The 72,089-nt window shown below is 33.1% G+C and overlaps 5 protein-coding genes and 1 long non-coding RNA gene across 7 annotated transcripts; 4 read left to right on the top strand and 2 right to left on the bottom strand.

Moving 5' to 3' along the window:
* Nucleotides 1-18,759: 18,759 nt before the first annotated feature.
* On the top strand, nt 18,760-22,585 carry LOC117910702 (GDSL esterase/lipase At5g03610-like). Its single transcript, XM_034824820.1, has 7 exons — nt 18,760-18,772; nt 18,860-19,033; nt 19,352-19,617; nt 19,755-20,052; nt 20,446-20,639; nt 21,667-21,723; nt 22,418-22,585. Exons 1-7 carry the CDS (start codon nt 18,760-18,762, stop codon nt 22,583-22,585), a joined length of 1,170 nt encoding a protein of 389 aa, XP_034680711.1.
* Nucleotides 22,586-31,094: 8,509 nt separating this feature from the next.
* On the top strand, nt 31,095-32,335 carry LOC117910706 (GDSL esterase/lipase At5g03610-like). Of its 2 annotated transcripts, none has more exons than XM_034824824.1 (3): nt 31,095-31,307; nt 31,443-31,607; nt 31,976-32,335. In XM_034824824.1, exons 1-3 carry the CDS (start codon nt 31,238-31,240, stop codon nt 32,254-32,256), a joined length of 516 nt encoding a protein of 171 aa, XP_034680715.1. In that variant the 5' UTR covers nt 31,095-31,237; the 3' UTR covers nt 32,257-32,335. The 2 variants fall into 2 exon arrangements, with proteins under 2 accessions (XP_034680715.1, XP_034680714.1); XM_034824823.1 differs by having other exon boundaries at nt 31,110-31,307; nt 31,440-31,607.
* Nucleotides 32,336-32,556: 221 nt separating this feature from the next.
* LOC117910705 lies at nt 32,557-35,457 on the top strand. The gene is made up of 2 exons (XM_034824822.1): nt 32,557-33,709; nt 34,030-35,457. The coding sequence occupies exons 1-2, from the start codon at nt 32,626-32,628 to the stop codon at nt 34,062-34,064; spliced, it is 1,119 nt and encodes a 372-aa protein (XP_034680713.1). The 5' UTR covers nt 32,557-32,625; the 3' UTR covers nt 34,065-35,457.
* Nucleotides 35,458-37,403: 1,946 nt separating this feature from the next.
* Nucleotides 37,404-38,571, top strand: LOC117910707. The gene is made up of 3 exons (XR_004650736.1): nt 37,404-37,473; nt 37,612-37,918; nt 38,312-38,571. It is a non-coding gene; the product is annotated as an uncharacterized LOC117910707 (long non-coding RNA).
* A 781-nt stretch (nt 38,572-39,352) lies between these two features.
* Nucleotides 39,353-55,722, bottom strand: LOC117910701. Its single transcript, XM_034824819.1, has 3 exons — nt 55,334-55,722; nt 55,152-55,238; nt 39,353-39,513 (listed from the first exon to the last, which is right to left on the bottom strand). The coding sequence occupies exons 1-3, from the start codon at nt 55,686-55,688 to the stop codon at nt 39,353-39,355; spliced, it is 603 nt and encodes a 200-aa protein (XP_034680710.1). The 5' UTR covers nt 55,689-55,722.
* A 14,164-nt stretch (nt 55,723-69,886) lies between these two features.
* Nucleotides 69,887-70,225, bottom strand: LOC117910700. The gene has a single exon (XM_034824818.1). The coding sequence runs from the start codon at nt 70,223-70,225 to the stop codon at nt 69,887-69,889; it is 339 nt and encodes a 112-aa protein (XP_034680709.1).
* Between the last annotated feature and the right edge of the window lie 1,864 nt (nt 70,226-72,089).

The following is a 72,089-nucleotide window of genomic DNA, read 5'->3' as shown; positions in this document are numbered from 1 at the left end:
CTATTAGGAACCCCAAATAACCCTGTTCTCATGCCCTAAATTGTGTAAGGTGCATACAAATCTATCCTAAGCCCCCTAAATCTATCTCATTGGATAAATAGAAATCATAGATTTAGATAATAAAGTCATGTACCTTTTATCTAGATGTTCCTAGATCAATTTCAATCGATATAGATAACTTCAAAGTTGTAATGGATCTCATAAACACCATGATTTTCCGCCTGATGACTCTTCCTTGTGTCTAGGCATTGAGATAGTGGAGATCTCAAGGGTGGAGAATAGGGTTCTCTCTCTAGACTGTAGAGAGAAAATAGCAAGACATAGAAACTCTAACTCTTAAAAGGGTATTTATAGGCCTCATCTCTCAAACCCACCATTGACTTGGGTTACTTAATCTAGTTCAAAAAATGTTGTTAATTGATTAATTAACCATACAAAACTCTAATTAATCAATTAGCATAATCTAGCGATACCGCTCACTTAAGTGGGCTGGTTACCGGTATAGCGTCATGAGGCCCTGAAGATGGTGGCTAGCTACATATAGTAGCCTTTCTGTAAGCGACATTGAAGATCAAAGATGTGAAGATGGTCTTGTTAGGGATCCCTTATTGTGAAGTCATTCCCTAATGGGTTAAATGGATGCTATCATTTTTTCTCTCTCAAAGAGCTCCTTTTGGATTCTTAGTGTGTCCCAAAATGTCGAAGAGCCTCCTCCCCTAAAAGAGTATCTTGATTTCCCTATTTCTTTCTAAGCTCAACATTTTTAAAAATCTTAATTCTTTTCTTTCCTTTTTTTTTTTTCCCTTCCATCTTTCATATCAATCTCTATTACTATTTTTTACTCTCTAATCAACATAAGCTTCCCCTCCATATTCAAATGTTCAACTTTCCTCTTTATAATCCCAATCAAAGCACATCTTTCATAATAATAACAATAATAATAAGGAAGACTTTATGTAAAAGTAATAATAAGCAATAATAATAATAATAATAATAATAATAATAATAATATTATTATTATTATTATTACTTTTAGTATATCAAAAGTGAGCAGTCAGCTTAGACAAATTTGAGGATCTACACTTACATTAATAATAATAATAATAATATAATACATGAATGAACTTACCTCGGGCAAAAAGTGAGTGGACTTTCAATATGTTAAAAGTAAGCTTCCCCTCCATATTCAAATGTTAACTTTCCTCTTTATAATCCCAATCAAAGCACATCTTTCATAATAATAACAATAATAATAAGGAAGACTTTATGTAAAAGTAATAATAAGCAATAATAATAATAATAATAATAATAATAATAATAATAATAATATTATTATTATTACTTTTAGTATATCATAAGTGAGCAGTTAGCTTAGACAAATTTGAGGATCTACACTTACATTAATAATAATAATAATAATAATAATAATACATGAATGAACTTACCTCGGGCAAAAAGTGAGTGGACTTTCAATATGTTAAAAGTGAGCGATCAACTAGGATAAATTTGAGGATCTACACTTATATTATCATTAGGTAAATTCTGATATTAAAAACACTCTTTTGCAGAGTGAATATCTTTTGGGTACAGTGGCATCTCCAACCACCAATTTATTTAATTGGAAATAAAATTTGAATGCATTTTCTCATAGTGTTGTTGAAAGATAAGTGATTCCAGATACATAAGATTATATGGTTTTTATAGGTGTAAATAATCTTGGAACAATTTTCATTATTGTGGTGTAGTGTAATGTTTTAATGAGAATAAACTCTTCCTTGTATAACGAGCTTTTGATGCAACCCAAATTGAAAGTATTCTAAAATCATGATAAAATAGTATACAAAGTGTTGATGTCTTAGTGATTATTATACATATGTTTATATAAATAAATAAATAAAAACAAATATTAAAACAATTTTGACAACATTGATTTATATTTTTATGTGTACGTTTAGAGAAGAAAATAGGTCATGAGATGTTACCCTTAAAAAAAATTTAAATATGATTCCCATTATATTTGGTTTGATAATTTAAAACTTTCCTCGTATTCATAAGAAAATGCAAGGGAATAACATGTCGCTTTTTCGGTGCCACGTCAGCACCTTTCAATATGTTTCATCCAAAGATGGGAGCCACTCGTGCATTGGGCCAGGATAAGCCCAGCCCACAATGCGAACCATGCTGTTGCAAAGGCTGCAATCATTAAACAGAGCCTTGCTGTGTTTCAAATGTGGGGAGCTACTTCACGCTTTCAAAACTCTACTTCCCTGCAACACTAGGACCAAGACTCGAACAAGGACCTCACCTTTATAAAGAATGTCCTTTGCCATTACACCATATCTTCATTTATGTCAAGTATGTGTATGAATCTAATATATATAGTAATCTTTTATAAATATAAATATGAATAAATTCTATATTTTATATTATAAATTAATTAAATAAAAATATTATAGATAAGTTGATTTTAATTATTTTATCATGTATTTTATATGCAAACTAAATATAAGATAAATATAAATTTATAACTAACATTATCAATATTTTTAAATAAAAAAACTTGTCTAATTATCATTATCAATTTTTTCAATAAAAAATTCAGTACTTGTATTATTCTATATAATATATCTAGATATTTTGTGTCAAAGTAGACGAAGTGAGGTTGCTTCTCCATTGAATAGAAGATTGAAACTGTTGACTTATCTATATATATATATATATATAGAGAGAGAGAGAGAGAGAGAGAGAGAGAGAGAGAGAGAGAGAGAGAGAGAGAGAGAGAGAGAGAGAGAGAGAGAGAGAGAGAGAGAGAGAGAGAGAGAGAGAGAGAGAGAGAGAGAGATGATCAAAGCATTTTTTGGAAATATTGGAGGAGAAAGACAATGGTGTATTGATGGTCACCTCCTCTTTGTATGGGTGGTTTGTATTGAAAAAAATAGTTTGGCTTTAATAGGTTTAAATTCAACTCTTACATCATTGCACTGGATTGAATAAAAACTCAGTGGATGACCATTAAATGGAGCAATGTGAAATGTGGCAAGTCATGAAGTCATTAATGTTTTTCTTGTTGGAAAACATACTTTATGAAAAATGTAGTTTTTACATGGCCTTTAGCTTGCTAATAGTGCTGGCCGTCCCAATCCAATTAATCGCAACTAAGTGGACTAGTTGCTCATAGTTGCTAAGATTGCAATCATTTTTTTCATATTGTGCAATCTTTCTTATCCTTTTATGAGTTGAATCCATTGCCCTCAAGTAAAAGTCCTTGTTGGAACACTAAATTCAATACTTGAATCTCATTTATTTTAATGGTTTTTACATGCAAATAATTTTATTTGCCTATAAAAAAATAAAAATAAATAAAAGAAGTTTATTGTTTTAATGAAAGAAGTGTGTCCCTAATAATCAATCGGTCTTGATTCTTCATGATAACAAAAAATCAGGAGTATGTAAGGGGGACACTTGCTACATGTCTGCTCATGTTTTTATTTATTTATTTTTAATATTTATAAAAGTTCTTTTTAAAATAAAAAAGAAGAAATATTTTTTTTGTTATTTTCTCAAAATAAAGTATTTGTTAAGTTATTTTTATACACGTTTTTATAATAAAAAAAAACTTGTTTTGATAAAATAATGTCTATTTTTTAAATAAATTTTTTTTTTCATTTTTTTTTTATAAGAATGAGCTCACGGTTAGAAATTGATTAGAGATAAATAGTTTATGATAATTATGTATACAAATATTGTAATAAAAGTCAAAAAGAGATAATTTGGGAGATATGGTAAAATATGAATATTTGAATTTATTTATTTTTTTTGTTGAAAAAGGAATAATAATTAATAATGTTTTATTTAAAATAAATTTAAAAAAAAAAAAAAGAAGAAGACAATTCTTCATTGTTTTTAAATATTTAAATAGGTCATGTTTCTTTTGAACAATGTAATTAAAAATAGTTAGAATTACTTACTTACTGAAAAGATATTTTGAACTAATTTCGATATTTGAATTTTTGTATCAATTATTGCTTTTTAAATCTTTAATTATTTTTCAAAATTGCTACATTCATTAATAAGATCCATGCACTAAGTCTCACTTAATTTGGAGTATAATTGCCAAATAAGAAAATTTGAAAAAATATAATAATATGGAAAAGAAAAACATCAAAGTTATTTTCTACAAACATTGGTATGTGAATTATTTATTGGTTGGGTTTTGGATTTTAAATTATTTTTTAAAATTATTATACTCTAATGCATTAAGTTTTACTTGATTTGAAGCCTATGTTTCTTGGAAAAAAAACATTTGAAAAATTATTGTTACATGTAAAGGAAAAATAATAAAGTCATTTAATTTTAATCAATTTTGATCCATAAATTTGGATTATTAATTAATCATTTCATACAAAATTATTAGACTCATTATTAAGTCAAAGCATTAAGTCTCTCTAGATTTGGAGTCCATTTATCAAATGGGAAAACTTCAAAAAATGTGTTAACTTTTTTAAAAAAAAAAATCAATAGAGTTATTCTAAATTACTTTTGATTATTGAATATCTAGTATTAACCGGATGAATTTTTAAATTCTATAATCTTTATTAAAATTATTACATTTTTTATTACATTCAAAGCATTAAGTCTGGCTTAATTTGGAGTTTGTTCACCAAATTAAAATTTTAGATAAATTACGGAGTACATCTAAATTGAAGAGATATTAGATTTGAAGGTTTTCGATATTGGATGGTGGAGAGAGAAAGGAAGACAAAGGAAAATCATGTTGCTATATTCTTTCCTTTTTATGATTTTTTAATTTTTAAAGTTTTTATGTTGTTCTTTCATTCTAAAAAAGCATTGAAGACAATTTCTCTTTATTTTTAAAAAACTATTGTATTTTTATTTTGTTAATTTTAAAGATTTGTTTCAGGACAAAGTTAAGGTTATTGCATTATCAACCAAAATAAGACAACTAAGTATAGAAAGGTCTAAGAAAGGCCAATTAAATTTATTGTAGGCCTGAAGTGGACTATAAGTTTTTTAATTTGAGTGAAAAAAAAGTTTTTAAAAACTTATCGAGCTCTCAAGTACTATAGAGAGTGCTCAAGTAGTGCATTGAGAGCCCAAGCGCTCTTAAGGGTGCTTAAGTGCTCACAGTAGATATTCTAACATCTACAATTATAGTTATTTCTATATTTTAATCGACTTTATTTCATAAATTTGAGTTTCAATCCACTAGGTATTTGTATCCTATAAATGGGTTTTTTTTTATGCAAATATTGGAAAAAGCTAATTAGCCTTCCTCATGTCCTAAAACTCTCAAGATGTTTGTCTTTGCATTCATTGGGTTGAGAAAGAGATTTTCATCCTCTTAGGGGCTAAGGTAGCCCATTGGGAACATGTTTGGTGCTTTGTCCTAGATTTAAGTTCAGTATAGGTGTTGGGGAGTGAGACTTAGTGATAGTATCCGCTAGGTAAAATTGTTAATTGTTCTTTCAAATAGTGGATTTGTACTCTGTGATTTCCAACTTCGTGTTTTTTACATCTGTATAGTCTCTATGAGATCAAATGTGTAAGTGGATTTCTATGTAAAATTCTTTGTGTCTTATGCATTGTTTATTCTTTCCACTTCTTTATATCAAAGAACAAAGCTAAAAATAACAAATTTTGGGTTAAAAGGTTTCAAACATCTATTCATGCCCCTCTAGGTATTCCCTAATTTGGATCTTTAAACTTTTAATTGGTATTAGAGCATTCAAACATTTAAAAATCATTTTTTTTTTTACCCTGCTAGATATAAGTTATGAAACCATAAAGGGTTGGATCTTCAATTAATAATCCATTTAATTTTGATGGTGGACTCCACTTTATTTTGATGGTAGAAACTATTCTCATTAGAAGGTCTATATGAAGTTTTTCTTGAAAATGCAAGGACAATGAGTTAGGAATTAAGTGGAATTTAGGTGAGGGCCACCATTGAAATTATATGGAACTAGAAAAATATAGTGGAGAACTCAAGCCTAAATAAGAATGGGACAATTGGACAATGAGGGTAATGAAGAGAATGCTCGAGCCCTTTATAAGATTTTTAATGGGATTAGTCTTGACAAATTTCACATGATAACCACCTGTAAGCATGCTAAGGACTTGGATTACTCTCTTAGTAACCTAAGTTGTTCAAAATTTAGATGCTCATTGCTAAATTTGGAAGCATAAGGATGCAAGAGTATGAGACTTTCTCTACATTTTATTCAGAGCTTAATAACATAGTTAACTCATACATTAACCTAGGGGAAAGGATTATTGAGTCCAAAGTAGTTAGAAAAATCTTAAGATCTCTTCTTTAGAGATTCAGACCCAAGGTCATAACTATTGAGGAAAGCAAGGACATTGACTCTGTAAGAGTTGATGAACTTGTAAGATCCTTTCAAACTTATGATATGTCCAATATTCCTAATACTCATAAGCCATAGGAAACCACTTTATAGATTTTAAGAATGAAGGAAAAGAGTTTGAAAGATTTGAGTTACTAGGTAGAGAAGAGTTGGTTTTGCTATCAAAATGGATTAAAGATACCATAAGATTTAAAAAAAAAAAAAGATCTTTTAAAAATAAGACTCAAAGAAGGGAAAAAGAGTTGAAAATCCCTTTAAGGAAAAGGACAAGGTCACCGCTAAGGGAAATACTATTGAATGTTTTAACTGTGGAGGGCTAGGACATGTGTCTTATGACTACCCTAGCCCTAATGATGTTAAAAAGAAATATAACTTGGAGTGACATTGATTCAAATGAGACCAAACCTTCGAGGCTTAAAGGCATAAGTATGAACAATAAAACTATGATATTTTCATAGTCTTAGTTGTATTTTATAATAATAACTCTAGTGATAGTAATTTTAATGAAAATACATCCATTACTCAAAATTGATGTGAAAAATATCAATCATTATTAAATAAATGCATCAAAATAACTATTGCATGTGCATCACTAAAAATTGAGCATGATGTCTTAAAAGAAGAAAAAATAAATTTTCTTGGGAAAATTCAATTTCTAGAGAATGAACATAGATCTCTACTTGAGAGAAATAATGTTTTATCTTAAGAGATTAAGCAACAAAAAAGAAAGTCTCCCTCTAAAAATGAGATCTCTTGCCTTGGGATTAAGATTTTATATGAGATCATTAATAAATGTAAATCCTCAAGAGAGGCCTTGGCTCCATATAAAAGATTGAAACTCCCAATAATGGAGAAATAGTCTTTGTTAGGGCAAAGAAAAACCCTTAACCCTATTGCCCCTTTTAACATGTCACCCTAGTTCCAATATGCTAAAAATCAAGACACTTAAGGAAAATGCTTTAATAGACTTTTGGATGGGTATTAGTCTCACTTAAATGGGCTAGTAAAGAATCAAATTTCATTAAAAATTAGATTTTGAATATAAGAAAAGGAAATAAGCCTAACACTAAGCATAAGAACAAGGAAATCCCTCCTAGAACACCTCCTAGGGTGAAACAAATTTGGGTGAACAAAGTTGATCTACTCGCTTTCCAAACTAAAGGTTTGATCAAATCTAGAGTAGTGCCTTTAGATTCTCCTAAGAATCTTTCTCCTAAAAAATCTTTAAAGCCTCTATATTGACTTAGCACTCTTTGTTCCTTAGTCTGAGAACTTTTTGTATCATTTTATCTTTAGTCCTACTACTATTGTGACTAGCATAGTCCTTTCTTATATTAGGACTTCTTGCTTAGTGTGCTTTAGTGTCATTTTCTCAAGGAAAGTTCATTTGAGATCTTCGTTTGGGTCTGAGGATGATTGTTTTAGATTGAGACATTTATGAAAATCTTAGGTCCTTACCAAGAAAACATTAGGGCTTAATAAATATTCTTATTTAAGTTGTTTCTTTAGCATCTACTAAAATATCTCAAGTTCTTACTATGCTTTTGAAGTACTTGATCTGCAAGATTTGCCAACTATCCCTAGAATCACATTAATCACCTTTTAGGCCCCTAAAACAAAGTAAATGAAGAACTTGTTATGTTATGAAAATTTAAATTTGTCCATGCTATGTGATTGATAGAGAATCTTTTTAATTAACTTTAATTGATATGTTATATTTAGGTCTTTGGAAAGTCATGAGCATCATGTTTGTTTGAAATGATGATTTATATTTATAATATATATAAAAAAAAAAAAAAGCCTTCACAAAAAAAAATGATGATATATTTATTTTATGGGGAGAAAATTTGTTGTTTTCTATGATGATTAACACTTTCATGTGTTAATTAGAAATCTAATGAACTAGCTTCAAATTGAATGAATGTTGAATAATAGGGAATGATTTAGTAATCTTCTGAAAATCAAAATTGAATCATTTAAATTAGGCAATAAGTCAATGTCCTTGATAATTGCTACTTTAGATTATTTTAGTCTTATTATAACTTGTTTGGTATAAAATAGTTTTAAATCTATTTCATTATTATTATTATATCGTTGAGCCAATCTTCAATTCTTGTATATTACAATAGAGTTAATTACTTGTTATATTGTTGTTCATGCTAAAGACTTAAGTTTATATGGTTTTTTGGAGCCTTGGTTTGAATTTGTTCGTCTCTTATGTTCTTCCAAGTTTTCTTAGGTATAAAAGGTTTCATTCTTAGGTTATTTACCTCAAAAAGGATGTTTTGGATGCTAAAAAGAGTGTTTATACTATGTTTAAAGCTTGATATTAGGCATTGAGCACTCAAGTGCTCTTAGGGCTTTCCAGCGCCCCTTGAGTGCTTGGTCATTTTTTCTTCATTTCTTTTAGTCCAAGTTCTTTCTAGTAGTGTGATCTCTATCATTTCATCTTCTTGTGATTTCATGAGACCATTTTGGTTAATTTTCACTTCGTAGGAGTATTGCAAACATCTTCTTAAGCATTTCCAATGGTTCACTTCTTCTAAGTAGCCCTTTCATTATTTATGCCTCTTTGGTTAGTATGTCTATAAATAGGTGTTCTAGGGAGGCACTTTAACACCTCCATCTCTTGAGCCATGGTCTCTAATCATAAGAATCCCTTTCTAAGGATCGTTTGACTTTAAGAACCTTCTTATCAAGTGTTTCCATTCTAAGGACACTCGTAAGCATTAGTAGGCTCTTTTTTCTTGATCGTTAGGTTACGATTGAATGGGGCATCTCCTTGGCCTCTTTTAATAATGCCATTCTTCTTGGTTTCTTTTATAAGCATGGGTAAGAGCCTTTAACTTCACTTCTCGAGGTAGCTTATCCCCACTATGTTTGGATGTTTAATGCGAACATCCATTAAGTTGTTGTTAGGCTTGCTTTTTGAGTCATTATGTATTGGCAAACTCTTGTGATCACCCCTTGCTCCATTCATGGGGTCTTTAACTTGTCACCACTATAAGAGCCCTTTCACTATTTTTCTATTAAGGTTAAGGGCTTCATGGGCTCTAAGCTCACCATGATCATACTTACTCTCTTCGATGAGGCTAGTGATCTTTATGTATGTTAGGATAGAGCCTTAAAAGTATGATATAATGTAATGACTTTGGAATTTATTATTTATTAAGATTCCAATTTCCTTTTTATCTATTCGTCTTTCATACTTTATAGCTTATGAACACTCTAGCCTAAAATCTTTTGCATTATACTTGACTTAAGTGCATCAAGAGTTGCACAGAAGATCCATGTCATAGGTTCCTCACAAGTTATTGATTTGTTCACAATCGACTCGTGGGCTCAAACAATCCATTTGAGGTTGTAGTGTAGTACATCTTAATTGGAGAGATGATTGGTTTTGGCTATCAGGATGTCATTCCCATGGTGAGTGCATTAGTGTGCACAATTACACATTGGACAAGACCTACGATGAGCCATGATGTAAGACTATCAAGTGGTCATGACTTTACCAAACTACTATGTTGTATTATCTCTTAACCTAGAGAGAATACTAAGCATGTGTCTAAGTTTACAATAGCTTTGACCCACAGGTAAGATCTTAAAGTGATCATATATTTCCTATGCATTGGGTCACTGTTAATAAAAACTGGAAGCAACAGATATTCTCTCAATGGAGGCCTTATGATATCTCATGGACATTGAGATAGTGTGTTCACTTGGGTGATCCTAAGTAAGTGTGTTCAGGTAAACTATGGTCATAGTAGTTCCTTAAGTGTAACTTGACATAAAGTCTTAGAAAGTTATGACATGTTAGTTGATTACAATAGGAGTATTGATTACTACCAAAAAGTGCTATTTTGTAGACCTAATTATAATGGTTTTAAGCACCTTTGTGTAGTAATCATATTCATTTAACCCAATTAATTCATTAAGGTCCTTAGTAATTGGTTTTAACCATTTTGTGGCAAGTTTACATGTTTTTATCAGCTTATGAATCAATTCAAGCATGCCAAATGATGGAGGAGCTAATTGGACAAGTTAAAGCAAGGATTTTGGAAGTTTACAGGCTTGAATTTCAAGTGGAAACACGAGCACAAGCAAAGAGAATGCAAAGAGGAAAAACAAGCAAAGTGAAGAGGAAAACAGAGGACAGCAGCTGCAGTCTTCTCTCGAACTTTTGGAGCACTTCCCGAAGTCCATTTTCTACATGCTATATACCATTTCAAAGCTCAGGAAGTCAAGAATCCAACGCTTCAAACCGTGTACAATTTGGAGCTGAAATGAGGAAGATATGGCCTTCGGAAGACAACTGCATCAAATCTTGTGAAAATTTCGCAAGGTGAATTTCTCCTTGCGAAATTTCGCAAGGAGAAATTCACATTGCGAAAATGCCAAATCTCCTCTGTTTCTCCACGCACGCACCACCGACTTTTGAGATATTTTTAGCTTGATATTTTCTCATGTAAATTCCTTTTGTAACCTTGTATTCAGCCATCATAAGGCTTTATCTTGTAATTTTGCTATATATAGAGGTGCACAACACCTCCAAAAAGGAGAGATTGGAAATTGAGAGGATGGGGTGATCGATCCTCTGTACATTAGCTTAGAATAATATAAAGCTCTGTTTTTCTTCTTTTCTCTTTTCTTTCTCATTTTCTTAGTAGCCAAACAGCCTCTGAGGACTTTTCCTCAGAGGATGGTTGGCTAAAACCTTTAAGTTTCTCAAAGCATGGATGTTATGTGATGGCTTGGATGCAATCCCATGGAAATTTCTCGCACCCGGAAGGTAAGGTAGTCGTTTTTCATTAATGGTTCATTAATGTAAAGTTGGGTTTTTATTTCCTTTGGACAACTTCCAACGGCCAATACTTGATAAGCTTTTGGATTTCTATCCATTAGTTATCTCCTACGAGCTATTGGAAGGTGAGGTTTTCAATTCCAAGTTTTGCATTAATCCATTAGAACCAATTTCAATGGCCATTGAAAGGTGAGTTTATCACCTAGAATGACTTTGAGTTGCCAATATTTGGTAAGCTTTTGGCTTTAGACCATTAGTTATCTCTTACGAGCCATTCAAAGGAAGTCTAAGGTGAATAACCATTGATGAAATTCACTACCATCTGTTTTGTCATTTTAAAGGATTAAAACTTGATTTGCTAAATCCATACCGGTTCGGGAAGCAAGCATCACCATAGTTGCAACCCCAACGCGAGGAGCCTATCCTGAGATTTCCAATTTGCATAAGAGTCAGAGCATAGTTATCCTATCTTTGAGAAACTTGTTTTTACACCCTTTCATTTTAGTCTTTAATGTTAGCTTAAGTTAGTTTAAATCTCTCTAAAATATTTTCATCTTCTTTTAAAGCTAACATCCATAAGAAAATCACCTATTTTCCTAATTTGAATATCACTTGTGTTTGCGAAAACCCTTCCCAGTGAACGATCCTAGAACCACTATGCTATAGTAGCTTGGCTACTTTAGTAATAGTATTTAAGGTATAAATTTTGTTGATACGCCTTTAAAGCTAAGCTACCATGAGTCGCATCAAGTATCGATAACTTAAGTATGATATAAGTAATCTTGAGAGGCTAATAACGTTTACCTTGTTAAATTAAAGACAATAGTTTATGAGAAGTTTGCATACAGTGGATAGTATATCATAGAACCAAGATTCCTATCTCGATCTAATATCAAAGGATATTAGAGTGCAATTAACTCTTTGTAGTAGGATGTTGAGTCAACTTCAGAAATTGATTAGTAGGAAGCCAATACTACCCTATGGGTCCCAAAGGTCCTTAGTTGAGCTCATATACCTTGACAATATGATTTATAAAGGTTAGATTGGTTTTTGGTTCACTTATATAAGGGTATTTTGCTAAATACGTAAACTTGCATAAATGTGAACTCATATTTTTCACATGTGTCCCCGCTCAATTGTGAGACTCATTTTTTATTAGTGAAAAAATGATTTTAAAAAAGTTAGAGTCACCACCACTAATTTTTGTTTATTTTTAAAGGGAAAACAAAATAAAAAATAAAATCTTAAGTAACTCCTTTAAAGGAAAAACAAGTACATGAAAACTGAGTTCAATCTAGAGTTTATGCCATTTATTGGGAAAATACCATAATGTATCATTCTTCTAAGCCTTAAAAAGGTCTTTACTAAACAAGTGGAGGGAATTAAGGCGATTGACTAATAGACCATGGATGCTAAAAAGAAAGAGCAAAAATACAACTAGGCAAAGTGATAATAAACTAGAAATTGGTGATGGGTATATGAGCTATGGGTATAAAAAAAAAAAAAAAAAAAAAAAAAAAAAAGCCAAAGGGACAAAAGCCAAACTCATGAATACAACATGAATATTAAAGAAACCAATCAATCAAAGGTGGAAAGAAAAGTACCTCAATAATACCCAAAACATGGGCAACAAGCTTGCATATGAAAGGAGTTTAGTTTACAAGCAAAATAAAATATCTAACATCAAAGCAAGAACTACTCAATATGTATAAGATAATACAACCAAAATCAAGAGTCAGGATGGCTAAACTAGAATCAAAAGGCACTAATATACATGAACATGCAAAGAGGTACAAAATAAGGCAACATACAAGTGATTACGAAATAAATCTAAATAAAATATCTAGAAAGGAGTTATCTTACAGGGAAGAGTTTTTCTAACATGCAAAAGATGTCTAAGACACAAATTTTGCAAAATGTGCACCATTGTGATAGGGCGTTAGCATATTTTCTTAATGAAACTATGTCATAGTAGCACGAGGCCCCTAAGAGCTAGAGGAGGTTAAAAACATAACAAAAAGGACTAGTTCAACAAGGTACACAAAAGGTACAAAAATAGTGCAACCAACAAGCATGCGAAAGATTAATTTATTTAAAATGGTTAGAGATGATATAAAAATCAAAGGAAAAATCATGCAACATATAAAAAATGTTTGGATCACATTTCAAAATCCCAAAGAGTCTAAACATGCACCTTATAGTATAGACTTACTACAAATCTCATAATTCATAAAATTAAGAGTGTAACAAGCATGCAAATATTAAATTATTCAATAAGGTTAGAGACAAGATAATAAAAAAATTAAAAAAAATACAAAAAAAAAAATCTACAACATATTGAAGGTATCTAGAACACACTCAAAAGCCCAAGGAGCCCAAACATGCACTAGATAGTATAGATTTCAAAGAACGTCTCATAACTTGGGTAGCATAAGAAGCATTGAAAAGATTAAATTATTTCATAAGTTCAATAAAATATTTTTAAGTGGGGCTAAAGCTCCCAAGCTTATTTAAAAGGCCTGGAATATAGAAAAAAAATCTCAAAATTAATTAAAAACCAAAGAATTACAATTGATTTTTAATTAAAAAAACAAACTTGGAAAAACAGGTTTATTCAACAAGCTTGAAGAGATAATATTTTAATAAAACAAAAATTATTTAACACATTTGATAAGCCTAAAACGCAACCTAAACATAAAAATTATTTTAAAACAATTTGATATTGATGCCTTAGGAAAATTTGTTTTCATGTGTTTCATGAGAATTTAGTAGAGTTACAACATGTTTGGTGCATTTCTAGCACTTCATGTAGAAGAAAGTACCTAAGCAGATGATAGTATCAATAATTGAGCAGTACAATCTGAGCAGGATCCTTTGATCATGCATTAAGAAGAGCTTCGTATAGATTGTGCACCCATTAGAAGCATTAATCCGAATTGCGCACTTAGAGAATAACACTAAAATTGTGCACCTTTTAGATAGTGGTTTAGATTGCACATTTAGGGGTTCAAGTCTACATTGTTTGCTTCATATTACACACTAAAGGAGCTTTGCTCAAATTACACTATGGTGAATAACATACCTCCTTTAGCACTCTAATAATTGTGCACTTCATATTGCACATTGAAATAAGTGCATTACACCTTCCCTACTTGCATAATGCTTATAGAATCGACTATTATAAATGCACTATTGATTCATCAATAATCCAAGCACACATCCACATTCCTCAATACACAATTTTTTGCAATAAAGCAGTGTACCTCCCTAGTAATAAAGTGCACTTTCTCTTCTAGCTATGAAGCACACCTTAGAGAGCTTTTATCTTCGCATATTGCATAGATTGCCCAACTTTGCGCACATGCCATATTTTCCTATCTTTACACACTCATCAGGGATGTGCAACAAATAACTATTAGGAACCCCAAACTACTCCATTCCCTTGCCCTGAATCTCATGCATAGAGTGCATACTTCTATCCCTAAGCATCTCTAAATCTATTACAATAGAAAATAATGGTTGCAAAACCATTTTAGAATAAAAATTTAGAGATTTGAAACTCATAACTAGATCTGGATGTTCCTAGATCAAAATCCACATGTTGAAGATGAATCTTAAAGAGTATAAACGTCTTGTACACTCAAAATCTTTCATCTAAGGACTCAAACTACAATCTTGGCACTCTAAAGTATGGGCTTTGGAAGAGAGGAAGCTATGGCTCTCTTTTGCTCTTTGGAGGTGGAAGACGAATCTCACCAAAAAACTATAGAAACCCTAACCCCTTAAGGGGACATTTATAAGGTTCCTCTACCAAGCTTAAGTGACTTAAAGCCATTAAGGTTTGGGTCACGTAATCTAACTCCAAAACGGGTCTTAATCGATTAATTAACTACATAAGATCATCTAATTATTCTATTAGTCCAATCCAAAGGCCTTGTTCACTATCCCTTGTGTAACCTTGCATAATTACCAAAATGCACTTATGCACAAGAGTGAACTTAGAGCCAATCTAACCCTTATAACCGTACAAGTTTAAGTGTATTTAAGTTAGCCCTTGAATATAGTACTCAACACTAGTTCTCCCAACATAGCTTAATTCATCTCAAACAACAAAACTCACTCTCTCATAGGTTAAGAATGTACTTATCTTTATTTATTATTATTTTTTTCAAATGACTTATTGTAGACGTGCAATGCTAAAGGTATCTTCAAGTATATGGTCCATGTAACGGGGATTCATTGATGACTCCCAACCATAAGGCATAGGGCACCAAGTTAATAGAACTATTTCACCATCCACTAACTCATTGGACTTAACCCTAGACTCCTCAAATTAGGATTCAATACCTTACTACCTACAATTGAGCTCATACTCCACTCATCCACCCATGTAGCGAGCATTGAGGTTGGTGACTCCCAACCAAAATGCCTTAAGGCATCGAGCTTCAAAGACCTTTGGGTTATATACCATTTAGACCTTACTCGAGTTTCAAGGTAATCATAACTCAAACTTTTAAAAAAAAAATTTAATTGTTTTTTAATTTTCATTTTTTTTTTTTCGAATTGGGCACATTAGCCTATTTTTAAGGTGTCTCAACTCAATTCAAAAGTAATTCAAATTACTAAGACAATCGAGTGCAAGTCTCAAGGTTAGATCAAATTTTCATCTTAGATCTATGTAACGGAAGCAATACCATTTTTTTTATATAAAAAAATAAAAAATAAAATTGATCTTTTAGGGTTAAAGTACTAACCTTTGAGTTTGGATGTTCCCAAACCTTACATTCCAAGTGTTGAAAACGATCTTGAAGTTGTTGCAAGTCTCATAAACTCACAACCTTTCGCCCAATGACTCAATCTTGTTCTTGGCACACTTATGGTAGGAAGGAAAGAGGGTGGAGGCTTGACCCTCTTTCTCTGGATGGTGGAAGACAAAAATTATTAAAACCCTAACTCCTATGGGGTATTTATAGGGATCTAACTGGGCTTAAGTGACTTAAGCCCACATGGGTTTAGTTCACTTAATCTAGCTTTAAATAGATTTTAATTGATTAATTAACTAAATAGGACATACTAATTAATCAATTAGCCCAATCCAGAGACCTTGTTCACTTACCCATGTGCAACCTTACGTAATTATCAAAACGCCCTTATACATAAAAGTGAACTTAGAGTCAATCTTACCCTCATAATCCATGCCAAACAAGGTATATGAGCTTAGAGTGGGGACCACTAGGACCCATAGAAGTACTGGCTATCTTAGAATTAAATTTTGAATTTGATTCAACATCCCACTATAGAGAATCAATTGAATTCCGGTATCCTATAAAAATAACAAGACTACATGCTCGGGTCTATAACTTGTTGACCATTGTGTTCAGTCTCCCCATGAACTGGTGTCCATAGTCTAACAAAGTGATATTCATCAATCTTTCAAGACTACCTCTACTATCCTTAAATTATAGATCCTCTTATTGTGTATTCAACTTATTAGGTTTAATTACTATTAAAGCTTAATTTAAAAATTAGTTGATTTTATTTACATGATTATTTGTCAAACTTAATAGTGTAATTTCTCATTAAATAATCATTTTGAAAATTATAAGGGGCTAAAACTAATAAAAATTTTAAGAATTTAGGGAAGGTTATTAAGATTTATTTAATAGGCTATTTATTACAAATATTTATTATTAAAAAAATAATATAACAATATGATAATATGTAAGATGACATTATTTTAAATATAAAGCATGATATTGTTGTAAATATAATGGTTGTTGGAGTAGTAGGATTGAAAAGGGAATTAAAATTTTATTGTATTCCATTACTCTCTTGTTGAAATATTACATAATATCTTTTTATAAATACTCATACTTAATTAAATAAAAATTCTTAATAATAAAATATAGAAACCTTTAGAATTTGACAACTCAAAAAAAAGAAATTAAAATAATCACATAAAATAAAATATTCTCCATTAACTTTACTTTCAAAAGACTATACCTATAGATAGGTACAATTAAAATAAATGTGTTAGGTGTGTGTTTGATATTTCATTTAAAGTTTCTCTGCAACTGCCTTGAAAACGAATACTCGGCTTTCATATTTGGTGGATTAGCCTTTAAAATCGATGACTCCTGTCCTTCCTCAAATGAAATCCATTCCATACTTTTGAAGCTTTTGTTATAAATTTTTTCTAAAGGGAACTCAAACAAGCCATTTAAATAATGCATACTCTATAAATTTGTTTGAAGAAGCAATAGCAGCTCAAAACTTATAAATTAAGAAATATATCTTATATTTCTTAATTCTAAGTCTATGGTAAGTCTATGGACATGTGTAATAGCTTGATGAATATTATTGAACCTTCGCACAGTTAATGAACAATACCATGCCACAGAGGTTGGGTTTTTAAGAATGGCATTGTGCATTTAATTATGTTTATTTTTTGCTTTTATCAAATTCACTTCGAGTTTGTTTGATAGTGATTTTTGGAAGTATTTTTAATTTTTCCTAACATTTGAAAATAATTCTCTATTAGGTACATTTATCTATTAGGGTTTCGTTTATTATTACAATCATAATTATAATTATTATTTTCAGTGCAAGTTTTTCAAATTGCATGTAACATCTCTCAGAATGATTCTCATTAGATGAAAAATAGGACCAGCATCTGCTAAAACTGGGACCAAAGAGTCAGCATCTGCTATTTGGTAATACATAGAGGAATGAATATACGATATCAATTTTTATTTTTTTTTTGAACAATTATTAGTTTTAAATAATTATTTTTTTATTTTTTTCAAATAAATTAATTATGCTTTTATAAGATGTTAATACCCATATTTTTTATAATATTTATAAAATGATATAAATAGTATTAGAAATTATTAATATTGAATTATTATTATTTATTTTTAACAATTCAATTAATGTCAATATCTATATTTTTATTATATTTATAAAAATATAATTTATGATTTTATTTTATTATTAATATTTATATCTTATTAACTACTATTTATTTTTAATTTATTTGTAATTAATTTTTTTAAATTTTTAATAAAACTTGAATTAAATTTAGTTTACATTATATAAATTAAATTTACAATAAGTATTTAATTTTTAAATTTTTGAAAAGTATTTTTAAAGATGACTTGCATTAAGGAATCAAAATACCTTCTAATTTGTATGAATTGAAATCCCATTTATAAGTGAGATTTCATATCCATTAGAATCACTTTTGATTTAATTCTCATCATCATTTAAATTATCCAAACATGATAATAAAGAAGAAGAAAAATGAAATGTTCATCCTCGTACACCAAATATGCCTTAAAAGATAAAAAGGTTTCAAACATGTGATGATTGCAAGGAGCGAATTGAGAAAATAGAAGTTATAAAAAGTTTTGAATACTATATAATAAAGTTACTCAATATATATATATCATCAATTATTAATGTAGTATTATGGCCTAAGTTGGGAATATAATATTTTATTATTTAAGCGAAGTTATTAATTTATCAAATATTCATTTATCGAGGTTTGATTGAACTACAACACGTTTAATAATGTCTGCTGCAGGTATATCCCTCACTATTATATATCCATTTGTATATATGAAAAAGTGCATGATAGTTCTTTCTCTTATCGTGCCATTTCCTATTACAGGGGCTTATGTAGATGCTAATCGCTCCATCAAACTTTTTGTGTTTGGGGACTCGTATGTTGATACCGGGAATAGGAATTTCACAGCTAGTTCATGGAAGGAACCGTATGGAATTACTTATCCTCGTATACCTGCTGGTCACTTCTCTGACGGCCAAGTCTTCACTGAATACATAGGTTAATCTCTCTTCCCTTGGAGTGAATTTTTATTTATTATGTGAATTTGTCTCTTTTTTTTTTTTTTTTTTTATATATATATAGTTTATTTTATATATGACTTCTAAGCTAGATCGTTTGGCAACAGTAGTTTTCAAGAAGTCCCATGAAATGTGGCCATAATAACAACATTGATATGAAAATTCAACCAAGTTTGAATAGAAAAATTCTACCAAAAATCTGAAAAAGTTCGCCATGGAAGTTCTTTATTTTGGTTACTTAACTATCGTTTATTCAGATAACTAAAATATTTTATGTTTTGAACTGCATGACAAATAGCTTCACGGATGGGCATAAAGTCTCCTACACCATATAGATTTAGAAAAAAAAGACCCATAAAATATGGAATGAATTTTGCTTATGGAGGGACAGGCGTCTTCGACACACTGGTTGCTGCACCAAACATGACAAAACAAATCGATTTGTTTGAACAACTCCTTCAAGAGAAAATCTATACCACAGACGACCTTAAGTTCTCCACTGCTCTGGTATCCGCTTCTGGCAATGATTATGGCATCTACCTTGCTAGAGGTGGAAGTCTTGAGGTGAGTGCCCTATTACATGGACTTCCATTAGTTTTATCAAAATCAAACTAAGTACAGTGATTTTCTCAATGGCTTGTTATCTTTTGGATGGTATATATTTTTTCAATCGTGGAACTCACTTCAAATGTACATTTTAGGGTTTGCCAGCCTTCATTGTATCTGTTGTTAACCAGCTTGGCTTGGATCTACAACGTATTCATGATTTGGGAGTGCCGAGAGTAGCCATTATGGGAATACAGCCTCTTGGATGTTTGCCTCAATTTACAAAGGAAAACTCATACGAGATATGTAATTCAACAGGAAACTTGGTTGCACTGTTTCACAACCTATTACTAACTACTATGGTAGAGGAGCTGAAGCCTGAATCTAAATTTGTGGTGCTTCATATGTACGATGCATTCATATCTGCAATGAAGAAATTTGAAAACGAAACAGGTGATTTCCCCATATTTATGTGAGATAAATACTGATTTTTGGTTATGGTAGGTTAATAGCAGAATTGCAAGTTGTTTTCTTTATGGACAGGGTCGAGCTTCATCATTCATCTTAGATTAGGGCTCAGGTCCTTATATATCAGGCCAAACTGGAGGCTCAGGAAAATCAGGAGTGAGTTCTGGATACACATCCGCCACAAATATTCACAAAAAATAAATAATAAATAAATAAAGCATTATCATCGTCATCATCATAATCATAATATCATCATCCTTGGAATTCTCATGTTTGTCCATATCATTGGAGATGTAATAGGAATCATCATCTTTAATATGAGTGCTCCGTAAGTTGTATACCTAAAATATATGAATTCATAAATGCTTCCTCGTGCAGAAACTTCAAAGTCGAAGAATCCATTGAGGCCATGTTGCACAGGTATAACAAGCGAATACAGGTGTGGGGACGTAAAGAACGGGGAGAAGAAATACAATGTATGCAGGGTTCCGAAGTTGGCATTCTTTTGGGATTCGTTTCACCCTACACAAGCGGGCTGGGATGCAGTTGTGTCAGAGCTAGGATCTTCTATCGTAAGCCTCTTCTAGATTGCTCAAGAATCATTAAGAATAAATATTAGTGTTCGTCCAATGTAATGCATATCAGTAAAGAGCATCAATGTATTGATGTTGATAAGGTTATTGGCGGTAGGGTAACTCCTACAGTCCTACTCTTGTAGTATGATCATCCCAAATAACTTGGAACTTATTCTATTATCATTTTGCTTTTGAGACACTTTAGAAGCTTTAAAACTCATCTATCCCAACTAAAAATAAAAGACTTCCATTAACAGCATGCATGTGCGGTTCATATTAATGCTTTGATGTGCCCCAAACCAAAAGGCTTTAAACTTGTTCTAATTCAGTGGGCATAGAATTGCTAACAGTTGTGATGGAGAACTTTGATTAGAACAAAATAAACTAATGTATAGATCAACTCTTCCATTACCTTTTGCACTAAACAATTTACACGCTCGTACTCCTTTGTCCCCCCACTTCCTCCGTTTTCCTTTGTCTCCATCTTCCCACTTTTATTTTCCTTTTTTTATTTTAAAAATAATTTCGCAGAAAATCATTTCCTATTTCTTTTTAATTAATTTATTTTTATTTATATAAAAAGGGTCCCACCGAACAGTTTCTTTCGGCCGCTCACTCTGTCGTCTCTCTCGCCTCCGTTCACCCTAGTCGTTCTTTAGCATTTGTCTCTATTCTCCTGCTATCTTGCGCCTCCCCCTCTCTCTCCTCTCTTTTATTGCAGGCAGATTAATAGAGATTTTTTAATCTCGGAGACACACTCTCAGAGATTAGGGTTTTGTTTTCTGTTGTTATTCTGATCCTCCTTTTTTTTTTTTTTTTTTTTGTTTCCGTTTTTTTTTTTTAATTTTGTTTGTTGGGTGGATTAAATTAGTGTGGCTCCTAGAGAGAGAGAGAGTGGAGATTTTTTGTTTGATTGTGTGGTGCTGTGTTGGGTTGTGGTTTTGGTTTTGGAATTGTGGTGACGAGTCGTGAGGTGGGAATCTCTGTTGGGTTTTTAGGTTTTTGGTTCTATTGAATCTTGGAGGGCCTAAAGGCCAGGTTCATAGCTGGGAGTAATGAAGTCAACCTCAGTGAGTCCAAGGTATATTGATTTTTAGTTTGTGTGTTTGTGTTGGTTTGGCGCAAGCCTGTTGTTTGGTGATTAAGTTCGCATTTTTTTGTTGTGGGTTGGTTGAATTTTGGGTATTGGGATTGTGATTTTTTTTTTTCTTGAAACTCGAATTTTTGGCTGGATTGAGGTTAGGTTGAGCAGCTTTGTTGGGGGATTTGGTTCGATTTGAAGATTAAATGATGGGTTGGTTTGGTTTTGTTTTGTTGATTTTCCGAGTTTTGGTGATTTTGATTTTGAAAAGTTGAAACTTAGTTGATTTTAGCTTGGCTTTGGGCCAGGTTCTGTTTGGGGTTTTGATACCAGATATGGATTTGTTGATGGGTTTGTTTTGCCCTTTTTGGTTCTTTGAATATTGTGGCCTTTGCGGTCCTTATTGTTGCGTATGGTTTAACAAGTTTTGTTTGGGGATATGATATGATTTGAAGGCTTTGATGGTTTTTCTTGGGGTTTTGTGTGCCGAATTTTCTTGTATATGAGCATGTCCTTATCGATTTTGTTATTTTGCCCTAGTGGTTTCTTTCTTATTTGCGTGGTTTCTGGGGCCTCTCTGTTCATGTCTTCATTTGAACCCTATATGCAGGGGAAGAAGTTCACCGCTTTGGGTCTGTATTGTCTGACTTGAATTCTAAAATTTCTGACTTTTCTCCTGCTCTTGTATATACAGAGGGTGGTTCCACTAAATACATGGATTCCAATATCCAATTTCAAGCTGGCTTACAATCTTCTGCGCCGTCCTGATGGCACCTTTAATCGCCACTTGGCTGAGCTCCTTGACAGGAAAGTCCCTGCCAATGCAAACCCACTAAATATATCAATATATATTCAAAATTGATATATATTGAAGGGTATAATATAGTTAATTTGGATATATTAAAGAATATAAAAGTACTTTTGTTTTAAAATGTTAATAATTTAATTTATAAATTTATATTTTTCTTGTATTTAATTACTATAATTAAATTTAATTTAACTACAATAATTTTATTTTAATTAATTTATAATATATATATATATACAAATAAATTTTATTTTATAAACTAATATATATAAATATACAGGGAAACTAAAAGCAATGTAGTCCATTGGCAAGGGCCTTAAACTCCATAGTGAAGACCAGGGTTGAAGTTAATTGGTAGTGTGAATCTTTGTGAAAATGAATCCCACATCGGAAATGGGGAGCAAAAGGGTTGCTCCCTGTCTATGCACATTTGGGGCTCGGATTGGACTGGCCTTAAGACGGCTGCATCAAATTTTTTAATCAGAGCTAGTTCTGGCGTGGCACCGATTTAACGTACGTACCAAGCTCTCAATTACACAACCAAGAGCTTCTGAAAGCCATTAGAGCACATCCAGAGAGCGAAACTGGAAGGTAAGAATGCAGCCAAGAATTTTTTGTTGATGTGATCAAAATCTCCAGTAATGCTCATAGGAATCTTCAGCAACCAGGCTATCTTCTCAACAATTGCGCACAACAAATTTTAATGGAAACACTTCAGCTCCCATGAAGCTCAATTGTAATGTTTCTGGGGCCGGTACGCAAAGACTCCTGCCTAGCACATTAGTTTACCTATGCCAAAGTTTCTAGTCTTTTTTCCAACTCACACTGAGGTGAGGACACAATGAAATCCCGTCATATTTATTTCTTTAATGGAAAATGATGACAACCACTTAAAATTTTCATTTTTCTTAAATAATAATAATAATAATAAATAAATAAATAAATAACCCCCACTTTGTTTCTTTTGAATTTGGACCAATCATGTATTGTCACGAAAAATCTTTAATGCCCACCTAAAAAATAGTGGAAAATTTGTGACAAATGAGACCTAAGATTTGGATAGTAATCCTAATAATTTGCTTTCAACATATCAAAGACAAGTTTAATGCCCACCTAAAACAATCTTCCCATATCACAATCATACGACAAAAGACAACCATCAGTAGATGAGGCTACATAAGGATAAGAAGATCATAATCTAAATTAAAGAATATTCTAGTTTTTGAGTCTTCTTAATTATCCCTCTTAGTTACACAAAAGTCTTCCACTATAGTAGTGTTCAACCTCATCATATTTATTTCTTTAATGGAAATTGATGATAACCACTTAAAATTTTAATTTTTCTTTGAAAAAAAAAAAAACCCCCCCACTTTGTTTCTTTTTAATTTGGACCAATTTTGTGTTAATCCATTGTAAATTCTTTAATACCCACCTAAAAGGTAGTGGAAAATTTGTGACAAATGGGACCCAAGATGTGGACAATAATCCTAATAATTTGCTTTCAACATATTAAAGACAAATTTAGCTTCTAACTCTTGGTCTTAGTAGATAAAACTCCATGTTCACATAGAACCAAATTCCAAATAACAAAGGAAGAATGTGAAGAAACTTGATGGCAAAAGCACAATCAAAATTACAAACTTTTCACACACACAAATTAATAAAGAGTATTATTGAAAGAAAAAATAATGTTGTATGTAGATATCTTAAAGAGAAGCTCATCAACACAAATCCATATTCTATTATTTCCATCTTATCTTACATGAGCAATTAATCACATATTAATTTGCTTTTGAGAATTGATAATAGATACATGAAAAGCAAGTTCAAAAATTCCATAAACCAAACTAAAAAAAACAAGTATAGTCATTGATTGGATTTGGCAAGAAAAGAAAATAAACAAAACATGAAACACGAATAAAACAAGAATCAAATGAGAAATGGATCAATCAATTGTCACTTGTTCTCATGAACTCATATTGTTAATATAGAAGACAAAATATAAATAAATAAAGAGAAATATTCATAACCCTAGTTTTGAGAAATGGACTAAAATCTTCCTGAGGCTAGAAGTTCTTGGTTTTTGGCCATTAAATGGCATTGTTATGACTTAGGAAATCTTGAAAATCACAATTGCTCTCTTGTAACAAAACCTCAAACTCACCAAATCAAACAAAACAAAACTCAAAAGAAATACATAAAAGCTCCAAAAAAATGATGATCCAAAACTTAGAAACACACACTTGAAGTAATCAAACCAGTTCCTTGAGCTCTAAAATAAAAAACACATATGAAGAATAGAAAGAGAAGAGAAGACAATGGTGAAAGAGAATAGAGTGATGCTTGAGAAGAGGCTAGGTTTTGTTAAACTCGTGAGAATTTAGAGAGTGAAGAATCCTCTAGACAATGATGAGAGAGAATGGAGTGAGATATCTTGATGCATAGTATACACAAAGATTGAAATTCTTACCACCTAAAAAAATTAGTCAATTGTGTAGAGATGAGACATCAATCAAAATCTAAATGATACAATTATCCTAACATAATTCATAGTTCACACTTCAAGTTCTATAATGAATCATGGAATAACTTTTGGATATTAAGTTGATCGAGTCATGGTTCTAGACGATGTATGACATACAGGATATTAAAGCACATCCAGAGAACAGAAAATGAACTCTTTTATCATATGGAATAACCGGCAAATACTACACCATTCTTCCGATAGCAAAACTGGAAGGTAAGAATGCAGCCAATAATTTTTTCTTGATGTGATAAAAATCCCCAGCAATGCTCATAGGAATCTTCAGCAACCAAGCTATCTTCTCAACAATTGCGCACAACAAATTTTAATGGAAACACTTCAGCTCCCATCAAGCTCAATTGTAATGTTTCTGGGGCCGGTACGCAAAGACTCATGCCTAGCAAATTAGCTTACCTATGCCAAATTTGGGGAGGAGTCGGCTTAGTCCTAGTTTGGCTCAATTGACCATTGCCAGTTGCAAGTCAATGAATACTTTTTTTTTTTTTTTATTCACTTATTTGAATAGAATCCAAGATAATGTTAAATTTTTATTTTATTTTTTACTAAATCATCATTTAATACCAATTCTAATATTTTTTATTTCAAAACTGTATGCTAGACTTTTGAAGTAGCACCTCACAAGAGAGTTTTTAAAAAATATATACAAAATTAAGAAATAATGAATGATCCTCTTACGGCCAAAAGAAAGTTTCTTGTCTTTTTTCCAACTCACACTGGGACACAATTTTTGTATAGGCTGCCCAATTTTGAATTGGTGTCTCATTTCTAGAACTCCATTCTCTTATAAAATGAATATAATGAAATCCCGTCAAGCTTATGCCTTACATTATAAGTTTTTTAAAGTGTGTTTCACAATAATTTTTTCGACATCTTTCTAATATTTTTAATATTTAAAAGATAAAAATTTTAAGCATTAAAAAAATTAAAAACACTTTTTCAAATCACTGTCAAATACATTCTTAGAATGCGTTTGACAATGACTCTAATAAATATTTTTAACATTTCTAACACTTGAAAATATTTGTTTTTTAAAAATATTAAAACACTTCATATAATTACTGTCAAACACACTCTTAATCTAGTCTAATAAAATTATAATTTATATAATTTTCAATTTTCAAACCAATGCAAACAATTATTCAGATTTTAGAGCTTGAGGTAGAAGTTAAAATTTTATTAATATTTCTATTAATAAACAACATGGTTGCCTACTGTTGTTTTATTAATAGTGCTGGAATGTGAAATAGATGTGACAGTCAATCCCATTGGATAGACAATCTACATAAATTAGGATCGAATCAAAATTGACCGTAAATAACACACTAGAATAATATAATGAATTAGCAATAACAGCAACTACTTTAGTTAATCTTCACAGTAAAAAAAAAACAAAAATAAAAATTTTAAAAAATTTAAAAATTAAAATTAAAATTAAAAATTAAATATCCACAGAAATTGGGTGTTGTGTATTAGATCTTTAACAGAGGCCAATTCAATTAAAGTTAAAGGCTGGTGACCAAGGAAGCAACTTTGAGATATAAAATTGAAGAAATTCTTAAAATTACAAAATTATAGAATATTTTAGTTTTTGAGTCTTCCTAATTATCCCTCTTAGTTACACAAAAGTCTTCCACTATAGTCACCTTCAACCTCATCATATTTATTTCCTTAATGGAAAATGATGACAACCATTTAAAATTTTCATTTTTCATTATTTGAAAAAAAAAAAAAAAAAAAAAAAAACCACTTTGTTTCTTTTGAATTTAGACCAATCTTGAGTTGAACCATCGTAAAATCTTTAATGCCCACCTAAAAAATAGTGGAAATTTTGTGACAAATGGGACCCAAAATGTGGACAACAACCCTGATTATTTGCTTTCAACATATCAAAGACAAGTTTAATGTCCACCTAAAACAATCTTCTCATATCACAATCATACGACAAAAGGCAGTCATCCATAGATGAGGCTACACAAGGATGAGAAGATCATAATCTAAATTATAGAATATTCTAGTTTTTGAGTTTTCATAATTATCCCTCTTAGTTACACAAAAGTCTTCAACTATAGTAGCCTTCAACCTCATCATATTTATATCTTTAATGGAAAATCATGATAACCACTTAAAATTTTCATTTTTCTTTGAAAAAAGAAAAAAAAAACCCCACTTTGTTTCTTTTTAATTTGGACCAATCTTGTGTTGATCCATTATAAAATTGGGACCCGAGATGTGGACAACAATCCTAATAATTTGCTTTCAACATATCAAAGACAAGTTTAGCTTCTAATTCTTGGTCTTGGTAGATAAAAATGCATGTTCACAAAGAACTAAATTCCAAATGACAAAGGAAGAATGCAGAGAAACTTGATGGCAAAAACACAATCGAACTTACAAACTTTTCACACACACAAATTAATAAAGAGTATTATTGAAAGAAAAAATAATCTTTTGTCTATAGATATCTTAAGAGAAGCTCATCAACACAATCCATATTCTATTATTGTCATCTTATCTTACATGAGCAATTGATCACATATTAATTTGCTTTTGAGAATTGATAATAGATACATGAAAAATGAGTTCAAAAATTGCATAAACCAAACTAAAAAAGTAAATATAGTCATCAATTGGATTTAGCAAGAATAGTAAATAAACAAAACATGAACCATTAACAAAACATGTTGAAACTACTAGTTCTCTTATATTCTCTGCTAGTGTTCCTATTGAATTGTGGGGGTAGTAGTTCTTATTGTAGTTCACTTAATTAAAAAAATCCCCCCATCCCACACCTTTGGTTTGTCACCGTTTGAAAAGTTATATGGCTATGCTCCTTATTACTTCTCTTTAAGAGTCTTTGGTTGTACTTGTTTTGTTCTTCATCCTCATGCAAAGCATAGTAAGTTATCTTCTCGCTCTATCATTTATGTTTGTCTATGATATGGGTGAAGGTCAAAAGAGATATCGTTGCTTTGATCCAATTAGCCATAAATTATATGTTTCTCATCGTGTTTTCTTCCTTGAGCATATACCTTTCTTTTCTATTCCCGTTGAGTCTCATAATGCCTTTAAGTATGAACTTGTTTACATTGATCCTTTCTAGGATGGTACAGATAGTTTTCTTGCAAATACTAGTACTTTGATTCCTGATCAACATGCTCTTTCTTTTCCTCGTACGGCTACTTCAACACCTTATAAGATTATGAACCCTCCTTCCCCACGTTCTTCAATTCTCAATGTCTTCTTAAGTTTACTCAATTATTAGATTTTGTTATTCCTTTTATTCAAATTCTTTTACATCATTTTTACCTCCTATTCATAACCTTTTTAACCTTCTATCATATAGAGAAGTTGTTTTTTATCCACTTCGAAAACAAGCTATAATTGAGGAACTTTATACTTTGCATAAGACTGATACTAAGGATTTGGTACCTTTACCACTTGATAAGAGTATCATTAGTTCTCGTTGTGTTTATAAAATAAAAATTAAGTCTCATGGTTCCATTGAGCGGTACAAATCCCAATTGGTTGTTAAGGTTCTCAACAGTATGTTATGAATTATGAGGAGGCTTTTGCTCCTATTATAAATATGACTACTATTCATACTCTTATTGCGGTTTCTTTAGTTCGTCAATGGCATATGTCTTAGTTAGGAATGATGATCTTCAAGAAGAAGCCTACATGGTCCTCCCTTCTAGTGTTTCTCATAACCTTTGAGAAGTTTGCAAGCTCAAAAAAGCTTTATACGATTTCAAACAAACACCTCGTGCTTGGTTTGTGAAGTTCTCTGATGTGCTTACTTTTAAAAAAACTAAATATGATTCCCATTATATTTGGTTTAATAATTTAAAACTTTCCTCATATTCATAAGAAAATGCATGGGAATAGCATGTCGCTGTGTCGGTGCCACGTCAACACCTTTCAATAGGCTTCATAAAAAATTTTGAGCCATTCGTGCACTGGGCCAGGATAAGCCCAGCTACGCCAGTTCCAGCCCACCATGTGAACCATGTTGTTGGAAAGTCACCAATCATTAAATAGAGCTTTGTTGCTTTCAAGTTTCGATGTGGGAGAGCTACTTTACACTTTAAAAAATTTGCTTCCCTGCAACACTAGGGCTCGAACGAGGACCTCACACTTACAAAGAATGTCCTTTTCCATTACACCATATCTTCATATATATTAAATATGTGTATGAATCTAATATATATATACATATATAATTATCTTTTATAAATATAAATATAAATAAAATTTATATTTTATATTATATATTAATTAAAATAAAAATATTATAGATAAGTTGATTTTAATTATTTTATCATGTATTTTATATGTAAAATAATATAAGACAAATATAAATTTATAACTAAAATTATTAATATTTTTAAATAAAAAAGCTTGTCTAAATATCATTATCAATTTTTTCAATCAAAAAAAAAAATCAACACTTGTATTATTGCATATTTTATCATTTATTAAAAGTTTTATTTCAATAACTTAATAAATTTTGATCTATTTTTAACTGACTGATATTTTATTTTAAAATATTTATTGATATTTTTTTTATATATCCATAAAATAAAATTATCAATATATTCGTAAAAATCGATATTTTCGTCTTGTTGATATAAGTGGATGTAATTTTTGTAATAACTATGTAAGTTAATTTTAAAATGGGCTTTTTATAATGAAGTTACATTTGGGCTGCAATGTTTGGCGCACTAACGAATGAATTGAAGACAGCCTGTTTGTTCCTCATGCATTAATCCAATACATCTGCAGGTTCTTCCAAAACTATTACCCTTCTAGCTTATAGGATGTATTTCTTAATCCAAGTTCCCTCTCAAACAATGGATTTAATAGAGGATAAGCTTTCTTAAAAAAAAAAACAAAAAACAAAACAAAACTGGCCTTTACAAGTGTGCAGGCGTTTTCGCTTTAAAAACTAATTTATCAATGATTATGAAAATACTAAAAACAAAACTTAAAGAGCATGATATTGATGTAACTTATATTCTCCTCCTCCTCCTTCTCCTCCTCATTATAATTATTATTATTATTATTATTATTAAGTAATGGAAGTGAATTCAAACCCAATATTATAATAATTATTGTTTGTTTGTTTACTTATTTATTATAAATGTGATACATGCATGGCACCATTACAAAATCAAGGCAGATCCTAACAGTAATCTCTTTTAATTTATTTTTTTATTTTTTTTTTAAATTGCAAATGTTATACATGGCAGTCATGAGGCTCATGACAAATACTGAAATACAAGGCAAGCCCTAACAGCAAAAGTTTTTATTTTATTTATTTATTAAATAAGGCATCAATAGAGGAAGTGATATGCCCTAATCACATACTTTAATTTTTCTATGTACATGGGCTCAGAGATTATAGCCAGTACTCATGGCTAAGAAAGCTAGGGAAGTCAGGAATCTTTACATGCTATCAACACCCACTTGAAAGATGTTGACTATACAGACATTTGATTTGAAAGAAGATTAGAACTCTTGAATTTCTCCCCAATTCTTTCCCATTGAAATTTATTTTTTGTGGTTGTTCTCCATCCCTGAAAATGATTCACGTTACGGTCACTGGTAAGGTAAGGACAGAGAGGAAACATGCTATCAGCTTTCCTTGTCCACTAGTAGAAATCAAGAAATGGCTACTATATTTAACAGGAGTCGTGAGCTGTGGCCTATGGACAGACGCACATTTGTTTCAGGCTCGTTGAACATGAGCCGCACATCTTGTCGCCTGGGTTGGAACTCGTGTTTTTTCATTTTTGTAAGTATTCAATAATTGACATACAAAATTTTATTCAGAAATCGTTGTATGATTTCTTTGTCTTTGAAATGGGGATCAGATAATCCATCCCAGCACCTTATCTCAACTCAGACCTCTAAGTATTTGCTCAAGACAAATAATAGATCGACCTGGACTTTATCTGAGCGAAGAATCATCACGCACTGGGCCTTTCTATTATTTTCACTATTTCTTAGGTCCAATTATAATAAATTTCAAATTCAACTGAAAACTGATAATTGGCTTTTGGCTTATGCAAGTGTGATAGCTGTCATCTCTCTTTCAAAATCTCTCTACAAAGGAAGGTTCCTTTCTCTTAACAGCTCCTACACCTGGAATCTGTTCGCTAATGGAGAAGGAAAGCCACTTCTTCATCGTCTGTTTTTGTCTCTTCATTTGCTTTAAAACTATTGCTACAGGTACATGTTCTGAGATCTAGCTTTATAACTTTGGCTAACTGGTAGCTAGAAAACATTGGTGTCTGTGGAACTAAAGTTTGGCATTCTTCCATCTTCTATATATATCTTACATTGCATTAATACTTGGCACAGAAGCTCATGCTCATGACTTCACCAAGCTTTTCGTGTTTGGAGACTCCTATGTTGATACTGGGAATAGGAATTTCAGTGCTAGGTCATGGAACCAACCATATGGAATCACTCTTCCTGGTAAACCGGCTGGCCACTACTCAAACGGTCGCGTCTTCAGTGACTACATAGGTCCTCTCTCTTCTCTTATGACCTTAGCTATATTCTACAAAAATTGATTTATTTTTATATATTTTTCTGAAAATTTTTGGCCTGCATATTTTTCCAAAAACCTTTATCTGAGGGCTGGATCTTCTCCTTTCTTATTCCTTTCCTTGTGAAAAGCAATAAATTTTTGTTTGAGAGGAGAAAAAATAGTTTCTTAAGTGTACGTAATTCACCCTAGTATGATGTGGAAATAATATTCTTCCAAGAATCCTGAAGGGGAAAAAAGAAGTGAAGAATAAAGAAAGAAGATAAAGGTCTGTATTCTCTTCTGTTCATCATTTATTTCATCTAATTATACTTTTATCTTCTGTCTGAACTGCATGAAAAAATAGCTTCATGGATGGGTATAAGGTCCCCTACACCATATAGATGGAGAAAAATGGAGAATACATCCCTGGAATATGGAATGAATTTTGCTTTCGGAGGGACCGGGGTCTTTGATACCCTGGTCAGTGCACCAAACATGACAATCCAAATCGATCTTTTTCAAAGACAACTCCAAAAGAAACTCTATACCAAGGTTGATGTTGGAAATCAAGCCCACGTCGCCTTCCATCCTATGCGTTCCTTCCCATATTTAGCACCCTCTGTTTACTTCCCTAAATTAGTGTAATATACAGCCTTTATTATAATTGATTTAGGAGTAATTCTAGCAAGGTAGTTTATTCACTTTCCATGTAAGAGTTTATTCTCTTTCCATGTAATAGTTTATTCACTTTCCATGTAAGAGTTTATTCTCTTTCCATGTAATAGTTTATTCTCTTTCCATGTAAGGGAAATTCCGTCCGGAATTGTCTCATATCTGTAGGCTATTTATTTATGCTTTCTTTCATTGTAAAAAGAGTATCATAGAATGAATTGAGTCTATGTTCCTCCATAATTAGTCTTCAAATTCTTCATGGTATCAGAGCAGGTTTAATCCTGTCTCATCGTCTTCATCTTTAGTCAGTTTTTTTTTTACTCAATTCTATTCTTCTAGGTTATGCCTAAATACGGTCCAGCCTTTGGAATGGCTACCAACTCATCATCCTCTACTTCTGATATCATCATCTCATCATCTTCATCCTCTCATCAGATGGAAACCTCTCATCTGCCAATCACAGCCCATAAACTGAATGGGCAAAATTATTTGCAGTGGTCTCAATCCATATTAATGTTTATACGGGGAAAGGAGAAAGATGACTACATCACTGGAGCTTCGGCGGCACCAGAAACCACAGCATCAACCTACAAGAAGTGGATAGCAGAAAATAATATGGTCATGTCCTGGCTAGTCAACTCTATGACCCCTGACATTGGTGAAAATTTTCTGTCATTTGATACTGCCAAAGAAATCTGGGACATTGCAAAAGAAACTTTCTCAGACAAGGAAAACACATCTGAAATCATCCAGATTGAAGGCATCCTCCACGATTTGCGTCAAGGAAACCTTACGGTAACTGAATATTTCAATACTCTTACTCGTCTATGGCGTCAACTTGATACGTTTGAGGTTCATAACTGGAATTGTGTTACAGATGGTTTGTTGTATAAAAAGATTGTCGAAGGGAAACGTGTGTTTAAATTTTTGTTAGGTTTGAACAAAAATCTTGATGAAATCAGAGGAAGAATCATGGGAGTAAAACCTCTACCTAGCCTCAGAGAGGCATTCTCTGAAGTGCGTCGCGAAGAAAGTCGGAAAAATCTCATGATGGGATCCCATCAACAACTGAATATGGCAGAAAGCTCGGCTCTTAAGACTCAATTCGCTCCTTTTGACAACCGTCAAAAAATTAAAGGAGGTAGACCTTGGTGTGATCATTGCAAAAAGCCGGGACACTCAAGAGAAACTTGCTGGAAGATTCATGGAAAGCCAGTAGATTGGAAGCCACGTCAACCACTTGAGAAAGAAGGACGAGGCAATCATGTGGCTACCGATGAACAATCGCCACAACCTGAAGCTAGCCCTTTTAATAAGGAGCAAATGGAGATGCTTCAGAAACTACTGTCTCCTCTCTTGTCAGTACAGTCACAAACTGGCTCATCTTCCAACCAGCTCATTGGTTCCGGAACCTTGGCTCACAAAGGTAATTTTTTGAATGCCTTTACTGTTGGTAAGAAACGTAAAAAACCTTGGATCGTGGACTCAGGAGCATCTGATCATATGACGGGAGATGCGACAATTTTTGATACATATAGCTCATGTCCAAATAATTTAACAGTCCGAATAGCAGATGGTTCACTATCAAAGGTTGCCGGAACAGGTTCAGTTGTGCTATCAAGGGATCTTACTCTCAACTCTGTTCTCCTTGTTCCTAACTTGGACTGTAATCTATTGTCAATTAGTAAACTCACTAAGGAAAAGAGGTGTATTACTAATTTTTCCTCCACTCACTGTGAATTTCAGGATTTGGATTCGGGGAAGACGATTGGCAATGCTGAGGAATGCTCTGGACTCTACATCCTTAAGGAGCTCCATGATCCACAAGAACAACCTCAAATGGCAGTTGGTAGTAATTCTTTTTCGGTTTCATGTCAAAATAACGATAGTGCAATTATGTTGTGGCACTATCGCTTAGGTCATCCAAATGTTATGTATCTCAAGCATTTATTTCCTTCATTATTTCATAAAAATCCAAAATCCTTTGAGTGCGAAATCTGTCAATTATCAAAGCAAGTCCGGTCTCATTTTCCCATTCAACCCTATAAAGAGTCTAGTCCATTCTCAATGATTCATAGCGATATCTGGGGTCCGTCAAGAATAAAAGATGTAACTGGTACTAGGTGGTTTGTCTCATTCATAGATGATCACACTAGATTAACTTGGGTATTCCTCATGAAAGAAAAATCTGAAACGAGTCAAATTTTCAAAAATTTTAAAAATATGATTCAGACCCAATTCCAGTCAAAAATACAAATTCTAAAGTCTGATAATGCTAGGGATTATTTCAACTCCATTCTAGGAGAATTTCTAGCACAAGAAGGGATAGTTCACTTAAGTTCATGTGTTGATACCCCACAACAAAACGGAATCGCTGAAAGGAAAAATAGGCATTTGTTAGAGGTGGCTAGATCACTAATGTTCTCCATGAATGTTCCAAAATTATTCTGGGGGCAAGCTGTCCTTACGACAGCCTACCTCATCAATAGGATGCCGTCTAGGGTACTAAAATTCCAAACACCTTGTCAAACACTCCTAAAATCCTTTCCGACTACTCGTCTCATCTCTACCGTCCCACCCAAAATTTTCGGGTGCTCTGTTTTTGTTCATATCAATCAACAACATCGAAGTAAACTTGATCCTAGGTCACTCAAGTGCATCTTTCTTGGGTATTCTTCAAATCAAAAAGGGTATAAGTGTTACTCTCCGGTCACAAGAAAATTCTACAATTCAATGGATGTCACATTTTTTGAAACCCAGCCTTACTATCCCAAAAACGATATTCAGGGGGAGAATTCAACTCAGGAATATCAATTTTGGGATCTTGAGTCATTCAGTGAGTCACCCATCATCACTGAAAATCACATTCCTCCAGAGTCATTTAATCAGCCCGAGTCCATTGTTGACTTGTGGGATAAGGAGCACATCCAAGAGGAAACGGAGGAAGGAGCACTTTCTCAACAAACCCATGAGGCTGAACCGGGTCCTAATCCAAGCAAACTTCCAGGTAACAACGCTCCTGATGGTACTGTTGATTCCGAGTTAGAAAATGATATTCTTAATATGCCCATAGCTTGGAGGAAAGGAATTCGATCATGCACTCAGCATCCCATTGGAAATTTTATTTCTTATGATAAGCTATCACCTACGTTTCGTGCATTCACTTCTAGCATCACAGAGACACAAGTTCCTCGGAATATTCAGGAAGCTTTCAAGTATCCTAAGTGGAAGGCGGCAGTCGATGAGGAAGTTCGGGCGCTGGAAAAGAATGGTACGTGGGAAATTACTGACCTCCCAAGAGGTAAGAAACCAGTTGGGTGTAAGTGGATTTTCACAGTAAAGTACAAGGCAGATGGTAATGTGGACAGGTATAAGGCTCGGTTGGTTGCCAAAGGATTCACCCAATCCTATGGCATTGACTATCAAGAAACTTTTGCTCCAGTTGCCAAGCTCAATACTGTTCGTGTACTTTTATCCTTGGCAGTTAATCTCGATTGGTCGCTTCACCAACTTGATGTGAAGAATGCCTTCCTCAATGGTGACTTAGAGGAAGAAGTTTACATGGACATTCCTGCTGGACTTGAGACGACATCAAACTTCAACAAGGTTTGCAAACTCCGAAAATCCTTGTATGGTCTCAAACAATCTCCCAGGGCCTGGTTTGAACGGTTCACTAAGGTAGTGAAAGGGTACGGATTCATTCAATGTCAATCCGATCACACATTATTTGTGAAACACTTCCCAGAAGGGAAGCTGGCAATTATCATTGTATATGTGGACGACATAATTTTGACAGGTGATCATGAAGAGAAAATTGACTTACTTAAAAAATTACTGACAAAGGAATTTGAGATCAAGGATCTTGGAAACCTCAAGTACTTTCTCGGAATGGAGATTGCTAGGTCAAAGAAAGGTATAGCAGTCTCACAACGCAAATACGTTCTGGACTTATTGAATGAAACAGGAATGCTAGGATGCAAGCCGGCAGAAACACCTATGGATGCAACTGTCAAACTGGAAGAAAGTGATGGAAGTACGCCAGTTGATAAAGGAAGATATCAACGTCTTGTGGGGAAACTCATCTATCTTTCTCATACAAGGCCAGACATCGGCTTCTCCGTTAGTGTGGTAAGTCAATTCATGAATAATCCAACCGAAAAACACATGACTGCTGTGATCAGAATATTGAGGTACCTCAAGATGACACCAGGAAAGGGTCTCTTCTTTCAAAGAACAACAAAGAAAGAGATTGAGATTTTTTCAGATGCGGATTGGGCAGGTTCAGTGACTGATCGGAGATCAACTTCAGGCTATTGTTCATTTGTCTGGGGGAACTTGGTTACATGGCGAAGCAAGAAACAGTCAGTGGTAGCCCGTAGCAGTGCTGAGGCAGAATTTCGTGCTATGGCACAAGGTATCTGCGAGGGAATCTGGTTGAACAGGCTGTTAGAAGAATTACGGGTTCCATTGAAGCATCCCATGATGTTATACTGCGACAATCAAGCTGCCATCAGTATCGCTAAGAATCCGGTTCATCATGATCGAACTAAACACGTGGAGATAGATCGACACTTTATCAAGGAAAAGATTGAAGAAGGAGTTTTCAAAGTCAGCTACACTCCGACAAACTGTCAAACGGCTGACATTCTCACAAAAGCTCTTGCTCGAGTTAACTTCGAAGATCTGACAGGAAAACTTGGAATGATCAACATCTACAACGCGGCTTGAGGGGGAGTGTTGGAAATCAAGCCCACGTCGCCTTCCATCCTATGCGTTCCTTCCCATATTTAGCACCCTCTGTTTACTTCCCTAAATTAGTGTAATATACAGCCTTTATTATAATTGATTTAGGAGTAATTCTAGCAAGGTAGTTTATTCACTTTCCATGTAAGAGTTTATTCTCTTTCCATGTAATAGTTTATTCACTTTCCATGTAAGAGTTTATTCTCTTTCCATGTAATAGTTTATTCTCTTTCCATGTAAGGGAAATTCCGTCCGGAATTGTCTCATATCTGTAGGCTATTTATTTATGCTTTCTTTCATTGTAAAAAGAGTATCATAGAATGAATTGAGTCTATGTTCCTCCATAATTAGTCTTCAAATTCTTCAGTTGATCTTAACTCCATTGCTTTGGTATCTCTGGCCGGCAATGACTATACTGCATACCTTGCCAGAAATGGCACTACTGAGGTGAGTTCTCCTTAGATTAATTATGGGTTTTAAGTCATATGATTTAATGACCTTCAATGAATTTTTTTGTGAACTTTTTCTAGTTTTATTTTTCTAAACAACCCTAGCTGCTGATCTTTTATGCCTGTACCTCTATAGGGTTTGTCAGCCTTCACAAAATCAATGATTAAGCAGCTTGGCTTGAACCTACAACGCATTCAAGGTTTAGGAGTGCGGAAAATAGCGGTTATGAATATACAGCCTCTTGGATGTTTGCCTTCTGAAACTATCTCAGATTTGTACAAGAATTGCAGCACATCGGGCAATTCAGTGTCCTTGTTTCACAACTAAATATTGGAGAAAACCGTGGAAAAGCTGAACAACAAGAGCAAGGAATCTGTGTTTGTAATTCTCAACATGTACAAGGCATTTTTGTCTGCATTGAAAAAGCAAGCGAGCCAACCAGGTATTTTCCCATCTGTACTGATTTTGCCACATACTGGGCAGCCTTGGGCCTGAGATTGAGGCCCAGTCTCAGCCACAGGCTTGGCCCAAAGCATGCTCAGACATGGAGTATGGACCAACCATGGACTGTGCTTGCCCTTGATTTAAAAGCCAATCTCAATTTGAATAAACTTGAGGCTGGGATCGATGGATGGGCCATAGCCTGTGCTTGCCCTTGATTTAAAACCCAGTCTCAATTTGAATAAGCTTCAGGCTGTGGGATCGATGGGCCATGGTGGGGCTTTCCTCGGCCATTATTGGAAATGCAACTCATTACTGATAATTACATTTATTTTTTATTTTTTCCAAAATAAAAATAAATAGCAAACAAACTCCTTTTGTAACTTGTGTGCAGGAACTCTGAAGTTTAAGGATCCATTGAGGCCATGTTGCGAAGCAGTGAGTACTGGATACAAATGCGGGAACACAGAGGATGGAAAGAGGATGTACGTTGTATGCAACAACCCCAACTCAACATTCTTTTGGGATGATGTTCACCCTTCGCAGGCAGGCTGGCGTGCAGTTTACTTAGCATTAAAATCTTCCGCATACTCACTTGCTCTTATGTAACCTTGTGCTTTTTAACTTTGCATGCTCTGTTTTATTTTTCTCCTTTGGTATCTACATATTCCAAATTGGAAGTATGGGATTTATAAGTGAGTTTTGGGGCAAAATATAACATCGTGGCATAATATGAGGCAAGTAGCGTAGCAGGGACGCAGAGATCTAAAAAGGACTAAAACTAGAATTGATATATGGTTTGGACACCATCTTCAAAGGTATTATGGACAATAAGGAAAAATAAAAAACCAGTCAACTGTGGGATTTTTTTTTTCTTTTTAGATAATTTTAATATATGTAGGAAAATTCTACCGCACTGAAGTGGGTACCATACTTCCCAAACTTTTTGTCTGTTGGATGAAAAGCTTTACTATCCATATGGATAATGGATTTTTTTTTAAAAAAAAAAAAAGAGAAAAAAAGGGAAAAAGAAAAGGTGCAATGATGGTATCTCCCCTCTTCCGCCTTTTTCTCCATTTTCTTTTCCAAAGTTTTTAAAGGTGAAGGCATAAGATTAGACGTTTTTGTGTCTTTAAGGCAAGATGTAAGTCTTGAAACGGTGAGCCGTAAGCCTTTTGAGACCCTCATTTTATAATTAATAAATATTTTAAAATATATATATATAATAAAAATAAAATGGTATAAATTAAAAACATGAAAACAATTCATTAGAATTATAAAAAAAACTTTACTAGTTTCATACTTTCAAAACAAATCAAAATTAAGTCACAATAGAAAATAGAGGCAATCATACTACTAGTTCCAAACTTTCACAAACAACCATAACCCAGTCACAAAATATCAAATAGAGTTAAACACATATCACTAGAAGGTTTTAACTTAAATCATCATCTCCAATATCATCATCATCCTTATCCAATGTATCAATAGTAGCAAAGTTCTCACTATCTAATCTTCCAATTTCATCTAACTCCTCATCTTCATGAACTTGTGTCAAATTTAACTCCTTTCCTTTGCCTTTGTCTCCACTTTTACCTAGCATAAAGTATAAATTAGGTATAAATGTTATAAGTTCGTTAATAAATTTCATAAAATTTATAACTTAAAATTTTTAGTACTTGCTTGAAACCATGTTGCCCAATGACACTTGAATCTCTTGGTCTTGGGACGACACAATCTAATGGCATCAATATTAAATAGTGCATTATCTTCAAGCCAACATAGATCAAGCAGAAAAAGGGGATCTTCTTTCTTCGCAATCTATTCATCATCCAAATCAATTTCATCTACCAAAATTGAATCAACATTTTGTTTCCTTTATAGACTTGGCTCTCTCAATCTAGTGTTGTATCTCACATACACTAGAGCATTTAACCTTTGATGTTCAAGTCTATTTCTTTTTTTGGTATGAATCTACAAATAATAAAAGAAACAAATTTATATGTTGAAATTAAATTAAAGTTCTCTAACATTAGAATAAAAATGTACATACTAATTTTTTTTTTAAAATAGAAGTATTATTGATTCAAAAGTGCTCCATTTTCTCCCACATATATCCCAAAGCACTACAAGTGAGTTAAGGACTCGAACAACAAACTTTTACAACTCTGGTGTGTAACCCCTAAAGCGCATCCACCAACTCATAGGACTTCTTAATTTTCGAGAATCAATTGTAATATGATTTCCAAATTCACCTATTGTTTGGTTATATGAGTCCAATTGAATGTCAAGTTCTAAACATTCTTCGTAATCTAACATCCTATCCATGCATTCTAATAATCCCTTCCTCACCTCATCCACATTAGAAAACTTATCTTCATAATACAATTGAGGATTAAGATAATAACCTATTGCATGTAAAGGTTGATGAAGTTGTAGAGTCCATCTTGCATTTATTTTTCTCCAAATTAGGTCACATTTCCTTTCCATGCCCCCACAATTAAATTCAATTTTCTCTTTAACTGAATTCATCAACTTATAAATATAACCCATGACTAGCATTTCCTTTAAATCAACCTCTCTCAAGACACTTATTAATGGAATAGTGGTCTTAATACAAAAAGCAACATGAGGCAAAAAATTTGAATCAAACAATACTATATTTTGAGCTTTTATGCCGTCTACATTTTTGGCTCATCTACTAGAACACCATTTTTCAAAGGAGAACATTGTTATAAGGGCTTCTTTTTGCTTATAAAGACTTTGGAAAGTAAGAAATGCAGTAACAAATCGTGTAATTGTTGGATGAATAAGTTCATGATTTTTTGTAAATGTTCTCATCAAGCTAAGAACTCAAGTATGTCCAGATATGAACTTCACCACTTGCCTAGCTCACAAAAGTGTATTAGCATAAACATTTAGCTTCCCAACATCAAATCTATGTAATGAGCAACATAAGGAGTCCACCATAAACTTCTCCTCTTTTCTATAAGCTTCATTCCATCATTCACATAATTAGATGCATTATCAGTAATAACTTACACAACATTTTCCTCTCCAATTTCTTCAACCACCTTATCAAGATGCTTGAACATCAATTCTCCATATTTTTTTTTTTATCATATCAGATGCATCAATTGATTTCATAGATCATGTGCCAGTAGGACTATTCACCAAAATATTTATAAGATACCTACTCTTTCCATTTGTCCAACTATCTAACATAATTGAACATCCATATTACTTCCAAGCTTTTTTGTGTTCTTCCATCATGATATTTATATCATTCATCTCTTCTTTCAAAATCCATGTCCTCAATTCATGCATAAATGGAGGCTTAAACTTGTACCCAAAATTTACAATTTCATTAATCATAAGAGTCCAATAAGGATCATCCATTGTATTAAATAAGAGACCTTTTGAGTACATAAACCGACCAATTTTTTTTTTTATACACTTCTTTCATTTCTTCTAGCTTCCACTTAGAATTCAAAGTAGAATTTATCCATGGGTCCCCTAAATATAGGTTCCCCACTCCCATTTACACTCCCATTTCTACTCCGTAATGTCCCCATTGTTTTAGAGAAGGCACTCTTATTTTGACCCATACAATTTCTTGGAGCAATTCATTTCTTTTTTTGTTTTTATCCTTATAATTGCTCAATGCCTCTTTGCATTCCAATCTAACATCTTCACTGAATTTGTTACATGGTTTCATATCATGATGAGTTCAAGCGATAAGTGATGTTTGAGTCTATTCACCTATCCCATGCATCTTTGATAACAAAACTTACATTGCATATACTTCTGCTCAGAGACTTCAATAGTATATTATCACACAAAATCTCTTTGTGAAGCTTTCAAATTGGAGAAACTGATTCTAAAAAATAATTATAACAATAATAATCAAATTTTATTATATAATTGACTTTTAAAAAATAATAAGACATAATTAAAATATCAAATCAACAATTAAAAAATAAAAATAAAGCATGGAAAAAATGAAAGAATAGTGTTGTGTGCACTGTTTAAAAATGCAGTGCTCAATGCATTGTTTAAAAAATAGTGTTATGTGCCCTGCTTAAAAAAATAGTGTTGTGCATTGTTTAAAAAATGGTGTTGTGTGCACTATTTAAAAAATAATGTTGGGTGCAATGATTAAAGGAACAGTGCACTAGTGCTCATTGTATTGTGCATGCAATAAATATTATTAGTGCAATAAGTGCTGCTACTAAGGTACTAAAAAATTTTGAAATTGTTGTGAGAAAAAAAAAATAATCAAAGAAGAAGTCTAATAGGTCATGGAAGTTTTGAGAATTAAACCCTGAAGAGAGCGAAAGATGGAGAGAGAAAAGATGAGATGAGAAGACCTACCTATTAAGAATCAAGATGAAGAAGATGCAGTTCTTCACATCGTGTCATCGCCAAATGAGAACTTCCATCGAGATGAAGTCATCGGAGTAAGAAATGGGAGTAACACTCTAATCATTGCGAGGTTGTTACTAAAGAAAAAGCTGATCTTTAGGTTGTGAAAGGTACAAACTATGAAGAGCTAGTGTTAGGTTTCTCACTTAACTCATATTCTTTGTTCCCTCTTTAGTCTCCAATGTGTTTGTGGGGTTACTAAAGTATTCAACGATATGTTTGTTTCAATTTCTTTTTTTATTAGCTACCTTAGCAAACTAAAAGCTCATGCTTTAGTGAGCAAGGTGTTAAAGGCGTATGCAGTGCACACTTTTGAAGCACATTAGGCCAAAGGTGTTTGCCTTTTGTGTTCGACTTTTTCTACCAACGCCTTCAGGCATTTTCTAAACACCTCGCCCCATAGTGTGCCTACAAGAAAGCCTTAAGAGCACTTTTCAAAACACTGCCTTTTTATCTTTTATTTTCTTTTCTCCATTCCCTAAAAGATTCTACCACCGATCACTTCATTTTTGCTTTTGCCCTTGTTGAAGCACCTTGTGTGGGAAACATTGCTCTAAAAAGTTAGGTTTGGGTTACGATTTAGGTAAAGGGCGGGTGAAGATGGTGTGATAGAGAGAGGTTTTATACAGAAATACCCAAACAGACGTATCGTTCTCACTTCCCAAAACAACGTCTGAGGAGTCAAAGGGATAAACCCAAATGACAAAACAATGTGACCACCATAGGGAAAAATGGAAGAAATGTGAAGTTTCCTTTTGCTTTGATTTAGCATGATAATTGATGGAAGATTTCATTTCGACCCTTCCCGATATTAGATATTTCATCAATCTTTCAATGAAATATCTCAACATTTTCGTCCGTGTGTACAACATCATTAGAATTTAAATAAACCTAATAAAAAGAAATAAAAATTAGTTTACCCTTACTTCTAAAAAGAAAGAAAACAATTTTAATGTAGTAATTAAATATATTAATAACTCCTATCATCCTCCCACAAACTCATGTTGTGGCTACAAGAAGCATCAAGAGTTTGCCAACTAAAATTCAAAAACATGGAAGCGGGTGTGACTTGGTAAACAAATCAACAATCTGTTGGAAGAAAAAAAAATGCAAAGTGAGAGTCTTATGCTGAAGGTGATGACAAGTGGGGTGACAATCAATCTCATTATACTTGGTCTTTTCATGAAAGACAAAGTTGTAAGCAATCTAAATAGCACTCTTGTTGTCACAATACATCTGAGTAGGAGAAGAAAGAAAAACAACTATAATAAGAGTACAAACATTCCTCATCTTTGTAATAGGAGCAAAAGTCACCTCATAATTCATACCATAGAGGTAGTAAATGTACCAAATCTATAGTATCAGTCTTATGCAAAGTAGAAAGTTCCTCAATTATAACCTGGAAGATGTTGAGAAGAACATGGAAGATGAGGATCCATAGTCTTAGAAGATGCTATAGTCATAGGAGAAAAGGAAGGAACATCACAAACAAGAACCAGAGTACCAATATATATATAGGAAAACTATATGTATCATTTAAGAAAGGATCAATGTGTACAAGTTTAGACTTAGAGATGTTATGAGGCTCAATAGGAATATAAAAAGTATATGTTCACGGAAGAAAATATGACTAGAAAAGAAAGGTATATGCTTAAAGAAGAAAAAATAGTAGTAGATATAAAACTAAAACTATCAAGGAAAATGAGAAGAAGTAGTAGTAGTAGTAGTAGTGGTTGAAGATACAAAACTAAAATCATCAAGGAAAAAAAAATAAAAGTCAACATATAACTATCAAGGAAGAGAGACAGAAGAAGACATAAAACCACAGAAGAAGGAGAGATATAAGAAGACATAAAAATAAAACTAGATAAAGAAGGATTTAAACAACAAGAGGACAAATCAAGACTAGGACCTGTAATTGTTGATACTTTTAGCTCATCCAAAATATACAATCCTCTTCTTCCTCATCCCCTTGCCTATGGCTTGTCCTAATTAGCTTTTGGAATTAAGGATTATGAAAAACTAGTGGCTGGCAAAGTTGAAGAGTAAATATAGCATGTGGTTTTATGGCAAGGAACTTTTGGAACTATTCAATAAGGAAAACTACTATGGGGTTAAAGAATAAGGTGACTCTAAATCTAAACAAGTCAGATGGAGGAACAACTATTGTGATATTAGACCGTGGTGACCTATAAAAATGTTGTTGGCTAGTACTGAATTGACTTTGCTAAGATTGTTGAGAAGGCTAGTTTTGCACTATTTTAAGGGGAATCATCAAACTTTGAACCTTCTAGTGACCCTTCTACTTATAATAGCTACATTCATCTATAAAAAATCTTGAGTGAGGCTTGTTCTGATTATTGAAAAGTGGCCTCGAAAGGATTGCAAAAACAAATGTAGGAGGTGTGGAGAGAATATCTTTTCTTACTCGAGACTTAAAATGTATATCCTTAGCTAACAGTTCACTTACTACTGAATCAACAAAAGGAAGTGGGTTGTGATGTAAAATAGCCTCATTAAATGCTTCAAAATCACTACAAAAAGCCATAAAAAAATTGATCCAGACATTGTTTTTTTGTACAAGCAATATAAGGTGCAAAGGTCCAGAGCTCTACTAATTCTGTGAGAGCCAGCTGGTTCTAGAGATTAGTCATAATGAAATAAGACTCCTAAATACTCATATCTTTCTCTTTAAAGACTTAAATATTTGTCTCTAATTGATATTGTTTTGCAAAATTAGATTGTGTATACAATCTTTCCGAATGTTCCCAAATCTCCTTGATGGTTTCATGCTTTGCCAACTATATGCCTATTGAATTATCAACAAAATTGTTGATCCAAGTGATAATTTTCAAATTGCTTCCTTTCCAAACATCTAATTGTTCTATATATTTTTCATCTTTTTTATTCATAGATTTGTGTAGAGTATCAATAACATAGCCCCACATATTTTTGCCCTTTAGAAAATTTTTCATCACATAACTCTAATATGAATAATTTTTTCCATCCAATCTCACATTAATAGATTAAAATGAATCATCTCATTCACTAGCCATGATGAATAGACAACAAATAACAACCAGACAAAAGAAAGCAAATAAAAAATAAATAGAAAATCAAATACCAGGATCAAACAAAAAAGGAACGATGCAATCACCCACTATGACATCCCATGATGAAACACAACAAGGAAAAGAGAAAAAAGAAAAAAAAAAAAAAAGAATTACATGATCAAACAAATATGAAGGTAGTGTATAAAATTAAACTCTCTTCCATGAGATCACAAATCAAAAGTCCTATTAAAGATCAATTTTGCTTTGATATCATGTTGAAATCTAAAAAAGATTCAAAGCGAAAAGAGAGAAAAGAAAATTTTGGATTTTTTATTAAAAATTCTGTTGAAATTAGGTACAATACCATTAGAATTTAAATAGACCTAATAAAAAATAAAGATTTTATGATGCTTATGAAAAAATATATATAATTTATAATTTTATTATAATATTAATATTCATAATTTATTGAAAATTATTTATTTGTAAGTATTTGAATTTAATGCGGTTTATATTATATAAATTGAATATATAATCTTTTTACAAAGTCAAAATAAAATGAATATTTTTAAAAATAACTTATCCAATTTGGTTTTTTTATTTTTTGAAAAGTATTTTTAAAAACAATTTGTAGAAGAGGGAATCAAAATGTCTCCTTTTAAAGATCAATTAAAGGCTAACTTATAAGTGTGGTTTCAATTCGATTGGAATAAAAACAAATGAAAAAGAAAAAAGAAAAAAAAAAAAAAGAATAAGATGTTTATTCTCATCTCTCATTCCCACATGCCAAATATAATGTAAGTGTTTGGGTGGCATAATATGCTCTACCATAGTAATTAGTGTTTATTGTTAGAATTTTGACATTTCATAGTGAAGTTGAAGCAAAGAAAGGAATGTGAAATCCTTAATAAGGCGTTTAAAAGGGCTTAGTGTTGGTAACGAGGCATTTAAAATGACCTAATGTAGGTAACATTGGTCAAAGACTCTACCATAGTCATTAATTTTTATTGCTAGAATTTCAACATTTCATAGTAAAGTTGAAGCAAAGAAAGGAATATGAAGTCCTAAACGAGGCATTTAAAAGGACCTAGTGTCGGTAATGTTGGTCAAGACTCTACCATAGTCAATTTTTCTTGTTAGAATCTTGACATTTCACAAAGTTGAAGCAAAGAAAGGAATATGAACTGCTTAATGAGGCATCTAAGAGGACCTAGTGTCGGTAATATGGCATTTAAAATTAAGGACCTAGTATTAGTAATGTTGGCCAAGACTCTACCAAAGTCAATTTTTATTGTCGGAACTTCGACATTTCACAAAGTTGAAACAAAGGAATATGAAGTCCTTAAAGGAGGCATTTAAAAGGACCTAGTGTCGGTAATGAGACGTTTAAAAGGACCTAGCGTCTGTTAGGTGGTCCTCGACCAACAGGTATATATGGCTGCTTGCCAAAATTAGAATGGGCTAACTCCAAGAATCAACCCAAAATTTCGCTTCATCTAAGATAGACCAATAGATTGAGTGGAAACACCGACACCCAATGCAATCTAGGCCTCATGTCAGGAAGGGGTTTGTTGGCATTACTTGTTCCTACACTATTTTTGGCACGTCTGCTGGAACCCTTTCTTGATTTGTTAGTACCGTGGCACCATTTTTATAGACTTCAGTATTCCAAATTTCACAGATATTCACATGAGTATCGTGTCGCATATAGTGAGCTTCACTATGCAATGTGGGGAGGACAGTCCCTACAGTTTCGTAAAGAAAAGATTGCTTGCCAATTTTTTAACAGGTAAGGCCTTCTCATGATATATTTCCTTGCCAACAAATTGTATTAGCACTTGCTAGTAGATAAAAGAAAGAAACTCTCCACAATCAAATCTACAGCTCTAGCTAGAGGCATCAAGGGCAGACTTCTCTTGCTTAAAAACAAAAATGTGATGAAATTGTAGAATAGTTCATTACTAGAAGAAGAAGTTGAGGTGGGAGAGGAGGACGAGCTAAAGGTGGGCCAAAAAGAAACGTGAGAAAAGGACATATGCGCCCCACTCTTGACTCCGCCAACTTTGAAGACAAGCACAGAGCACGAGATGTGACCAGGGAGGACGGGAGCAGATATTCATGTTTCACACCAATAAAGTTGATTTGATATTCAAATTGGCAGAAAAAGTTATAGCTTTTGAGTTGAATGTTAACAGAGATTGAATGGAGATACTTCTCGGTAATGTATTTATAGCTTACAAAGTGTACACCTTACCGCCGTGTTTGGTACGCGAAAGGAGGGCAGCCATGTTTGGTTTGCAGAAGTAGTGGGAATGGAAATATATATATATATATATATATATATATATATATATATATATATATATATATATATATATATATATATATATATTTTCTCATTGATGTTTTCATAACTCAAACAAAATAATATCAATAATGATTTAAAAAGAAATGAAATCTCACTTTTAATTAGCAATTTCAATTCATCATTAGTAGGAGGTATTTTGATTTTATAGTATAAGTCCTTTTTTAAAACACTTTTCAAAAATTAAAAAATCAAAAACTTTTTCAAATAAGTTGTTTTAAAAATAATTTTTGTATTTTGATTTTGTAAAAAAAAAATCTTAATTCAATTTATGTAGTATAAACTAAATTTAATTCAAATTTTATTTAAATTAATTTTATAATTAGAAATAAATTTAAAAATAAATATTTTTTTAATAAAATATAAATAGTAATATTATAATAAAATCATAAATTATATATTTATAAATATTATAAAAATGTAGATATTAACATCTTGGAAAAGCATAATTGATTTATATTATTAAAAATAAATAATAATTCAAAATTAATAATTGCAAATACCATTTTATGTTAAATGAACTAAAAAAACAAATGAAGTTTAATTTTTTAAAGGAATAAATCAGTCAATATTTTCGTTATATGTATATATTTAGTGTTTAATTATGCGCATGTTATTATCAAATTTTTTATTTAACCTATAATTAATTAATCATTTTTTTTAATTTCAAACTATTCTTAAAAATCAGAAGATTTATTAAAGAATTTAAAGTATTAATTATGTTTATTTTTTTTATAGGGTATATTTTTTGAGTTTCAAATTATTTTTAAAAATGATTAAGCTTATTGATAAATTTAATACAAAGTTTCACTTGTTTTGAAATATATTTCTCTAATGAAAAAAAATCGAAAAAACAGTACTCAATTTTACTTTGTTTTTAAAAAATGTTTTAAAAGAATAACAACATATAAATTTTTAAAAATGATTTTATTTTTAAATTATATGTGCAAATAAGTTTTTATTACTTAGCAAAAAAAAAAACTTTCAAAAATGTTTTTTAGTGAAAAAAATTATTTTAAAAGAGTTTTTTTAATGAAATTAAGAAATTGTTTAAAATTATATATACAGATATTATTATTAACTTATTTCTTTTTTCATTAAAATTCTCATTTTTAATTAACATTGAAATGAAAAATAATAATCATTCCAAATTTACATTCTTATATATATCCCAATATAAAAATTGGAATTACCAAATTCATTTCCATCAAAGGAGAAACAGAATGAAAATAAATTGTCACTTATCAAATACCACTTACCTATTGTAAATCATGGAATTGTTAACTAGAAAACAAACTTCTTGAAATACATGCTATCGGACATTCTCTAAGATGCAGATCAGGAAAATGGAGTTCAAGTTCTAAACTCCTAATACATGCTACAAAAGGATATAGACATTTAGGTACAAATTAATTTTTGTAGTTAGACAACCTGGCAGAGATGGTTAAGGGTAATATTTTACTTAGATGGATCTAGGATTGAAGAGCCTTTTGGAGTTGGTATATCAGTAATTAACTAGATTGATGGGCAGCAAATATTGTTACTATTTCCAAATTGATATTCCTAGCTTGTTCCAATAATCAAGTTGGTCATGAACTGAAGGAGAAAATCATGATTTTGCAAGGTGATTTTTAGTTAGTGTTATAGTAATTAAAAGACTACAAATGTGCAGGCTAGAGTTGGCTTCATTCCACGTGGTAGCACAACAATTAGTGCTGGAAGCTTTTGACAATGTGGCATTAAAACAAGTCCCATGCAAGAAGTACGGAGTGGGAAAAAAGTTGTCACAATTGGCCTGGCTAAACCATTAAATGAGATGTTGGAGAAAAAAAAAATGTAAGACCAGCTGTAAAGGAAATTTCCATCAATAAGAGAGAGGTGTTCCAGCAAAAACATGTGCGTAATAAAGGTACAAAAATAAAAGGTGGTAATTAACAATGCTAAAGTTGGACCCACAAGTGATGGCAAGAGATGATACAATCAGATTGAAAGGATCATACAAACTATGGCCTCGTATAAATTATTATGTAATATTTATTTAAATATCAAATTAAGTATTATGATTTAATAAATAATAAAATTAAAATCCTTTTGGTTAGTTTACGGGAAGTTAATTTCCTAAATTAAAGACACTTTAATGAAAATTAATTGCACTTTTAATTCTGTAAAGAAATTAATCCTCTCTCCACCCTATAAATAAGCTTTTTATTTCATCAATAATACTAATAGAAAATTGAAGAGGTTAAAGGAGAAAAACACAGTTTTTATTATACTTTTTTTTTAGTCTCTTAAAAAATATCATGCCGATAAAATCCTTAGTTATTATGATTTTTGTAGGAATTAGGATTATGATTGAATTAGGTTATTATTGTTCGGCATAAACTCAACTTGCTCATAATAAGATTAAGAAGCCCCGTAGGTCAATGGTTTCAAGATCTTTCATGACAGGTCAAGCTCTAATCTCCTGGTGTATAGTAGAGTCATGCTCAATGGAGACATTATTTGAGTCTTTAAGATCCAGATTCATTGTTCTACTTAAAAGAAAATGTCAATGTATATTAGGTGATGTTCCCTTGTTTTAAAACTGTGACACATGTCATCATAAATGGTAGACATAGACATCTCTCCGAATCACCGTACATATGGTACCCTCAGAAAATGAAACACAATGGTCAAATTTTGGATACATGACAAAGACCTCGAAGTCATAATGACATTCAAATAAGGGTCTCCAAAAAGCCCGCGGCCCACGGCCCGCTTTAGGCCCGGCCCGGCCCGACGGGCTAAAGCCCGGCCCAAGCCCGTCGGGCCCGAGCCCGTTTTTGGGCGGGTCGAGCCGTGGGCCTAATTTTAGGCCCGTAGGCCCGCCCTTAGGCCCGTCCCTTTAAAAAAAAACTACAAAAATAAAAATTATTAAAAAAAATATTCATTTCAAAATTTTATTCATTGAATGTATAATTACATTTGAAAATGTGGGAAAAGTTTACATCACTACAAAATAAATACATCCCAACTAGGTTGGCACCTATTTATTTGTCAATCATATGTATTTTTCAACCACAAAAAATAAAAATAAAAATATAATATACATTTAGTCATTATTTTCTAGCGGTGATGGCGAACTATCATGCATCCATGAAGATCTTGATAATTTTAAAGATTCCATATCGGCAAGCATCTCTGTTTCTCGAATGGAATCGTACATCCTTTTATCTGCTATTTCTCAATCTTTCACACATATCCCTGCTTCAATAACATCTGGCGCTAAGTTGCATCGTTTTTTACTAACTACTCTTCCACCTGCACTAAAAGCAGCTTCTGATGCAACTGTACTCACAGGAACTGTTAGTACATCACAAGCAATTATAAAAAGCACAGGATATTTGTGTTGATGTGATTTCCACCATATTAAAATATCAAAATCTTCTTGATCTTCAAATGAAATTGTATCAATATTAAGATATTTATCTAAATCAGATGTATTATTTGGAGAACTATTTGTTGTCTTTTTTCGACTTTTCAATATTTCTAGAGCTCCTTTATAAAAAGATGAGGAGTTTGTAGATGTAGATGGTAATTTAATAGTATTAATATTATTACCATATTTTCTTTATAATAGTTATATAAATTATATAATAATGAATTTATTTCATTTTAATTTCTTCAATTTTTATTTGGTCATTAAAATAAATAATTGTTAACCATTCATCCAAAGCTTCAAATTTCAATCTAGGGTCCACAATTAAAGCAATATAAAAAATTAAAGGTATTTCTCCCCAATATTTTCTAAATTTTTCTATCATTGCAAATATTGTATCATTAAATATTTCAAAACTTAAATATTCTTGAAGTACAAGAAAAATATTAGTTATTTGCGTAATAACTCGATTTGAAGTTGGATAATATACACCACAAAAAATGTTTGTTGAAGTATCAAAAAGATCTCTTAAAAGATCCGCAATATGCCAATCATAATCATTTAATGCATAAATATCTGCTTCACAATCATTGTTAATTAATTGTATTTCATATAATTCGACTACTTTTCTATATTTTATAATATTTTGTAAAAGTTTATATGTGGAATTCCATCTAATGGCCATATCCAAATTTATATTTTTTCTTTTCATATTTAACATTTTGCAACAATGAAAAAATAATTCATGTTTTGCTTGAGAACTATTAATACTATATGCAATGCCTCTAATTTTTTCCAATGTACTATCAACATTTTTTAATCCATCCTTTACAATTAAATTTAAAATATGTGCACAACAACGCACATGAAATATTTTAGCATGATTTTCTTTTACTTACCAATATAGTTTTAGTCTATGTATTGCTGCATCATTATTAGCAGCATTATCTAATGTTATTGTCAATATTTTATCACGAATGCCTAAATCTATAATTTCATCATTTATTAAAGATGCTATATTTTTACCACTATGTGGAGCATTTATTAATTTAAATGAAATTATTCTTTTATTTAATTTCCATTCATTATCAATGTAGTGAGCAGTTATACATAAAAAACCAGTGTGAGTTAAAGATGTCAAAATATCATATGTTAAACAAATATTTCCTTCAAATTTTGCAAAAAAAAATTTTAAAATTTCTTTTTGTGTATAAAATTTTTTCATAATATCTCTTTTAACTGTATTTCCAGACCAACCTTTAAATTGAGGATTAATACCTCGTTGAATTGTTCCTACAAAATCATGAGTTTCCATCATGTTGAAAGGTTGTTCTGCTCTTATTATATAATCAATCATTTTTTCACGACAGTTAGATTCATCATAAAAAAATGTTTTTAAATTTTCACTTTCATTTTTACCTAATTGCATATAATTTCTAATATCTACATTATTTTTAGTTTTACAATTTTCATGATGTCTTTTTAAATGACTTGTGTTTGCATTTGAGTCACCAGTAAGAAATTTATTACAAATTTTACATTTTGCTTTTATTTCTTTTTTATTATTTTCTAAAATTATTTCTATTCTATAAAAAAAATCCATATATTTGAAGTAAATTTTTTGTTTTATGATATTTCATCACATGGACTAGATGAAGAAGCACTTGTCATATTATAATTATTGATAAAATATTATGCCAAAAATAATAAAGTAATAAATATAAAAAAAAATGTAACAAAAAAATAAAGTAGTAGGGGTGAAGTATGTTACTCAATTAGAGAACCGATGCAGAAATTCCTAGCAAATTTGAACTCTTGGAGTCACCAATGCTTGTTTTGCACCACCAACAATATTGTATAATTTGATGGAAAAATAAAAGAATTTGAAATATTGTAGAATGTGAGAGAAATAGAGAGAGAAATAAAGAGAATTTGATAAAAAAAAAAATGAAAAGGAAGAAGATGTATTTATAGGAAGGTTAAAAAAAAAAAAATCAAAATAATTGGCCATGTGACCGTTGGAGGCTTAGCTCCAACGGTCACATGGGCTGGAGCTAGGCTCCAACGGTCACATGACCGTTGGAGCCTTTAATTTTTTTTTAAAAAATAATATACTTTATTTTTATATACATATAACTAACTCAATTAATAAACATAAAAAGGGCCCGCCCGTTGGAGACCCTTACATTCAAACAACAGATGAGACATAGAAGTGGTCGTGGGTATGGTTGTATTTGAGTTAAATAAATTATATATATATATATATTATTGCTTATTTTATCATTTCTTAAATTTTTTTCAACATTTCTATAAATTTTAATTAATTTTTAGCCTATTGAAAATTTTTATCAAAATTTTATTAATATTTTCCAATATACCTTGAGTTATCAGTAAAATCCTAGTGATATATTTGTAAAAACCAGCATATTTGTAGCCGTAACTCTAATTCATATCCTTTAGTATAAAGGTGTCTTTTATAGGATGAAAAGAAACCTTAGCAGAAAAGTCACACTCGCCGACGGTGCACTCTTTGAAGTTGCTATACAAGTGCAAGTTGCTATAAATAAGTGTTGATTTGAGCCACACATTGCACAAATAACCCAACCCACAAGAAATCATTCTACAAAGCCAAACAAAGGCATCAATTTCTCCTATTCTTCAAAACATAAAAATAATCCATATTCAGTTGCAAATGCAAGGTTTTTCTTCAAACTTAAAATATGAAAATTAGAAACAACAAATAGAAAGAGCAGAATCGAGAAAAAAAAAAACCCGAATTTTAAAATCAAGAAAAACTTGAAGGCCGAGGAATTGAAGAACCGCTGATGCTAATCTTGTTTTCTTCATTAGCCTCATAGTTGTGGTTGTTAATTAGGGTTTGTATTGTAGGGATGAAGAGGAGAAATGAAGAAGAGGTTTTCCGTTAGGATTTATACTAGCTAGACATGTACAAAGGGAGGGGCATAGTTTTAAAAGGCTCAAGGCACAAAGTAGTCCTGGAGCCTGAGGCGCAAGGCGCATCTAAGGCGCGGGCTTTAGTGAAGTGAGGCGCACCCTAATTTACATATATATTTTTATATAATATAATCAAATTTAACAATCATTTATTTGTCCTAAACACATAAATCATCAAATATCATCCAAAACTTCAATTTAATAAACAAAAAACATAAAAATAAAGAACTCCAAGCATAAAAACAAATCCAAATCCATATTGTTAATTGCCTAATACATATCCAAATCCAAAGTTTCCAAACCTAAAGGTCCAAAACATGAAATTTGTCCATAATTCAAAAACATCATTAAAAAACACTTAAATCACAAATTTGTCCACAACAAGCAATCATCACTCCTCCTCTAAATCAACAAAATCATCATCATCATCATTTCCATCACCACATTTGTAGCCTTCCCCATCTTCTTCATCTGCTGAATCAACCATGTCTCCATCTTCATCTTCATCTATTAGTGAATGAGAAGGCAAAGTTCTAGAACTTAAAGCTATCCCCCTTGTTGGTGGTATTATGCTCGAGCTTGCTCTAGCTCTAACTCTAGTATCAAACCTGGCCTCCTCAGCTCCAGCAGCTTTAGCAACATCACCCCATGTCAAATTGTCATCATCAAATACAAAATCATCTTGTGCACCTCCATGAGAATCCTCATCTTCCATTCTCCCTATCAACCATTCATTGCTATCATCTATATCTTTCAAGGAAATTGGGTCAATGGTGTTACGTTCATTGTATCTTCTCTTCAAGGCTCGATTATACTTAATGTACACCAAATCATTCAAGCGTTGATGATCTAACCTATTTCTCTTCTTGCTATGAATCTGCAAAAATTCATAAGCTCATAAATATATTTTAAAGTTTTAACTTTTAAGTTACATTCAAGACTCTATTAGACTATTACTTCTAATTATTTTGGATTTGGTCACTCACATTTTCAAAGATGCTCTAATTCCGTTCACAACCTGATGCACTGCATGTTAAGTTGAGGACTTCCATTGCAAACTTTTGCAAATTTGGAGCTGAAGCTCCATATGCAGCCCACCATTCAGCTGTAGTATGGATATTAACAATTTAGTGAAACAATTCACCTATTTTAGCAAAAATACAATCTAATCATTTAAATAAACAAAACTAAATAACTAACCTGGTGCTCTAGTCTTTCTTGTCTTAACAGCTAACTCATTCCCGAATAGTCCTTGGGCATTTGTGAACAAACTCACTTCGGCCACAACTTTTTCTTGCTTAGTAGGGCCTCTTGTTAGCCTTAAGATGCATTTATACAAATCACTCATAATCTCGGCATCATGCTCTATTTCTGGCTTATCATAGAAGAATTCCGGGTTCAAAAAGTACCCTGCTGCATGCAAAGGCCGATGAAGCTGAATCTCCCACCTCTTATCAATGATGTTGAAGATTTCTTTGTACTTCTCTTCATTTCCATTAAAACTTCTCACAATTGCATCCTTAGCTCTATTCATGGCCTCATAGATGTATCCCATAGGAGCTTTTTTTTCACTATCAACCAAACGAAGCACACGAACTAGGGGAGTCGAAATCTTTAAGCAAAGCACAATAGTGTTCCAAAATGAAGGCATTATACTATGTTGGCTATAGTTTTCCCCTTCTGCTCTTTTGCCCATTTACTATCTAACCAATCTGAGCTTGTAAACATCTTCCTCAAATTGTGTTTTTTGTTCATGCAATCGCGATAATGTGATGAAAGCAGTTGCAAACCGAGCCTTAGCAGGCCTAAGTAATTCCCTTTGTCTAGTAAACCGCCTCATCATGTTGAGTAGCCCTGAGCGATTATAAATATACCCATTTAGTGATATAGCCCTCTCCAATGTCCTTTTGATGTTTGGTAGCTTTCCAATATCTTCCAACATCAAGTCAAGGCAATGTGTAGCACATGGTGTCCAATACAAATGTGGGCGCTTTAATTCTAACAACCTCCCTATATGAAATTGTAGATAATAAATTTACATAAGTTCTCAAGATAAATAATTCAAATTTTAAAAGTAAATAAAAATTCAAGAAATAGTATTTATTACCTGCCATCACATAACTTGAGTGATTATCTGTTATAACTTGAATAACAGTCTCCTCACCAACTTGCTCTACCCATTTGTCAAGTAACTCAAACATCTTTTCTCCCGTCTTAATCGTTGAAGAAGCATCAATGGATTGCATGAACATGGTTCCTTTTGAACAATTAACCAAAAAGTTCACCAAAGTTCTCTCTTTCCTATCGGTCCATCCATCCAACATAATTGAACATCCATTTTTCCCCCATTCCATCATATGATCTTTCATCAAATCTTTTGTGAGAGCCAATTTTTTCTTAAGGTTAGTAACTCTTACCTCATGAAAAGTTGGTCCCTTCATACCCACACCATATTGGCCAATAGCCTCAATCATTGGTTGGAAACTCGGATATGTGACTGCATTAAATGGAATAGCAGCCTCATACATTCATCTTGTGATAAGCATACAAGCTCTTTGTCTTGCTTCCTTTTTGTAGGCATCATTGATGGTAGTTTGATTCATCTTTCCACTCCTTCGATTTTGAATAACCATCTTTGCATTAGGAGTGAAAAAATGATCCATAAGACCTTTTTGTCTTGGTTTTTTTGAAGAAAACGTCCTACCACCACTTCCTCCTCGGTTACTACCTCCACTAAAAATGTTGGTGACATTCGTTCTACTATTAATCTCCTCACCAATATCTTCATCTTCCAAACCAAACAAATCTTCATTAACATATTCGCTCCCCATATTCATTTGCTCTCTTTGATTTTTCTTGGAACTCATATACTCTTCAATTTCTTCTCTAACATGTTCCGGACATTTTCTACATTTTTTAGCATTTCTATATCCACCAACAAGATGTTGTTTGTGTCTATATATGCCTCATTTGGTTACTTTATCACAAAAAATGCATATGATGGTGTTCAAATCTTTTTCATTAACCAAACGACCATATTTCCACCCCGGATCTCTTCTTCCACTTGCACTAGAGTCCACTTGAGTTTCACTCTCATTATCCATATTGCAAACAAATTATTTATACTCTACAATAAAATAATTTTAATTAAATTAAGAAAAAAATTGAAAAAAAAATGCATATCACATTATCAAATATCACATTAACAACAAATATGCATATGAGTGCTTTTTATTTATTTATTTTTATTTTGTAAAATTTTCATGTCAAAAACTCAAAATATAATATTTATATTTTAAAAAAAAATTTACCAATGAGAGTTATGAGATAAGAATGGAAAAAAATGCAGAAAAGTGAAGCAAAAAAAAATACCGAGGTCCGGAAGGTACGTGACTATTTCCCCTTTATTTTTCTCCTATTTTCCCCCTATTTTTCTTCTTCTTTTTCTTTTTTTTCTTCACTTCTCCAACACGGAAGATGCTAGGGCAAAGAATGGCAGTGGTCTCGAGTTGAGAAAGCCAGAAAAGGGGGCTGGATGGGAGGAACAGGCAAAAACGGCGTCGTTTTGGCCTTTTTAAAAAAAAAAAAAAAAAAAAGAACAGGCTCCAAAACGACGTCGTTTTGGGCCCAGCAAATAAAAAAAAATTTAGGGCTCCCACGGCCTCGTCTCCTCTCTGCAACTCGACGGTAGAAGGAAGAAGAAGAAGAAAAAGAAGAAGAAGAAGAAGAAGAAGAAGAAGAAAGAGAAGGAGGAGTGCGTACCTGGTCGGACCCTCAGAGGTGACTTGGGCGACCGCCTCACGCCTTGCCGGAGGCGAGCACCTTGCACGCTTAAGTGGTGCCTTCATGATGGGGCATCGCCTCTCTTCAGGCGAGGTGCCGGAGGGTGGCGTCGCGCCTCCCCGAGCCTAGGCGTGCCTTTCAGAACTATGGGGAGGGGCAAAATAAAGAAGATGAGAAAGTGAATAGAGGCCCAAAGGGACATAGAAACTGAACGAAGAATGTGAAGGAAGTACGAGAAATGTGAGAAAAGTACGAAAAATTGTATTTTATTTCTTGTACATTCACATTTCTCCTACCCTCATGTACCATCATCACTTTCCTTGTACCCACAACACATTCCTTGTACCATCTTCATATTTCTTGTACCCCTATAATTTTTATACTTTTTAATTTTCTTACTTTTTTTTGTCACTTTAATGGATGATAATTTTGTGTAAAATTACTAAATAGAGTTAAAATTAAAGCTAATGATATTCGAAAAAAATTAAAACATTAAAATATTCAAAAATAGGTCAAGACAAAGAATGTGAGGTGGGTACGAGAAATGTGAAAAGAGTACAAGAAGTTTTGTTTCATTTCTTGTACATTCACGTTTTTCCTACCCTTGTGTACCATCGTCACATTCCTTGTGCTCTCATCACATTCCTTATGTCATACTCACATTTCTTGTACCCCTAAATTTTTTGAAATTTTTAATTTTTATAATATTTTTTTTCACTTCACTAGATGGTAATGTTGTGTAAAAAAATTGAATTAAATAATGTGTGATAAAATTAAAAGATTAAAATATTCAAAATTTGGTTAAGGCACGGAGTATGTGAGAAGGGTACTAGAAATTTCTTTCATTTCTTGTATCTTTACAATTCTTGTACCTTCCTTACATTCCTTGTAGCCCTCCCCCCTCCCCACAATCCTTGTATCACAGTCACATTCCTTGTACCCCTAAATTAAAATATATATATATATATATATATATAAAATTCACTTTTACTGGATGATAATAATCTATAAAAGTACTAAATATATTAGGAGTTGAACCAAATAATGTTGGAAAAAAAAATGAAATTAATATATTCAAAAATTGGTGGAGGTACAATGAATGTGAGTAGGGTACGGGAACTGTGAGTAGGGTACGGGAACTGTGAGAAGAGTGCGAGGAATTTTTTTTCATTTCTTGTACCATCACATTTCTGGTACCCTTGTGTACCTTTGTCATATTCCTTGTATCCCTAAATTTTTAAAATTTTTTATTTTTTTTAATATCCTTTTCACTTCATTGGACAGTAATATTTTGTAAAAAGACTAAATAGACTTCAAATGTGCAATAAAATTAAAATATTAAAATATTCAAAAATTGGTTCAGGTACAAGGAATGTGAGAAGGATACGAGAAATTTTATTTTATTTATTGTTCCCTATATTTCTCGTACCATCGTCACAATCATTTTTGTACCCCAACATTTCTTGGACCTTTCTCATATTCCTTGTACCATCCTCACAATCCTTGTACCACCATCACATTCGTTGTACCCTAATTTTTTTTAAAATTTAATATTTTTAATTTTTGTTTTCACTTCACTGGATAATAATAATCTATAAAATTACTAAATAGATTAGGAGTTGAAGTAAATAATGTTTGAAAAAAATTACAAGATTAAAATATTCAAAAATTGGTGGAAGTACAACGAATGTGAGGAGGGTACGAAAAATATGGGAAGAATACGAGAATTTTTTTTTTTATTTCTTGTATTGTCACATTTCTCGCATCATACTTGTGTACCCTTGTGACATTCTTTGTACACTCATCACATTCTTTGTATCATCCTCTCATTTCTTGTATCCCTAATTTTTTTTTAAAAAAAAAAATTATTTTTTTAATTTTCTTTTTGCTAACTAAAAAATTAAAATAATTAAAGGGCATACAATTAAGAATTTTATTTATCATAAGTTTTATCATTTTTGAAAAAGTTTATCATATCACAAAAATATTTTTTCCGCAAATTTTCTTTATTACTATTTGATAAAAAAATAAAATTCAAAACAGATTTTATATAATTGGTCACCGTAAAAGCTCAAACGGTTGGTAACAGTGCTGAACTTGAAGGCTGTTTTTTGTTTTCATTGCCCTGCCATGTGTCCTAACCTTATTGGCCTAAAAAGGTTGGTATGGTACGGACAAGTAGATTTCGGTACAGTAGTCAAGCCCACATGTTTATGGGAATCATATGAATATACATCTCGACTGATTTGAGTTGTTTAAGTACAACTCTTCATGAGATATTTGAAAAACTTGTATGTGAGTGATTGGATTTAGGGACATCCAGAGTCCAGACACTACAATTTTTTACAGGGGTTGATGTCTAAAGGAGTTACAACCATGAAGATTCCATGTGAGGATTTGGATAGCTACTCGTTGCCTACTCTATTATAATGCATTACTTCGTCCGTATTCATGCGGTCACATCAGCGTGGAAATTCGGGTACTGCTTTTCAATATTGTCCAGCGAAATAACATTGGCCAAAGGACATTTCCAAGTCACATCGCGCTCTTTCTTTATCAATTCCTACTTTTTGAGATCGACTCCCTTCCCGGAATTTGCATTCATGCTATCGTCTAAACTCTTACCTAACCTAATTCAATCAGAATAATTACAAAGATGATGAAGAACTGAAAACAAGATCAAAACTATTTCTGCCGACAACCATAATCAAATGATTAAGAGTATTTTATGGAAAATACAAATATTTGCCTGCTTTCATTAACAAATAATTTTTCTTAATAATTTCCTCTCTCACGTAGTTTTTTTTCCACTTGAAATACTATTTTTGCTTTATAATAAAAGTTGGACATTTATGTACTTACCTAAAAGAACTATTTTTAGCGCTTTCCAAAAAGGAGAAAGGAATTTTTTTTTTTCAATGAACCATTTGAATACTTACAAGAAAATAATTTAATTTGTAGGAAAAAAAAAATTATAAAGTTAAGGGTCTATTTGAATACTTAAAAATAATTTCATTTTATTTTTAAAAATAATTAAAGTCGCTGTGGCTATTCCTTAATTATTAAAAAATTATATGGTTCACTAGACATTAAGATTATATGATATATATATTTTAATATATCTTATACAATTTAGATAAAATTTGCATGCATCCATAGCTACAACTTTTAATTTATCTAACTCAAATTTAGGCTACATTTTTACACATACAAGCATATAAATTAAAATAAATAATTTAATTTACATGTATAAAAATCACACATAATTTAGAATAATTTAAAAGGAATTCATATTATGAAAGGGTGCCTAAATCCATATAAAAAACAATTAATTCAAATCCAATAAAATAATTCAAACCGGGCCATTAGAACCTAAACTGACCCAAATACCATATTTAACCCATGACCCAATACACAAAGACCTTTAATAATTTTATTGGGTCACTGCACATGTAATAAGCCTAATGGGCCCAATTACATTTTAATTCCCATGGCCCAATTTCTTTAGTGGGCGTCATTGGAAACCCAATCTGACTCTAGGTTCTCCATCCACTTAATATCACAAACCATCTTCCTAATTTTCAGCCATGGACTACTTCATCCCCAACAGCACCATGCATGCCGCGGCCAACGGGACGGGCTGCATCCTTTCCGGTAGCAATGTGATCGTCGCCACAATTGGGATGGGCTGCATCCACCGGAGTGCAGCCCGACTCCCTCTCTCGCTGGTGAAAAACACATCATCAGCATATAGATACTACACCTGCAGTGGCGCTTGGATAGCGCCTGAATGGCGCTCGTAACAGGGGCTTGCAGCGGCAAAGATCAGCGCTTGAATAGCGCTGAAATGAGTGCCTGAATGATGCTGGAATGAGTGCCTGAATGGCGCTCAGAATGGGGCTGAATGATGCTCAGAATGGGCGCCTGAATGGCGTTCGGAAATGGCGCTTGCAGCCCCTTTGACCAGCACCAGCAGCGGCGCTTTAATGTCGCTTGAATGTGGGGCCTGTAGTGGCTGAAACTGCAGCCCCAACAACACCGGAAATGCGCTTTTGGAATACCTTAAAATGACGCCTAAATGGCGGCAATGATCAGTGCCATGAAGGCCTGTGATCTGTAGTGGCAAGGCTGAAGCTATTTGTCTTTTTAATAGCATGATCAATTCATAGATTTATGGGTATTTCATTTTTAAAGCACTATCAACTTATGGATGTTTCTGTATAATTGTATCTTACAACCAAAAGAGAAACCATAAACTTCAGCAAAATAAATATCAAGGCAGAGATAAGAATTTTCAGTGCTCTGATACCAAATGTAGGCAATTCATAATGCATATAGACTGATATTTTCAGATTTTGACTGATAAAGACTTTCCACGTCAAGATTCGACTATTCTTTATGTTAATATAAATATCCTAACATAAAACCAAAACAACAATAATTGAATGCAATCGTCACGTTGCAACTTGCAATATGATATATATAGTCCTATCCTTAGATTAAAAGAAATAAAAAAAAGAATAATAATATATATAGTCCCTTGGAACTTGGAAGGCCCCCTGCCGTTAGATGATCTGAATCATTGCATCTGACGGTCAAAGAAATTGTAAATATCATATTATCTAGAAAATAAACATATATACGTACTTGCTGACATGGTGTAATGATGTATGGAGGTCTCATCTTACCCTCTCTCGAGGGCTGCCCTCCTATTCACTCAATAAAGAGATAAGGGTGACTAGCTTTTCTCCAGCATTTAAATCTCTCCCACCCTCTCCTCTCCCTCCCCCACCCCCCTTCCCACCATCACTGTATGAGCTTGTTTCCTTCATATTCTCTCCATCCTCACCATTGAGAGGCAGAAGAAGTTGGGATTCGTCACAGCTAAAAGGCTGGTATGTTTTACTTTCCATTCACTTCCATCTTTTGATTTTTTACTTTTTTTTTTCTGGTGTATGCTGTTAACTTATTTGGGCTGTATATTACTTATATTTGGGAAACAAGTCAGAAAACAAAAGTAAAGTTTGGTAACATGATTGAGGAAAAGGATGAGAAGGAAAAAACAAATACCCCCCCCCCAAAAAAATAATTGAAGTTATCACAGTGTTTTTTTTTTATTATTTTATATGGAAGTTCTATTGTCTTTTTTCCCGGACTTTTACTATGACAGATGAGGGATTTTTCTCAATAGTACGGTAATTTAAAAAAGTTAAGCTTAAATTACTGTAGTAGAAGAAGTTATTACAAATATACGGTAGTTTTTGCCACCTAGGAAAGAGGATTTGCCACTTAGGAGAGAGGAGAGAAGTTCAGCGGATAATTTTTTTTTTTAAACCAAAATCATCTTTAAGGGAAATCGTCTTTTCAAAAGACGAGTTCCATGAAAAAAAATAGTATTTAAAAAAATTCCCGAATACAAAGGAACTCGTCTCTTCAAGAGACGAGTTTCATGAAAAAATATATATATAAAAAAAAAAAAAAATTCCTCAAGGTATATATTTAAAAAAAAATTCCTTAAAAAAAAAAAAAATTCCACAAGGGAAATTCAAGAGACGAGTTTCCCATGGTAAATTTCTTTCTTTTTTTTAAATTCCCAAATAAAAAAAAAAAAATTCCACAAGGGGAACTCGTCTCTTTAAGAGACGAGTTTCCCATTGGGAATTTTTTTTTTTTTTTTTAAATTTCTAAATTATAAAAAAAAAAAAAAAAAAAAAAAAAAAAAACAATTCCACAAGGGAACTCGTCTCTTCAAGAGACGAGTTTCCCATGGGAATTTTTTTTTTTTTAAATATTTTTTTTAAAAAAAAATTCCCAAATTTAAAAAAAAAAAAAAAAAAAAAAAAAAAAAACAATTCCACAAGGGGAACTCGTCTCTTCAAGAGACGAGTTTCCCATGGGAAAATTTTTTTTTTTAAAAAAAACTATTTAAAAAAAAAAACTATTTTTTTTAAAAAAAAAAAAATCCCAAATTTAATAAAAAAAAAAAAAAAGAGAAAACAATTCTACAAGGGGAACTCGTCTCTTCAAGAGACGAGTTCCCCATGGGAAAATTTTTTTTTTTTTAAATAATTTTTTTAAAAAATTTCCTAAATTAAAAAAAAAAAAAAAAAAAAAATCCCACAAGGGGAACTCGTCTCTTCCCATGGGAAATTTTTTTTTTTAAATATTTTTTTTAAAACTTCCTAAATTTAAAAAATTAAAAAAAAAAAAAAAAAAAAAAACAATTCCACAAGGGGAAACTCGTCTCTTCAAGAGACGAGTTTCCCATGGGAAATTTTTTTTTTTTTTAAATATTTTTTAAAAAAAATTCCTAAATTAAAAAAAAAAAAAAAAAAACAAACAAACAATTCCATAAGGGGAACTCGTCTCTTGAAGAGACGAGTTCCCCATGAGAAATTTTTTTTTATTTTAAATATTTTTTTTTTAAAATTCCTAAATTGAAAAAAAAAAAAAAACAATTCCACAAGGGGAACTCGTCTCTTCAAGAGACGAGTTCCCCATGGGAAATTTTTTTTAAAAAAAAAAAAAAAATTCCCAAATTAAAAAAAAAAAAAAAAAAAAAAATTTCCCATGGGAACTCGTCTCTTGAAGAGACGAGTTCCATTGAAGAATTGTTTTTTTTTTTTTTTTTTTAAATTTGGGTATTTTTTTTTAAAATTTTTTTTTTTCCATGGGAACTCGTCTCTTCAAGAGACGAGTTTCCTTGTGGAATTGTTTTTTTTTTTTTTTTTAATTTGGATATTTAAAAAAAAAAAATATTTAAAAAAAAAAAAAAATTTCCCATGGGAACTCGTCTCTTCAAGAGACGAGTTCCCTTGTGGAATTGTTTTTTTTTTTAATTTGGGAATTTTTTTATAAAAAAAAATTTTCCCATGGGAACTCGTCTCTTGAAGAATTTTTTTTTTTATTTTTAAATTTGGGTATTTAAAAAAAAAAAAAAATCCCATGGGAACTCGTCTCTTCACTTGTGGAATTGGTTTTTTTTTTTTTTGGGAACTTTTTTATAAAAAAAAAAAATTCCTATGGGAACTCCTCTCTTGACTTGAAGAGACGAGTTCCCTTGTGGAATTGTTTTTTTTTTTTTTTTTTTTTAAATTTAGGAATTTTTTTTAAAAATATATATATTTTTTTCCATGGGAACTCGTCTCTTCAACAGACGAGTTCCCTCGAGGAATTGTTGTTTTTTTTTTTTAAATAATAATTTGGGAATTTTTTAAAAAAAATATATTTTTTTTTCAAGGAACTCGTCTCTTCAAAAGACGAGTTCCCTTGTAAATGGGGAATTTTTTTAAATACTAATTTTTTTTCATGGAACTCGTCTTTTAAAAAGATGATTTCCCTTAAAGATGATTTTGGTTTAAAAAAAAAATTATCCGCTGAACCTCTCTCCTCTCTCCTCTCTCCTAATTGGCAAATCCTCTTTCCTAGGTGGCAAAAACTACCGTATATTTGTAATAACTTCTTCTACTACAGTAATTTAAGCATAACTTTTTTAAATTACCGTACTATTGAGAAAAATCCGACAGATGAGCCACAATTTCCAGACCTTGAATATAATTAAAAGCAAAAGTACTAGTACAGTACAATGATCATAATATGTGTCCCTGGATCTGGTACAAGGTGTTTGTGCTTTGATGTCGAGATTCATGAACCTGCAGTCTCTACCTCCTTCTAGTAATAGTTAGTCTTTCTCTTTTCTAAGTTACTGAACCGTCTCTCTCTTAATCTCTTTCTCTGTCCTAAGAAGTTAGATGACTCATGCTGGGGATTTCTCTTTCTTCTGAGAAGCTACTGAACTAAGCTTCACATAGGAAGTTGGTTAATCCAGCCATGAACACTTCTTTTTCTTTCTCTCTCCTCTGAGAAGTTAATTAGAGGAAGACTCGATAAGGATTTTCTTTTTTCTTTCTATTAGGTAGCAGTCATGGTAACTGCCACAAGTCCGATGGTTTTAGGATGGTTTAATCTGGGTAGAAGTGTTTTTAAAATCTTAGGTTTTGTTTTGGAAGTGTTTTTCAAAATAGTTCTAATTGTTTTGAAACCGTTTTTTAAAAACTATTATTTAATAATTTGTAAAGGAAAATTTTGATTGGAATTTGACATATTCTCGCATGTTTTTTATATTTTTAAATATATTTTAAAAATAACTTTTATTCGTAATAATTTATTTTTAATTACTCTTATATATATAAATATTTTTAAAATCTCTTTCAAAAACATATGCACGCTTTTTCATTACAAAAATCACATGTAAAATAAAACTAAAAAAATTATTAATGATAAAAATTCCCGCATAACCTCATTTATTTAATTATAAATTATATTTTTTTTTGTAATATAATGGAATGGTCTAAAATTGGACTGGGCCGGGGACCACGAGAAGCCATTAATTTTTCACTCCACCCCTACTTTGAATTTGAGAGAGAGATAGAAATGTATTTAAATAAAAGCAAAGCTGTTGTGTCAATAGGCTAAAATAACAAATTTACTGGAGAGCACTAACAGTACCGCTGAGTCATTGATACTAGGAAGGGGAGCTGGTGTTAAGTTATGGAACTTTGAAGAGATTAGTATCCTACTTCAAGTCGAAGGGGAACTCCTGTAATTTCATGTAACATAAGGAATTTTTCGATATATAGCTACCAATTTTGAGTGTAGTCTACCAAGTTTTTATGTGGTTATAGAAGGCTATATGTTGTAGATGTTTAGCTAATTCCATAAGATTAGTTATGTTCATGGGAAGATAAAACTTTCGAAAATTAACTTCTAATATTGAGTAAATAGAGTAGCTAGACATAACTCCTATCAGCCTTTCAGCTTTAAACCCTGATGAGCGGCTTGGGCTCTCCCCTAAAAATTCGTGTAGCAGTTGGGCAACTTTAAACTTTGAGCACCAAGGGACGTCCAAGTCAGGTGATAGCTAAGATAAACTAGCTAATTGGAAGAGATTGTTTGATATATGAAAATAACGTAATAATATTTGAAAGATTTATTGTTTTTTTTTTATAAATGAACACAAATATATTAAAGGGCGAAAAGCCACAAAGCATATAGGGAGTATACATAGTAGCTTAAAAACAAAAAACACAAGAACAAAAAACCTCACCAGCCCTTAAGGAACCGCAAGCCATTCCAAAAAACCTAAAAGCGAAGAGGACTCCTCTCCCATATACATCCTAGCCCAACTCCACAAATTACATACAAAAGAAATTTTCAATTTTTGTATAGCTAAAGAGCCCTCATTAAAAGTTAGTCTATTTCTTTCCTTCCATACCGTTCAAAAAATACACAACGGGATGAAGTTCCAAATCTTTTTCCTCTTTTTCCCCACAAAGGGCCCCCTCCAACTAAGTAACACCCCTTTAGCTGTCTCTGGGAACACCCAATGAGCCCCAAACAAGGCAAGGAAGATCTCTCAGAGAACCCTGACCACTATACAGTGTAAAAGAATGTGATTTACATTTTCCTCTTCACAACCACACAAAAAACAACGATTAGGAAGGTGCCAGCCCCATCTTTGAAGCCTATCCAAAGTTAGGATCTTCTCTCATGTGGCCTCCCAAGCAAAAAAAAAACAACTTTGGTTGGAACCTTATCTACCCAAATGCTTTTTTTCAGGAAGGTGATGGCACTAGGAGTTGCCAACAACTTATAAGCATCCTTAATCTGAAAAGAATCGTGAACCCCTCATTTCCATATCATTGAGTCCTCTTCTGAAGAAATCCTCAAGTCCCTCAACAAATGAAACAACTCTCCTATAGCATCCAGCTCCCAATCATTACAATCTTTGGAGAGTCTAATGTTCCAACCTCCTTGACCAAGGCTTGAATCCCACACTTCATTGACCGTAGCATTCCTATGGACCGCCAAGGCAAAAAACTGGGGAAAAGTTTGGGACAACGCCTCAATACCACACCATTGATCAGTCCAGAAGTTGACCTTGGTCCCCTCTCCCACTTTGAACCCTATGTTATCCCAACACCAGTTTGCCTCCTTCAAAATCTCCTTCCAAACCCTCACTCTAAATGTTTCGCGAGCTTCATTAGTTCGCCAACCAAAACCCTCATGGCCATACTTCACCCTGATCACCTTCTTCCAAAGGATTTTTTTTTTTCAAAGGCAAATCCCCAAATCCATTTGCCCAATAAGGCCTTGTTCAAGAGATCAATCTTCCGAATGCCTAGACCCCCCTTCTCCTTTTGAGTGCACACCACCTCCCAATTGATTAAATGGATTTTCCTTTCCAAGCTTCCCCCTCCCCGAAGAAAGTCCCTTTGTAATTGTTCGAGCCTTTTTGCTACTAACTTGGGCATTCGAAAGAGGGACAATTGGTAAACAGGTATGCTGGCCAAAGTACTTTTAATGAGGGTAATTCTCCCTCCCTTTGACAAATATTATATTTTCCAAAGGGCTAACCTTCTTGTCATTCTTTCTTCCACCCCATTCCACATAGACGAGGCCTTGTGGTTGGCTCCAAGGGGCAGCCCCAAATAGACAGTAGGAAGAGACCCCACTCTACACCTTAACTCCATTGCCAATTCGTCAATGTCTTCAACCTCCCCAACCGGAATTACTTCGCTTTTAGCTGGGTTTATTCTTAGACCAGAGGATGCCTCAAACCAAGCCAAAATCCAACTTAGAGAGGTTAGGTGTTCTTTCCTTGCTTCGTAGAAAATAATTGTGTCATCAGCAAAGAGCAAATGAGACACATTCATCTCCATTCCCCCCCTCCCTCGAAGACTACAGCTTGAAATGAATCCCCCATCAACAACCCTTCTTATAAGTACACTTAACACTTCCATACCCAAAACAAAAAGGTAAGGAGAAAGGGGATCTCCTTGACGCAGCCCCCTAGAGTTGGAGAAGTACCCTACTAGCACCCCATTAACCAAAACAGAAAATTTTGCAGTTGAAATGCACCAGCAAATCCACTCCATCCAACGAGATCCAAAGCCCATCTTGTGCAAGACCTTCATGAGGAAATTCCAATTAATGTTGTCATAGGTTTTTTCAATATCCAGTTTACAAATTACCCATTTCTCTTTACGTTTATGCCAATAATCAATCACCTCATTAGCTATGAGCGAGGCATCTAAGATCTGTCTTTCCCTCACAAAAGCATTTTGGTCCGTAGAGACCACCTTATTTAAAACATTCTTCAGCCTGTTGGCCAGCACTTTGGCCAAAAGCTTATACAATCCCCCTAGAAGGCTGATGGGCCTGAAGTCCCCAAGGTCCTTAGCCCCACCTTTCTTTGGAATGAGGACTAGGAAGGTAGTATTGAGATTCTTAGCAAAAGATTTTTTTATCAAAAAACTCCTTAAACAGGTCCATAATCTCCTCCTTCACAAAGTCCCAGCAATATTGCCAGAAGGCCACTGTGAACCCATCCGGGCCTGGAACCTTATCTCCATTCATTTCCATTAGAGCATAATGGATTTCTTCCTCAGTGAAGGACAACTCCAAGACTTCAGCTTCATTACGGTTTGGACTTTGAAGGTGCAACCCCTCAATATTAGCTCTTCAGCCTTGCTTCTCTGAAAGCAGCTGCTTAAAAGCATTCACAATCCCTTCTCTCATCTTCTGCTCCTCAGCCAACCACCCCCTATTGATCTTAATTTTATCCAAGGAGTTATTTATTCGGTGGGCATTGGCCATCCGGTGAAAGAAACCTGTGTTCTTGTCCTCTTCCTTAAGCCACAACTCCCTTGTCACTTGTCTCCCATGAGTTTCTTCCAATAACACCCACTTTTTAAAGGTTTCCTCAGCTTCTCTTTTCAGCTCCGTCTCACCTTCTGTCAGACTGCTTCCATTCTCCACCCCATCCCAGAATGCGACTTGTTGAAGGGCTGAGCTTTTATTAACTTCCAGCCTACCAAACACATCCCTGTTCCATTCTTTGATTTTTTCTTTCATGACCTTCATCTTAGTAGTCAATCTAAAACTGGCCCTCTCTCTCCCCCCCGACCCCTACCACCAGCCCCGAAGAAGATCCTTGAACCCTTCAACTTTGAGCCACATGTTTTCAAACCTAAACGGGGAAGGGCCCTGTCTTAACCCACTATCTTTCAGCAAGATGGGAAAGTGATCGGAGGTGGGTCTGGGTAACCTACACTGGATAACCTCACTAAAGTGATCAAGCCAGTTCTGGGTCACTAAGAACCGATCCAGTCTAGCCCAAGATTGATTGTTCCTACCCCTGCTCCATGAGAACACACCCCCTTGCAGAGGGAGATCCAAGAGCTCTAGCTCATCAACAACCTGAGCAAATCTTCTCATTGCACCAGTTAGCCTTCCCTGATTGCTCATTTCCTTTTGGTAAAGGGTAACATTGAAGTCGCCCCCTAAACACCAGGGGCCATCCCAGATACCCCTTATTGTCCCGAGCTCTTCCCATAGAATCTCCCTTTCTTATTTAGAAAATGGCCCATACACTCTTGTGAAGATCCAAACAATCCCATTTTCTATATTCCTAAGCCTACAAGAAATTGAGAACTGCCCCATCTCCATCTCAAGAACCTCTAGGGTCCTTTCATCCCAACATATCAAAATCCCTCCCGCAGCTCCTTGAGCACCCATGGCACCCTAATCAAGAAACTTCCCAGAGCCCAAACTCCTCACCAAACCCTTTGACATTAACTGAATTTTTGTCTCTTGGATACAAAACAAGTCCACTTTCTGGCTCCTGATCATAGCCTTAATCGCCTTTCTTCTAGAACTATTGTTAGCCCCACGCACATTCCATCTCAACAGCCTTATCTTCATTGGACTTTCATAATTTGGCACCCTCTTATTTGCATAACACACTTCTTCTTCTTCCCCCTCTCATAATTGATGGGGCATTCAAGCCTTTTCAATTCCTTTTCAAATCTCGATTTCTCTAGAAGAGTTTTGCTATGAACTCTTTCCCTCCTCCTTCTAATTTTGACCAGAAACTCCAAAATATCTTTCTCCAATCCCTCTGTCGAAAATCCCAACAACTTGCTGAACCTAGCTAGATCGCTTTCCTCCCAGCTTGCTTCCTCCCATCCTCTACCTTTTTGTGGCATAGACCAAGCTAAGCACAATTCCCCTCTGCTCTCTTCAATACTGTTAGAATTAACCTCTATCAACTCCCAAGGCTTAACTATCTCCTGCTCTATAGACCCAAAGATGTTACACAATCGAGGTGTAACCCCCATGGGTTAAGTCCAAGCCAACCCCAGAAAGGTCGTAATACTCCCCCAATGGAGTCCGACCATAAATAGGAGAGGGAGAAAAAAGAGAATCAGAAACCACCGGTCCAGATAAGATAGGGTCGTTTTCATACCTTGCATCTTCCTCCAAGGCACAGTCGGTCTTAGATCTCCCCTCGAACTATAACTCCTCCTCAGAAGGCCTCTGCAGGCCGTCTTTCACCCAGAAAGGGGAAATACTAGCGTTTGGACCCCCCATTAGGCTTTGGCCAATAACCATGGAGGGACGGGCCTCCTCCAATTGGGCTCTAACCACAGCTAATTGCATAAGCGGACCTCAGTTGTCCAGCCCAAGCATCATAGTAAGCTTCAAAGTCTTGGCCCGCCCAAAAATCTTCCTAGACAGCAGCCTAAGAAGAGATGACCCATTTTCGCAAGGGAAGTCCAAGAAAGGAGCAAGCCCAATGGGCTCTACTTCTTTAGAACACCAAGAGGGCTTTGCTCGGCCCAGCAAGGTAAGCCCGACAGATCCTTGTGACCCACCTGACGACCCATTAAAGCTCCGGAAAGGATCCATATCTTGCCCCGACTCGTTTGACTGGCCCTACGTCCCATCAGCAGGCAGCAGCAGGGCCTCGAGCCTCGAATCGTCCTCCGCCTCCAGCACGCACTCGCCCGTGCGTGTACAAGCCTCACCCCCAACCTCTTCTCATGTTGCGACTTTCTTCCATCTCTTTCCTACCGTCATCGCTCTCATTATTGGCTTGACCTCCCACCTGAGAGTTAGCAAGTATCACAACTCTTCAACCCAAACCTCCACCACATTGGAGAGTTCCTCGCCGTTACGCTTCACCAATAGTCGGGCCCACTGCAATTCCTTCATCTTCTCTGTTTGGGAGTTGACTGTGAGAAAACCCCCGCACTCCTCCCCTATCCTTCTCAAAATGTCCCGCTCCCATAAGGAGACGGGTAAGCCTATAACTTGCACCCAAGCTTCA

This window comes from Vitis riparia, unplaced genomic scaffold (assembly GCF_004353265.1).
Source record: "Vitis riparia cultivar Riparia Gloire de Montpellier isolate 1030 unplaced genomic scaffold, EGFV_Vit.rip_1.0 scaffold821_pilon_pilon, whole genome shotgun sequence".
Classification (NCBI taxonomy): Eukaryota; Viridiplantae; Streptophyta; class Magnoliopsida; order Vitales; family Vitaceae; genus Vitis; species Vitis riparia.
Note: the sequence above shows the minus strand (reverse complement) of the source record. Positions and strands in the feature narration are given on the sequence as shown.

Coding starts and splice junctions, on each gene's coding strand:
- LOC117910700 (XM_034824818.1), bottom strand. CDS start 70,225: ATGAGCAATCAGGGAAGGCTAACTGGTGCAATGAGAAGATTTGCTCAG.
- LOC117910706 (XM_034824823.1), top strand. CDS start 31,238: ATGGAGAAGGAAAGCCACTTCTTCATCGTCTGTTTTTGTCTCTTCATT. Junction 31,308..31,439: donor CTTTAAAACTATTGCTACAG/GTACATGTTCTG, acceptor TACTTGGCACAG/AAGCTCATGCTCATGACTTC. Junction 31,608..31,975: donor CGTCTTCAGTGACTACATAG/GTCCTCTCTCTT, acceptor ATGAAAAAATAG/CTTCATGGATGGGTATAAGG.
- LOC117910702 (XM_034824820.1), top strand. Junction 19,618..19,754: donor CTAGAGGTGGAAGTCTTGAG/GTGAGTGCCCTA, acceptor TGTACATTTTAG/GGTTTGCCAGCCTTCATTGT. Junction 21,724..22,417: donor TCAACCTCAGTGAGTCCAAG/GTATATTGATTT, acceptor TTGTATATACAG/AGGGTGGTTCCACTAAATAC.
- LOC117910701 (XM_034824819.1), bottom strand. CDS start 55,688: ATGGGATACATCTATGAGGCCATGAATAGAGCTAAGGATGCAATTGTG. Junction 55,239..55,333: donor AAGAAAGACTAGAGCACCAG/GTTAGTTATTTA, acceptor TCCATACTACAG/CTGAATGGTGGGCTGCATAT. Junction 39,514..55,151: donor CTTAACATGCAGTGCATCAG/GTTGTGAACGGA, acceptor ACTTTATGCTAG/GTAAAAGTGGAGACAAAGGC.
- LOC117910705 (XM_034824822.1), top strand. CDS start 32,626: ATGCCTAAATACGGTCCAGCCTTTGGAATGGCTACCAACTCATCATCC. Junction 33,710..34,029: donor CGGAACCTTGGCTCACAAAG/GTAATTTTTTGA, acceptor TGTGAATTTCAG/GATTTGGATTCGGGGAAGAC.